The 72,089-nt window shown below is 36.0% G+C and overlaps 1 protein-coding gene across 1 annotated transcript; it reads right to left on the bottom strand.

Annotated features, from left to right (window-relative positions):
* Positions 1 to 37,267: 37,267 nt before the first annotated feature.
* On the bottom strand, positions 37,268 to 47,825 carry LOC126004446 (39S ribosomal protein L14, mitochondrial-like). Its single transcript, XM_049770875.1, is given in 3 exon segments — positions 37,268 to 37,410; positions 37,413 to 37,748; positions 47,762 to 47,825. Coding segments are annotated over 3 exon segments (543 nt in total).
* Positions 47,826 to 72,089: the final 24,264 nt, after the last annotated feature.

Below are 72,089 nucleotides of genomic sequence, written 5' to 3'. Positions count from 1 at the left end.
TTCTCCAGACTATTCAATGCAGTGTTACATCTCTACTCCAGCATGATGTCTCACAAAACTATACAAACATACAATAATATTAGTAAATCCATAGAAGGAAAACATTTAGTCTCTGACCAGTAAGTAATTAAGTCTCTGACCAGTCTCTGACCAGAGTTTCTGGAAGTCATGCCCCCTTGTGATAGACCTGGGTACTTTTAGGTCACATCCTTATCCTGGGAAGCAAGTTCCTTAGATCTGACTCAGGTCCCCTGTTGCTAAGCCCTTCCCCTCCACCCCACCCTCTTGTGAGTTGCCACCTGAAGTCCTCTAAGTCCTTGCTCAGAAATAGTTGGGGGTTCTTTCTGTTGGGTTTTTTGTTTGTTTGTTTGTTTTGAATTTTTGGGTCACACCCTGTAGCGCTCAGGGATGACTCCTGGCTCTACATTCAGAAATCGCTCTGACAGGCTCAGGGGACCATATGGGATGCCGGGATTCAAACCACCATCCTTCTGCATGCAAGGCAAATGCCCTACCTCCATGCCATCTCTCCAGCCCCTAGAAATAGTTGTGATTTCTTCTTGGAAGCAGAAAGGGCTTCCAAATTTCTTTTTATCTATGATTATCTTAGAAGAATCCCTCTGCAAAGTTTTACAGGGCCCAAATAGGGGAGTACTTCAGAGCTGTGCAGGACCAAGGGTTCAATACAAGACTCCATCCTGTGATTCATGCTAAAGTATCTTCATCTGCACCATCCACCTCTCCATGATGGCATCCAGGCCAGATATTGTGTCATTTTATACATGAACCAAGGTCTTATTGCAATAGAGAATACCATGATTCAGCTAGAAGGAGGTGATGTGAAGTGGGAACTGGGAATGAAGGATTATCTACCCCATTTCCAGTATAATCTTACTATCTGTGACCCAGCCAATATACAGACCTGCATAAAGAAACATTGACATAGTCCATTTTAAAATTAGACCACACCAGCAAAATAATGAAGTAGTCACAAAGACTGTGATGGTTATAATCCTTCACAGACTGAGAGTAGATGTTTGTAACAGCCAGAAGTTAAAATTTGTTTCAAATCTTAGCACAAGCTTGACCACGAAATGCATTTTTAATGAGTTTTCAAATAAAAAAATGATAGAAAATTCAAAGAAAGTAGAAGTTTGGGAACATATTAAAAATGACTACCTCAATATAATCCCTATTTTCTTTTTTAAATTTATGTTCCCAGTTTTAAGTCAGCACTGTTGATGTTACTACCAATGTTGGTATATAACGGTTTTGCATTATTTGTTTTGTTTCTAAATTACAATGGGGGGCACTCAGGACTTATTCTTCGCTCTGTATTCAGACTCAGGGACCGATGGGGTGCCAGTGATCAAAATGGTCTACCTGCAAGGCAAGTGTCATGCTGTGCCCTTTCTATTATGTCTCTGGTTCCTGGCATTAATGTTGCTATAATGCTGCTATAAAAAGATCTACACAGGGGCTGAAGCAATTGCAGAGAGAGTAGGGCATTTGCCTTGCACGTGGTCAACCTGGGTTTTATCCCCAGCATCCCATATAGTCCCCCAATACTGTCAGGAGTAATTTCTGAGCACATCAGGAGTGAACCCTGAGTGCCCCCAGGTGTGACCCCAAAACAAACAAAAGGAAAACAAACAAAAATAACATCTATTCTACACCATCTTCTAAATGTTTTATCACAAAGTAAAGTTATATATATATATATATCAATTGCCATTTCCTAAGATTTATTATCATTAATGTAATACCTGAGTCACTAAAATCAAGTTATAGCATAGTTTATCCAGTGTATCTCTATCAAAATGACTGATGAAATTTCTTTCCAATTCTAATGGTTTCAAGTTTTCAAAAATCATGTGCATAATTAACATATATTTGTACCAATCACTTTTTTTTAATTTTTATTTTGATCATAGTGGCTTACATATCTTTCACATTAGTATTTTAGGTACATATTAACATTGAATCAGGGGAATACCCACCACCAAATTTGTCCTCCCCCCTTCCCTGTTCCCTTTCTGCAACCCATATACTCCACCATCACCCCCCGGGATGCTAGAGTAGGTGATCCCCTCTTTGTCTAGCTTACTATTAGTGATCATACATCTGTTTGGTCCTGGTGCCCTCCCTTGTTTCTTCCTCTATTTTAGAGGCTAAGCTAGATAAATCAAGTTATGTGGTTTTGTTTGAGGGAAAGAAAAGCAATAGAATGTTGTAAAGATTAAGCAAAAAAAAATTAAAAAAATAATAAAAATATGCTGAAAATGGGCAGAGTCCTTTTAGTGGCTATCAGCCTGAGTTTGAAAGATGACTTGAAACAACATAACAATACAAAAATAAATGCCAAATTAAATATTCAGTGAGCCCTACAGCAATAAAGAGAAGCACCACACAATAGTCTCGGTTCTGAATTCAAATCATGCCAGAGTGCAAAAAGAAAGAGAAAGATAAGATAAAATAATATAAAATAAAAAGGGAGATATCAACTTCAAAATCTACACCAAAATAAGGATGTCAAAAAAAGCAATCAATCAATCAATATATATATATATGTGGAATAATAATTATTCTGTGCTTTTTTTTTTCTTTTTCCCCCTGCATAGGCAAAGTAACTATTGGGGATATTATAGAGGGAATTCCCTTGGCCTAGGAGATAGAGGGTTTCTCCATCTTTGAAGTATACTGTCATGGGATTAACTATAGACTCCTTGCATGATCATTTACTCTCCCCTCGGTGCTTTTGTGGTGTATGAAAGACTTCTGCTTCATCATGGATGGTAAAATCAGTCCTCTGTATCTAGAGATCTTGGTGACTTGCAGCTCAAGGAATGGAGCTAATGATGAAGGCTTTCTTTGTGGTTCTAGCAGTTCTGCTTCTTCAGTGTCGTTTTAATTCATCTTCTGTAGTTGGTGTTCTTGGTCATTATGTTGCTCCTAGGATGGAGCCTGGGACAGTCTTTTGTTATGTTTCTAGAAGACCCGTTTACTTGTGGTTGTCTCAGTCAGACCTGTGGAATTGGAGATCTTGTTTGTTGAACAGATTGTAGACCAAAAGCTAGGTTAGAGCTTTTTGTTGTTGTTGTTGTTGGTCCCTGGATGCATACTGTCTAGTCCTGGTTGTAATAACCAGTCATCTGTATATAGCAATCTTGGTTTTTGCACAGATCAAAGGGTGACATGTCTTCTGATTTTGTCTTATCGTTGGCTGGAGAGGAAGGATAACTTGCTCTTAGATCTAGTTGTTCCCATTTCCTCGTTGTCAGGTTATCAATTTAGAACTGGCTATGTTGGCGTCAGAGCAGCATTATGAATGCCCTGGAGGGGACTTGGTTCCTGGAGCTGTTGTGGAGAACTCTGTCGTTTCTATGTCTGGGATCCAGGAGTCAAGGCTAGATGGTTGGTGCCTATTTTCCTGGAGTCTAGGTTTGTTCCACATGACATACATTCAGGGTGGGAGATGTCCCTGTGTTGTAAAAAAGTATAAGTTCTTATCCCTAGTAGATAAGAGCTTGTTTTTACACGTAAAATCTCCCCTATTTTTAATATGCCTTTGCAGGAAGAAGTGGTGCTACATTATATTGCTGGTGGATTTGGAGGTGGAAAGAGAAGAAAACAGACCCATGACAAAAACTAAAAATATATATGCTCAGACATATTTAAAGAAAAAAAGAGTTTCTTAAAAGAAAATAAAAGGATTAAATAAAGGACATAATTAAAGGAATAAAGTGGAGCCGGGAGGGATAGCATGGAGGCAAGGCATCTGTCCTTCCCGCAGAAGGACGGTGGCTCACATCCCGGCATTCCACATGGTCTCCCATGTCCACCAGGGGCAACTTCCCAGCACAGAGCCAGGAGCACCCTCCAAGGGCCGCCAGCTGTGACTCAAAAGAAGCACAAAAATCAAATCAAAAAACAAAAAGTAGAACAAAACAAATAATTAATAATAATAATAATAATAATAAAACGAACAAGGGGGAAAAAGAAAAAGGGAGAAAGTGATACAGGAGATAACATTTGGGGAAAAGCAGGATAAGAGGTACTGTTATAAAGGTCTATACTTATGATAAAACTATAGGCTTCCCCATTGTCTTTTGAGATTTCCTTGTGAGGTGTGGGCTCCACGCAGGGAGGTTCTTGCAATGGGAGTCCTTTTGGAGCTAATCCGGTATTAAGCCACAGTCCACAATAGGGAGAGGTGAGCCACACTGCATGAGTCAGTGGTGGTGTTGGTTGTATTTTCTTGCCAGGAACGAGGTGTGAGTTTGAGTGGATGTCTCTTCACTTGGGAACTGGGTACTGGTTCGTTGGTGTAGGAGGTTTGTCTTGATGCCGTCAACAGACGCCAGAAGCCTCAGAGATGCGGTCGGGGGAGGGGGTACCAATCACTTTTACACTAGATTACAGACATTTAATTTGAGTGTACAACTATTTTCAGCAAGATGATACCTATCTAATGCTTTCCAAAAGATTACAAAGTTACATAATCAATTGTGGTATATGAAAGTAATATAAACATTTAAAATTACACTTTAAATATAAATGAGTTTATTCAAAAGCTGAAATATTAGTGTGAGATTTTTGGACTTGGAATAAAACTTAGCAATTAATTTAGAGTTAAATTCCAGTTATTAGAAGAGTCATTAATTACATGTGAAAAATATGGTTCCTAATATTTGTCAGAAACTAACATAGGGAATATCATTGCATGTTTTTTTACATAAGTTTATTTGGCAAATAAATTTATCTAAGAATCCTGATTTTATTTTATTTTTTTCTAATGTTACCTATCTAAATTTTAGTGAGATAAATGATAGAACATAACACATAAAATTTTACATATTAGTTCAAATATCATCTGACAATACTGCCTTACTTGGAACTTATTTCTTACTAGTAAAATGTATGAATTATTGACATTCACTAAAATTACAATTTTTAAATAGAATTTAATATGAGGTAGAAACTATCCTATAATATGTAGGTAGAAATTGGCTGATCTACTTCCTATTGCATAACATGCTTGGAAAATGAATGCCTTAAACTATTAGAATAGCCAGATGCCCATGAAGAAAGGACTGAGAAAAATAAATGTTATCTCTTTAACACTTACTAAACTGATAATCCCTAAAATTCATGGGAAGGAAGAAAGAAAAGATTTTAGGGACAGTATGTTCCACATAGACTAGAGCAGTTAATTAGAAACATCTTCCACAATTTATATATTGCTTTTCTTCAGAGTAAAGTGATAAGTCTAGATACTTAAATGCATTTCAGTATTTTAGGTCTTAAAGAATATGATTAGGAATATGCTGGAGGTTACCTTAAATACACCAGAGAATAATGCAAGCTTGATAATATTGAGGGACAATGCAGAGTGCATCACTAGAATTTTGACAGTCAGTGAGTCTTCAGAGGTGTTATTTTATTTTATTTTATTGAAACCATTTTGATTTACAAAGCTCTTCATAGTTTGGTTTTAGACATACAAATCTCACTACCAGTGTCCACCTCCCTCCAAATGTTCCCCAATTGCATCCCATTCCACCTCCCTGACCCCCCAGCCTACCAGTATAACAAGTCCATTATAAGTTTAGATTATTAATGTTTGGGTCTCTTGATTCTACTGCTGCTGGCTTTGGCTTGAATATTAGTTTTTTCCTTTATCAACACTACCAATGCACATGAGTCTACTAAGCCCCTGGCCCCCATACTTTCATATTTGCATTTATTCTCTTCAGGTCAGTTTCTTTCCTTCTTTTTACTCTGGGGTTAGGGGTGTTTGAGACAACTCCCATTTAGACAATTGTGTTTCTTCATGCAGTTAATTAATTAATCAATTTCTTTACTTTTTTTGTTTTGTTTTTGGGGGGTCACATCCAGCAGAGCTCAGGGGTCACTCCTGGCTCCACACTCAGAAATCGCTCCTGGCAGGCATGGGGGATATATGGGATGCCAGGATTCGAACCACCGTCCTTCATCATGAAAGGCAAATGCCTTGTTATCTCTCTGGCCCCAATTTCTTTATGCATTTAATTTAAATACCACATATAAGTAATGTCATTCTGTATTTATCCTTCTTCTGAGTTACTTCATTTACCTTAGTATCTTCCAGTTCCATCTATGTTGCTGAAAATTGCATGATTGCAAAGTTTCTTACAGCTATGTAGTGTTCCAAATATATACCATATATTTATGATCCACTCATCTGTTATTGGACATCTAGGCTGATTCCAAGTCTTGACTATTGGACTAAGTGCTTCAATGAATAGCAATGCATATACATTCTTTTGGATGAATATTTTTATGTCCTTGAAATAGATACCTAAAAGTGGGATTGCTGAGTCATATGGCAGCTCAATTTTGAGTTCAACGAGAACCCTCCATACTGTTTCCATAGAGGTTGGACCATGCAGCATTCCCACCAGCAGTGATGAGACTTCATTTTTCACCACATCTCCTCCAATAGAGATTGTTTCCATCATTTTTGATATGTGACATTTTCACTGGTATTAGATGATATCTCATTGTTGTTGTCTTGATTTGGATTTATCTAATGATAAGTGATTTTTTTCAGGTGTCTGTTGGCCATTTGCTGATCTTCAAAGAAGTGTGTTCATTTCCTTTTCCCATTCATTATGTGTTTTTCAAGTTTTGTGAATTGAACCTTTGTGAGTTTTGTATATTCTAGATATTGAACCTTTATCTGATGTGTTGAGTGAAAAAATTTCCTCTCATTCAGTTAGCTCTCTTCTAATTTTAGCCCATGTTTCTTTTGCCATACAGTAAATTTTTAGTTTGAGGTAGTCCCATTTATTCAAATTTGATGCTATAGCCCTTGCCATTAACTATTATCAAAAAAACTTCTTAAAGTCTAAGTCTTAGAGTATTCTACCTATGCTTTCATCAATAAATTTTATGGGTCAGGCCTAATCTTAAGATCTTAAATCTACTTTGAATTGACTTTTCTTTAAAGTGTGAGATATGGATCAATCTTTAACTTCTTATACAATTGTTCCAACACCATTTGTTGAAAAGACTCTCTTTATTACATTGCAAGTTCTTGTCTCCTTTGTCAAAAATTAGTTGCCCATATATTTGGAGGTTTGTCACCGGATATTCATATCTGACCAATTGGTCTGAAAGTTTGTCTTTGTTCCAATACCATGATGTTTTGATCACTATGGCTTTGTAGTAGAGCTCCAAATTAGGTAATGAGATGCCTCCCAGTTTCTTGTTTTTCAGTATTTATTTGGTTATCCTAGATCTCTTATGGTTCCACACAAACTTTATAAGTGATTGTCCTAAGTCCTTGAATAATTTTGTTTGAATCTGAGAGGGATTGCATTGAATCTAAATAGTTGTTTAGGTAAGATGGTCATTTTGATGATGGAAAATTCTTCCATTTTATTAGGTCTTTAATTTATTTCTGAAGTGCTTTGAAGATTTTATGATATAGATCTCCCACATTTTTTGTTAGGTTGATTACTAGGTACTTGACAGTTTTGGAAACTATTTTAAATGGATAGACTCTTTGATCATATTCTCCTCTGAGTAGCTATTTGTATAAAAGAATGTAACTGTCTTTTGCATATTGCCTTTGTAGCCAGCCACTTTGCTGAACTGGCTTGTTTCTAGGAGCTATTTTTGTGTAATTTTCAGTGTCTTCAATGTATATCATCATGTCACCTTCAAATATAGTTTTGACTTTTGAAAAATTTGGATTCCTTTGATTTCTCTCTCTTGTCTGATTGCTATTGCTAGGACTTCTAACACTATGTTGAATAAGAATGGAGACAGTGGACATCCTTGCCTAGTGCCTGATCTTAGTGGAAACACTTTTAGTTTTTGCCGTTAAGAATAATGTTGGCTGTGGAATTTATTTTTTAGATAGTTGTTACTCTCTTGAAGTAGGTCCTTCCACACCTATTTTGCTGAAGGTTTTAACCAGTTTTCTAATATTATACCTACTCTCATAATTTAAATAAGTAGTTTATTTTCATCAAAAACTAACTTGCTGACTTAAGAACAGTATTAGGATCACTTTTAAGTGTAAAATAAATGACAAAATAATGGATCAAGATCAATCCATATGACAAAAAAATGGGTCTAGTTGGGACCTGGAAATATGGTGGAAGGTGGATGAGGAATGAACAAGCTTGGCTGTGTCATTCATCTTTTAACACTGGAACTAAAAATTCGATATGAAATGTCTTAACTCACCTTTTATATTTGCAAGGCTAAATGTATAGAAAGAAAATACCTTAGTTATACTGGATGGATTTTTCTTGGGATAAAGCCAGGTTGGAACCAGTATTTTCTAAACAACACTGTTTTATAATTTTTTGTGGGAGAGCCACACCTGGTGATGCTTAGGGGTTACTTCTGGGTATGTACTCAGAAATCGCTCCTGGCTTGGGGAACCATATGCAACACAAGGGAATCAAACCACTGTTCAGCCTAGGTAATAGTGTGCAAGGCAAATGCCCTACTGCTTGTGCCACCACTCTGGCCCCCCAATGCCAATTTTTTTTCATGTCTCAGACAGTGCTCAGCTAATTAATAATACAGAATAAACACCAAAATTAAAGAGTTGAAAATGACTTACTACAATAGTTCTAAACCTTAATTTTAAAAATTTTTCTTGTTCTTTATCTTTCTTTTCATTTATATATTTTATGATCTGGATTCGCACCTCTCCATAGGTTAATATATTTCTGTACCATACCTACTGGGAAATTACCAAGTATTCTCCTTTCACAGTTCAGTGGCAACTGAAATCCTTGTTTCAGGGGTCCTCAAACGTTTAAACAAGGGGCCATTTCAATTTCCCTCAGACCATTGGAGGACCAGACTATAGTTTAAAAATTCTGAACAAATTCCTATGCACACTGCACATATGTTATTTTGAAGTAAAATTTTTAAAAAATGGAAACAAATACAATATTTAAAATGAAGAACAAGTAAAGTTAAATCAAAAAGCTTACTATAATTTTAGTCGGAACTATGGGCCTGCTTTTTGGAGGGCTGTAGTTTGAGGACCCCTGCCCAAGACTGAGAGAAGAAGGGGAGTCAGAGAGTGCAACACACATTGTCAGAGAGTGCAACACACATTCCACACATGTGCACTTCAGGCCCTGAAAGAGTTTGCAATTATGCATGACAGACAATGTCAACAAAACACTCAGTGGGGCAGATATATGTCCTAGGCAGGCCACATGTTTGGAGACCCCTGCTTGGTTCTTATTCCAATACACACTGCACACTCCTGTGACCTCCTTTCACTGGTAATCTTAATTTTATAATTGAATCCCAGATTTTTTTAAATTGTGTTTTATCTTACTTCTTTGCATCTCTCTTAATACTCTCAATCTGAATGATATTTTGCATACTTAGCTGTATCCTCTGATTCATTTTACTTAGCATGAATTCACTCAAGTAGAACTTGCTTCTTGCTCCCTGTCACTTGAACATTGTTTTCAATTCCTCATAAAAGGAGTTTCTTTATAGCTAACAAGGGAAGAAGGACTCCAACAAGACTAGGGCTGCAATCTTAAAAAGTAGAAACATGTCCATGCTATCACCTTTGACAAAATCTAGTGATCAGAGTCGAAGCATAGGACATGTTCACATTCAGGGGTAAAAGTTTATGCAAAGACAATTGTAACAGCAGGCAGAAACACAGATATGATGTAGAATCAGGAGGATGTACCTACTAGGCTCACAACTAACACAGAATGTGTGAATGTTTGCAAACCAAACCATCATTTTATTTATTTATTTTTATTTTGTTTTTGGGCCACACCGGTTTGACGCTCAGGGGTTACTCCAAGCTATGCGCTCAGAAATCACAGAAATTGCTCCTGGCTTGGGGGGTCCATATGGGACGCCAGGGAATCGAACCATGGTCCGTCCTATGCTAGTGCTTGCAAGACAGACACCTTACCTCTAGCGCCACCTCTCTGGCCCCCAAACAATCATTTTAAACACTACTAAAAATTCACATATATACAACTTGCATGCTTAGTGGTTATCCTTGAAAGGGTAGTAACAAATGATGGTACTCATTTTCAGTTTAGTGGATCAACTATGATTTTACCACTCTTGAAAAATAGAAAAAAATGCCTAGACAAATTTAAATTCTGAAAATCACAACATAGCAAATAAAATGTCTAGAATTATAGTAGAGCAGGAAGGGTGCTTGCCTTGCACTTGGCTGACCTGTGTTCAATCCTGGCACCCCATCTGGTCCCAGAGTGATCTTGTCAGGAGTGATCCCTGAAGAATATAGAGCCAGCAGTAAGCTCTGGGCACTTCCTGATTGCTTTTCCCCACCCCCCAAGAAAAAGAAAAGTAGCAAATGTCTGCACAGCAAACAGGATTAAGCTATATAGCTAAGAGCCACGTACCACTGAAAAATTAGTTGACTTTACAGATATCTTTGATGAACTTTATCTGAGATGCTTCTTTTAAATATGAGAATTCTTTGAGATATATTTTATTGAAGACAGAATTGCAGAAATTAGGGATGGGTTTATTTCTAATTGCTTCACTAGTACTACTACTAATAACAGTGGCTTAACACACGGTTGGTTGCTCATTTCTAATTCTGTATTTTGGAAAGAAAGTAAAAATGAGTCAAAAATTCTATTTACTTCTGGAGATGATGTGATTTCTGGAATTTTCTTGTTTCTTGTTTTTGTTTAAGGGGCCACACCTCGTGGTGCTCAAGGTTTATTCCTGGTTCAGAGATTACTCCTGGTAGAGCTCAGAAGGTCAAGGCTAATCCCCTTGTTGTTAAGGATTTGACCTGGGTCAGGTTGATAAAAGACAATCCATACCTTCTATTCTAGCTCTCTAGTCTGATTTGTCTTTTTTGATTTTATAAAACTAGCTTGTTTTTCATTGCAATGATTCTTAGTTTTTAAATATTTTTTTCAGGCAACTTATTTTTTTGCTTTGTTTTATTTTGTTTGTTTGTTTGTTTTTGAACTACACTAACAGTGCTCAAGGGCTACTCCTGGATCTGAACACAAGTGTCATTCTGACAAGCTCAGGGTACCATATGAGATGCTGGGGATCAAACCCAGGTCAGCCACTTGCAAGGCAAGTACTCTACCCACTGTGCTATCACTTTGGCCCATAATTACATTGACTCTGAAATTTTTCTTCCATACTATATTGACATCTCTGTATCTCTGTATCTCTCTCTCTTTCTCTTCTCTGTCTGTCTCTCGCTCGCTCTCTCTCTCTCTCACTCACTCTCTCTCTCTGAACCCCTCACATCTAGTTTCATCTTTCACTTAAAAGTTATTGGACTTAAATATCTAAGCTACTTTCTCATGATCATTAGCTTAATCTCAGTCTGTTTGCTGTAGAATTAATCAAATGCTATTCCCACGCAGTATATGACTTGTTACTCATTGGTTGAAAACATTTTTTAACGTAGCACCTAGAATTGGTGTATAGACCACTCAATCTCCACCTCAGATTGTGGTCTGTTTCTTCCTAATAAATATCCTGGGTCTCAGAAAAATGCTTTCTTGCATTTCTGGACTTCCCACTGAGCTTACTGCTTCTTAGGAATAGAACTCCTGAATCCATTTCACCCTTTTTAGTATGTCTAGATTATTTCCTGCTTCGGTGCTTGCTTCCAGACCTACATCTCTCCAGTGTCCTAGCTTTGGAGCTTGAGGCCTAATTAACAATTTGCCGTGTAAGATATGAGTATTGGTTTTGGGAATGAGTATGACAGCAACTTTGAGAAAATTGTTACTCAACTATTCACTGTAACGTATTCACTATAGCTATTCACTATACCTTACCTAAGAGCTTCTTTTTATTTTGCTTCTTTACTAAGAATTAAGGGGATAGGAAAAAAGTTCAAATCCCCTCTTTCACTTTTCTCTCTTTAATTGCTGTTTTTACTGTTGTTGTTTTGGGGGCACATGCTGCAGTGCTAAAGGGTTACTCCTAGCTCTGTGCTCAGGAGTCACATCTGACCCTATCTGGAAGACCATATATAGTGTCAAAGAGAGCAAAAATGGCTGATCAAAAGGCAAATGATGTATCCATTGAATCATTCCTCTGGTCCTGATCCTTCATCATTTAACTCATAAATGCCATGTTTAGCTTCTAATTTGAAGGTGTCTATAGCATATTACTTCCAATTCTAAGTTTATGGTAAAAAACCTTGGAAAAGAAAGAGGCAAGGAAAATCATGAATTAACTTGAGAGTATTTAGCTAGAATTGTCTCCACTGAATCAGCTGATATTCAGGAAAGAGAAAAAAAATATTAACAATCTAGCTGGCATATCCAAAATCTTAAATCACAAAAGGGAGAGAAAAATCAGGAATTAGTCTTGAACAATTTAGGAAACTACTTTATGCTAAACTTCAGTGTCCTGCTGAATACTTTTCTATTTTACTAATTGCTTAATTAAAAGGAAATTGTGTCCCATCTAGTCTACTTGAATAAGACATAGTTCATGGTAAATAAAATGATTTCATCACTCATCTTTGTGAGAAGTACTTGAATAAATGTGATTTCTTTTCTCCCCAGAAGAGCAGCAAATTCATGACCGTCATTTCCATATTTACACCCTTCTCCTATGCAGACTTCCATTAGTCCTATGTAATCTCCCGTTATTTGTTTTCCTCTTGGGACAATGAGAAGAGATTTAAGAATGAACCTAAGAAATTAGGTTCTGTAGCTTTCAGCTGTCAGTGAATTAGAGCCATTGCCTGGCTGGTTTCAACCTTCATGGTATGATAACTAGAGAGCTGTCAATCAACGAGGTCTGCATATATTTTCAGACGGAGTGGAGCAGAGCAAACGCACATTGGAAATGAATTTTGAACAGTGCAGCCGGCAGCCGAAGCAAGGTTTGCTCTCCCAGGAGCAAGGCGTCTGTGGGAGTTAAGGTCAGACCGGATGCACTGCTGTCAAAAAGCTTCCAGATTTACACGTTGGAGCCGACAGTCATCTCTGGAATCTTCTGCCAGTCCTTGATAGAACAGGAGACCCAGCTGTGTTGACCCTCCAGGCACTAAACAAGCATCCCTTTCAAGCTGGTTTAGTTTAAGACCTGCAGAACATCGCACAACTTTTTCAACGTTCTCTTCTTCAGTGCAAAGATTTAGAAACTGCTGCTGCTGTTTAAGACTCTATTGTCGGATGTTTTAATTGTATTCTTTATTGTGTCTCAGACCAAGATAAACTTCTAAAAGTCAATGATAGTAATACTCACCGGTTTTCTTCTGTTTCAAAAGCAATTTTTCTATTGGAGACCTAAGTCATCTTACAACATGAGTACATATTGGATTAAATTTATACCAGGGCACTATTCAAATCATTTCAATGCAATTTTGAGTAGTAGAAAAGCCCTTTTTCTCGGTCCCCCACCTGAGGAAGACAATCTTAGTTTCTGCCTTTACAATATGGGAAAGAGGAACTAGGTTGCATACTTCACATCTGGAAGTGTTTTATTTTGTAATGTTGTTTATGCTTCCTCTGAATCTAAATCCAAATGGTATGTCGAGTCTTGGAGAGTGAAGTTTTAATTGTATGCTTCTCTGGAGTGGAGTGGGAATCTAGTGTACTATCACAATTCTGAAATAAAAACATTACCATATTTTCTAAAAATAGATCAAGGTCCCAAGTTTTTAGAACTCAATCATAATTTATCTGTCAAAATCAAACATCTGTTGAAAAACCTTTCACTATTCTTTAAACATTAGTAAAGTCCAAAGCTTTTATTAAATGTATAAGAGCTTTCATCATTTAGTGTATATTCCAACTTTGCTTTTAAAAAGAAAATGCAAGACCTTTCCCCTCCTCATTTTTCTATAATAGCAGAACATATAATGCTCCTCTTTTTTGTTGAAATTGGACATAATAGATTTGTGATAACTTTTATAACCAGAAATTCATTTATAAAAAAAATCTACACTTTGAACTATCTTTTCCTTGACTGTGTTTACTAACCCTGATTTTGTATTTTGGAGAAAATACATTTATATATCTGTTTGAAGAACAGGCACATGTCTGGATTATATTTATATGCACATAGTTTCTTAAATGTGAATGAATGGAAGGTACAATATACAATTTTTTTCTTGAAAAGTTGGCACTGAAAAAAAAGCAAAAGAATAACTGCTATAGTGACTGTTTCTCTTTGTCTGTACTTTATTCCCTTGCTCTTTGTATTATATGCTATCAATGACATTATATGTTATACAATATTAACCACTATGTTCCTCTATTACTTACAGCAATCCATGCTGCAGATTTCCAAGAGTGTCATTATATATTTTTGAATTAGGTAACTACTACCAACATATGCTTTGGTTTTGTCTGGTTTTGTCAGTTGTAAAAAAAAAATAATTAAAATAACTACAAGATTTAACAGAGGATGAAAAATAAATTTTAAAAAATTAGTTCCCATTATAGTTGCTTCCTTCTGTTATGTAAAGCTTTTATATTATTAAGGTTTTCTTCTACCACAGATGAGACTTAGGAAAGTTTTCATTATCTTCTAAGAAAATCATATGTAAGCAGCTTATGATCCAGATTTTAACTTCTACTTTTGTGATAAAATGTTGAGTGAACTTTTAAAAAATTATGCACATTAATGTCAAAATGTAATGTTTAAAGTAACCATTAAAAGTAACCTAATCCAGTTAATACTAATAAAAATACTACTGCAGAGTTCTATTCTTCATTTGAAAACAGAAAATGACCCACATCAATTCCTACCAGTTAACCAAAATGTTATTCATTTCTCCTTCATGTCAAAATGAAATAAGGTATAATTCAGATTCAACATTTCTTTTGTTAAAAAAATGTTATCGGACAAATGACCACTTAAATACTTGATTTCTGGGAACATTAAGGTCACTTCTTCACTAGCGATGTGAAGACATAAATGAGAAGAATTTTCAAGATAAAGTAAAGCTGAAAGCACTTTTGCCAGGGCACGGCGTCTGCCCAGCTAAATTATAAAACCATAATGTGCATGACTTTATCCACCAGGAAAATGGGAATTATACTACAGCTATTCTGTCAGAGGGTGTTAAGAGATAATGAGATAATGTCTTTTAAGTGCTTTCGGTGTCTCGGATGAAAGAAGATAACTTTTCCTTCCTCAGTGAAGAGAAGAACCAGGATCACTAACATTTTATATTGCAAAATGTACGTTTAGAAAAGTGATGCTATTAAAATAATGATACATCAAGCCCTTCTCCTAACCTACTGTAAAACTCTATTCATTAATAATTAAAGCATGAATCTTTGGCTGAAATTGGTGAGTTTTTTCTAAAAGTCTCAACCATTTTCTCAACAACCCCTTTCAAGGGCATTTACTTCCAGGCAAGCCTGGTTATGAAGCACTCAAGAACATACTGTAATTTCTAGAAGGGAATTTCTTTGGTTAGCAGACATTGATAAAAAAAATAAAACGAGGGTCATCTTTTTCAATGTTCACTAAATGGAACTATGGAACCTAGCATGCTCTTTGAAACTAGTGTGTACCTTGCATTAACTAGCCAAATGTAGCGCACATAATACTCAACTAAACTATACTCTGACTTATTCCATTTGACTGAATTCAGTACTTTGGCCAAAGGAATTTCCAGAACTTTCAGGGAGATAAATGGGAAGCGATTCTCTCTTCAACTTCTCTGCTTCTCTTTAATTCTGTAAAAACAGTTATGCAGACTTATGTCAATGACGTTGGGAATTAGGTGTTTAGGTGATAAAGTGCTATTATTATGATACTACTTGGCCCAAAGACCTAAAGCTAGATTCTTATTAGTAAAAACTTGACATTTTGATATATATTTAAATAACTCTAGAGGACGTAGCTCCTGGAGTTCTAAAATCGGACTGAGAAAAGTGGCATATTTTAAAGATTTAGGGATGTCTTTAGTTTTCAGAAAGAACATATATATTTTATCTCAAGATCTGTGATGCTGAATGTCATTAGGAGGGAGAGAGGATCTAAGTCACAGTGGAAGATTTATTAGAACCCTCCAATTCCATAGATACAGAGAAGACCCACAGGGTTTAAATATTAGAATATATGGATAAAAGTTATGGCTTAGAGAAAAATACCATGAAAACAACTTCAGGAATTATCAGACAGCAAATTGCTTCCCAGTGGGTCAAGAATATAATTGCCCATGAAGTCTATTTAAGGAAATGTGTTTGGAAACACAGTTAAAGAAGGTCATAATGCAAATTTTGTATTTTAAGGTCAGGCGAGCATCCTGTGTTTGAGAGAGTTCTTCTTTACTAAAAGGAAATATGGGGATCTCTTAGTCATGCATATCAGTTGCATTTGGGAGGGTATCTAGGGGAACTGAGAGCTTGAGATAAACCAATACTCATTTGTTCTGAGCCCTAAACAATATAAATACCTGTCTGTATCTGTACAACCTGTGATAAGTGCCCGGACTTCAAAGGATCCTATTGAAGTGAAGAATTATTGGTTTTGGAATCAACCAGGTTAAGGATTTAAAAAGTGATCCACAGTAAATAGATGACCCAGAATCTTGTAATTCATAGAATTGTCTAGTTTCATTTTTCAGATTTTATTTCTATCCTATTTTCTTTTAAAAAGTATATAATTTATCATCATGAAGCCAATTTAGAACTGAGAATCTGGCTTTAACTTTTACTCTATCAAAGACTTCATTGCTTAGCTCACATTCTATGTTTATTTCTCAGAATTTAGGAGTCCTGGAATTTTATTAGTAATAATAAAAAAGAGAGAGAAAATGCATCAATAAAGTTGAACACTCATTGCTTTTCTTAAGTCTTATCAATTCCTGTCTGACTCCCTTCAATTTTTCTTGCAACTTATTTTCTTTGCACATTTCAAAGCTCCTTCCAAATGCCTTAACTTTTTCAGTTTGATGTTATGAAACAGCAACACTGTTTTAAGCAATCTGAAATGTTAATTACATTGGGGAATACAATTCCACCATTCATAAACATCATTAATGGTTCATTTGTTGCCTATGTTAATATTAAAATTTCACTTTGCTTTGAAGTTTTATGCCCCATAAAAAAGAAGTCAGTTTTGTCTAAATAAAATAATCTTAACATTGGTACTTCCTTTAGTACATCCTTTCTACTCATAAAACATTCTTTTTGATTTATGAAGCATTGCTTTTGTGTTTGTATTTTTCTGAAATATTTTTGCATCTGAGAATTTTGTTCAATTCAATTTATTATAATATTTCTACAAGTTTTAGAACATGAACTATGTAACATTCACAAAATTATTTGAGTTTTTTTCTCATCAATTTCCTCAAAGATGATATATAATATGACACTATTTCTTTTTAAATTTTGTGTGTGCTATTTGTCAAGGGAATCAGAGATTCTTTGAAAAATTAATATTTTGTAATCATATAAACTTTTCATATCAATTTTGGGAGCTTATATTTTAGATATTGAAATCAAAGTTTATAAGAATTAAGCTGTTTATAATTACTTTCTATTTTGGTCTTTGTGTAATAATTTTACAACTTCTATTTTGTAAAATCTTAATTCAACTCCTTTATTGATTCAAGTTGTCAAGTGTTTTTCAAATTCATTAATATTGTTGAAGATTCAACCTCTAGTTCTGTCATTATTTTCTGCATAGTTCAGAAGAAATGGACTCTTGCCCATTTCATTCTCATTTATTTTCTTTTTGTTTACTTTACTCTTATTTTATCTAAAAAGAGCTTAGGAGCAGAAGAGCTAGATCAAAGGGCTGTGTGCAAGTTTGGCAGGCAGGAGTTCCAGGTTTGCTTGATCTATTTTTCTTCACTTCTTAGACCCCCCAATGACTGAAGAAGCTAAGGAAAAACTCAGGGGAGTCTTTTCTATGATTTACTTAACCTTAAGCTCTGTCTTCTGACATATCCACTAAAACTGTTTGCTGAATTGGACCAAAGTATATGTGCTAAACCCATCACCAAACTCTTGAACAGTGGAATCTAATGTATGTCCATTTTGACAAGGGTCTAATTGACTCATGAATGACCACATTTAGTAATCCCAACTGATATTAGAACATTACTCTTTTTGATATTTAAAAATGTATCTGTTCTTAATTGCTATTTGCAAAGGTCTGTATGTCCTAGGTATGTTTTTTACCATAATGATTTTATTTATCTTTTTTTGGGTCATACCTGGGAATAGTCAGCACATATCTCTGGGTTTGCACTCAGGGATCATTTTGGCAAGAATCATGGGAATATACGAGATTGACCCTCGGTTACCCTTGTAAATAAGTGTCTTACCTATATACTATCTCTTCAGCCCCTAATGTTTTTAAGGCAAATATATATCTGATCTATTGAAATACAATAGGCAGTAACAGTCAATAATTATATGTTATCTTTACAATTATGTATATTCTTTAAGGTGATATCTGCAAGGATCCTCTTTTGGAAAGATATAAATATGCAGAAATTGTATACTAAATTTTAAACTAAAAAAAATAAAACTAAAAAGTGCAAGAGAGAGGGTACAATAACTAGGGAACTCACATTGCACTCAATGGATTCAGGTTCATTCCCCTTCCTGCCCCCACCCACATGGCACCTGGAGTACTCCAGGAGTGATACCTGTGCACTGAGCCAAATAAGCCCAAACATTAATAGAGTAAACAACAGGTGTGTCCAACAACCAAATAAAATAAAAGTGATGTCAAAATGGTAAATTTTGTGAGAAATTATTTTTAATTTTAGGACAAGAAAAACACATCTTAAAATAATATAATTAAAAGTTCACTAAGAGAATTGAATAATGTTTTATTTGACTAAATTAAAAGAATCAACACTGTAGTAGTCATTTTCCCTTTATGGTGAATTGCAAATTTTTCACATTACTCAGAAATAGAACTCGCCAACTGACCACTGACTATGTTCAGAACTTTCATTCGGAATAGACCTTAACCATTGTTCTTACATTGAACAGGCACAATGTCCCGAGCATTGATAGGTGAATGACTCACCTCAGTTTTCAGTGGGTTCCTTCACATTGTGAATTCAGAGAACTCAAGCGAGAGTAAGAAGCACTGTGTGTCAGTTCCTAGGTTTTCAGATGAGAGTTTAGGAAAAAGAATGGAAATAATGGACCTGTTTCAAGAGTTCATTGAGTCCCGCCAGAGAATGCTTCATCTTCTGTATAGTATCTAGTGGGTCCTGAGGAGCTGTCAGAGTGGACTTGAAGAGCACTTAGACATAACTACATCCATTCTGGAACAATAGCACCAAGAATAAAACATCTACCAGCATCTCTATTGAGGAAGGTGATTTATTTTTCTTTTATCATTAGAAAATTCAAGATAGACTCTGATGAGAAGCAAGAATTTGGCACCTAAAATGACACATCGCAGAGCTGAGAATGCTGTCTTGCTCTCTAGATTCTTCCAAATAAGCTGGGTGGGAAGCTTGTCCATGGAGACCTAGAAAAATAGTGCCATATATCTAGCTAAAATCATTTGACTGGAAAGGATGTCTGAAAATCACCTTTTACTCCATCACAGTCAAAAATGACTGACTTTACATTATTATGAATAACTGAAAACAGGATCTAGCTACGTAATTTTTTAAAAAATTCTTTGACTAAAAACATATATTAAATAAATGGCTCATCGATCATACTTAGTCACCAAGCCATCTTACAATATTGTAGTCCTGTGAATGTTGGTTTTTGTCAGCATTTTTGATGCAATCTAAATTCTATAAAATTGCTGCCCACAAACATAATCAACTGCATCCCAAATGATGCCAGATATTTATAATTTTCCTAGACAAAGTCTGCAAATGTTTACAATTTGGTAGTCACATTACGCACAGCTACTTTTCTGAAAGAATGCAATTTTTGACTAGGCAATCATATTTATTGAGCAGATTCATTGTATATTACTTTATACCTCAAAGAATTATCTTCTGTTTCCCCAAACTCAGCATTCTGATAGCAATGTCTGTTAAGCCTGACTAGAAAAAACTGAGTGGGAAGAGATATAGCAACATATTTTCTTTCCAGTCAGTGGAATAAATTATATCAAACAAATTTATATGTTATTGATATTAGATTGTTATAAACATTATTCACATAGAATTTTATACTCTAGAATATAAATATGCATATGTCAAGAGAATATCTTTACCCTTTTTCATAGAAAAATTACTTTTCAATCTCATCTCTATATTTTAAGTCTTTACTTAAATAAAAGATAAAGGAATGATCATGATAGTAGATTTCTGTGGTCATTTTTTATAAGAATGATTTCATATTAAATTATTCAATAAAAATCTTGATGTAAGACACATAAATCTCAACACAGAAGGGCATAAATAAAGAATAATCTGACTAGAACGTGTATAATCACCTTTTACTATTATTGACGCTATGTATAGATGTATCATTATGAGTATTTATAAATATATAATAATTACCATACACTTTCTTCTTATAAAATGTATAGATTTAATACTTATATAAGTTTACAAAAATCAAGGTAAAAGATTAAAAAATCAAGAAAGTAAATTTTCATCAAACTTCCAAACTTGAGAAGGATCAGAAAGAAAAGATAAAGTGTTGTAGTTGTAAAACTCATGAAGGGTCCTTCTATGAGAAGAAATATAGAGTATATAAAAAATCTTTGATATTTTTTTTAGTTGCTTCAGAGTAATTGTGGATCCAGGAAGAAGAGAAAAATAGGTATAGCAAAATCTTGCAGAAAAGGACAGAATACCTATTCATAGTTCAAGAAGACAAGACAGGTTCTGATGGGAAGATAAAGGGGTTTTATGAAGAGTGACAACTGGTTTTTAAAGCTCAGTTTTTTTTATTGTGTGGTATTAAGCAATTTTTCCGTAGTATCACCCATCGTTTTAAAGTCTAATTCAGGGGCAAAAGAGATAGTACAGCTGGTAGAAAACATGCTTTGCATGCAGCCAACCTGGCTTCTATCTCAGGCACCAAATATGAACCCCTGAGTCTCAGCATTATTCAATCCTGAGAAAAGAGAAAAAAGAGAGTGCTTATCACAGCTAAATGTGGCCAATAATATAAAAGTTTATTCCAATTAATGGTGTTGTGCTACTGGTCCTGTGTAAAATAAATGTAAAAATCTCTGTCTCTACATTTGATGGGAATTGGTAAATCAATATGAAGAAAAACATATGGTGCTGAAAAACAGAGATTAGCAACAAACTTGACTCAAGAAAAGAATAAACACAGGTTTTCCCTTAGAAGGATCAAGGTATATGCTAAGATAATTTACATATTTGAAGGGAGACTCTTGGGTTCCAGGGATTCAGGAGTGGACAATTTTGTCATCTATGCTGGCATTAATAATTCAATCAATGATATGGTACAGCTTCACTTGACTTACTAGGGTCCAGTCAGTCTTTCTTGGACCCTATTTTAGAGATATATGGAATATATACAGAATATATATTTAATATATTTGGCATTTATTAAATACTGGAAAATAACAGTACACAGCAGCCAAGTTCAGCAAAGCCAAATGAGATGCCCATTGTAGATCACTGACTGTGTTATTTGCAGCACATGTACAATTTGTAATGTGAAACTATACCTAAGAATTGTGCCAAGTAGCTCAGATTTACATGACCAATTTAACATGCTCAGAATCCTGAAGTTAGTACAATGACAGGACACTTACTTTGCATATGGCTGATCCTGATTCAATTCTTAAACTTCATATGGTTTCCTGAGCCTTCACACTAGATCCTGAGCACAGAGCCAGGAGTAAACCCTAATAATATTGCTGAGTGGGCCCGGAGAGATAGTACAACGGTGTTTGCCTTGCAAGCAGCTGATCCAGGACCAAAGGTGGTTGTTTCGAATCCCGGTGTCCCATATGGTCCCCCGTGTCTGCCAAGAGCTATTTCTGAGCAGACAGCCAGAAATAACCCCTGAGCACCACCAGGTGTGGCCCAAAAAACAACAACAACAACAATATATATATACATATATATATATTGCTGGATGTTACACAAAACCAAAACAAAGAAGCAAAAATATGTCCCAAATACTTATTAGAATAATTACATTTTATTTTGTAGTAGTACATAAGGGAAGATTTGGTGGTAACTTAGAATAATTGAATTGTGTTCTTTTCTTTCTTGACTTTATGACACTTTCTAGTTGAAAAATATTCTTAGGGATAACAAGAGATGCTGAATCAGTCTACTCTTATGCCTTTATGAACCACATAATAATGAGGGCAGTCCTTGATTTTTATTAGGACAGATTTTATGAATTTAGCACATTCCCCAATTGTGGAAAAATAAGATTCACAGAAAAAAATAAAGTTCAATTCTTAATTAATTCATTGAGTAACAAATGGATAATAGATCACTAGATGTTAATCCAACAGAAATAGAAGTTTGGTAGGTCTGGTATTAAAGCCTAACATTTTTTAATATGATGATACTTTAGAAAAACAATTTTCATGTATTTGTTTTGCTTCCTTGTAAAATGAGGAGGACAATATTTGCTCCTTTCCCCAATTGGCGGCTGTAGGCTGTGATAAATAAGTAGATTTCTCAGGGCTGTGTCCTCAAAACATGTGTGACACCAGGGAAGATGAGGTGTGAGCAGGTGTACCTCTTTCTATTGTAATTATTGCTGCCAAATGCCAATCATCCATGAAGCAACTTGGTGGTAGACCATAGCTGCCTTTACAAATAGGCTCTTCTTTGCCACAATGTAGTTATTTCAGATTCTGTGACATCCCGACAAAATGTGTCTGACCAAACCAATTGTTTGCTGCAACCACCTGTCAAGACTAATTTTTAAATCAAAACGAAATATTAAAACTTCACCAACACATAGTGATTACCTTGGCAGTACTAATCTACAACTGATTTCGGTGAACTGGAAGCCTATAAGCTGTGCAAGTAGTAATTTCCCATTTGATTATTGCTGAAATTCTTATTAACTAGGGTCACAACTGGCTTTTTTTTTTTCAGGTTAAATAAAGGAATTCTTTACAGAAACGAAGCAAACACATATCCATCACATTTCATAAGAGATGGCTTTTAATAAAGTAGTTTTGGAAAGAGTAATTGTTCTATGAGGATGGTCAAAAAATTACACCATTAGAATCATAAGTGACCCCGACAATACAATTAGATCCTCTACATACATTTTCAGGATTGGAGAAGTGAACTGGATTTTTAAAAAATAATTTATTATTTAAACACCATGATTCAAACATAATTGTATTTGGGTTTCAGTCATAACAAGAACACCCCCCTTCACCCGTGCAACCTTCCCATCACCAATGCCCGAGAGGAGAAAGTGGATTTTAGAGAGAAAGGAGCACTTTGTTTTTATTTTGTTTGCACTAACTAATATTTAAATATAGTATAAGAAGCAGATGAAGTAGACAGCATTCCTAAGGTCTATTTATGTGGCAAACTTAACTTGAATGACCAACCTGCTTAAACAACTGCAAACATCACCTTAGAGTGGTTTTAAGAACATCTGGAAGGATACAACATACAGAGAGAAGAATGCAGAAAGCATTTGTCTTGCATGTGGCCAACTGAATTCCATCCTCACATCTTGATCCCTACCAAGAGTGATCACTGAGTACAAAGCCAGGAGTAAGGCCTGTACACTGCTGGGTGTGGCCTGAAAAGCAAATAATAAGTAAAAATAATAAAGTGAAAAATGTAAGATGGACTACATGATTTTTTATTAATAATGTCTTACAGAAATATCAGACTACTTAATGAGCATTTATACAATGCAAAATTTCAAGTTCACTTTGGTTATTCAGAAAGGAATATTGCATAGAAAAACCATGCTATCATATTTTCCCCATCTTTCTTTCATCGATTCATTCTTTTCTTCCTTCAATTAAGTTTGTTGGCATTAAATTAAACACACACACATAACAACAGCAACAACAACATTCAACTGAGTACAGAATCAGAAGAGGAGAGGAAATGCTGATCAGAGACACATATAATGGGGAAAACAATGTCAAGTCAGAAATTCAAATTTAGGTTGAGCAGACAAAGGAATAGGCCAGAAAGAAAAGAAATTGAATGACAAGAAATTTCCCACATAGAGAAGAGCTACTGTCCAGAATGTAGGCGACTTTCATTAAGTCCTCTGGGAAATGTAACAGAGGAAGCTGAACTGAGAATGAGGATGAGACAGGAAGACATTTGAGCAATAGGACTGGGAGAAAGTAGGTGAGGAACTTTAAATCAGGGAGGTGGCAAAAGAAAGCTCTGAAGGCAATCCGGTACAGATTCTGTGCAGAGAGAGGAGGGGGGAGAGAGAAGGAGCGATGGAGATTTGGAGTTGGACTACGAGATTCATTTATTCTATCTCTTTTCAGATAGCTTGGAAGAAAGCTTAAAAGATTTGAAGCAAAAGGCTGACATGAAAGTACTGAAGCTCTAGTAAGAAAGTGTCCGAGGAAGGGTAGATTGAAGAAAAGAGCTTTGAAGTTCACACAAGAGGAAAATTGAGAAGCAATGAGCTCCAAATGAAAGGGGAGGGAAAGTTCAAAAGAGACACATGGCATATTCAAAAAAAAAAAAAAAAAAAAGCCAACGAGACATTTGAAGAAGCAGCTCACACTCACAGTTCTGGTGGCTGAATGAAGGGGCACAGAATTGAGACATGAAGAAGTTGCAGGAATATTTCTCTTCAGAATTGCCTTTGATTTAGTTCATGATGTAAACAGAATTTACACAAAAAATAACTCTAAATATTATGTGATACCAAGCCCATCGCCATCATGAGAAAAAAAGAAAAATAACATTTGAAAAATTAAATCTCCCAGAGCTTTTAAATCAGATGATTACATTGCAATTATTTTCACAGTTCGTTGAGTTGATTTTTACCATCGAAAGCTAACAAACTCATAAGGCACTACTATTATGAAAATAGCCTGAAAAACTGAAGATGTTACACATTTCTGTAGCATTAACAGTATACTCTGGGCACAAACAAAACTTCTATTTAAGCTGATAAAGGACTTAAAAATGTGGAATTTAAAAAATATACACTAATTAGTAAGTTTCAATGAGAAAAGTATTAATACATCATGAACTAAATTATCGTTATAGTATATATGAGAAATCTATCTTAAAACCATGTTATGTTCATTTACTGTCTCTGAAATTTGTGTGCAAGTGGCATAAAATTCTAAGAAATATCAATGAAAACAATAAAAATCATCAATAAGATCATTAAACATTAACACAAATATTAATAAAAATTATATAAAACATATAAAATAAATAAAAACATATATAAGAGCAAATTTAAATCTCATACTGCCTCTTAATTATTGGTTTAATATTGTTAGACCTTATAGAAAAACAGAAACATGCAAAAAAAATAGTAAAATATCTATTCTCTTGCCTTCATAGTGCATGCTAAAAACAATAGGATTTTTATAAAGTGAATTTTCTATTCATCTTTTAGATCACTATTTATAACTGTATATACCTGAGAGAATTGTGGAATAATTTAATTTTTATACTATATTTTGACAATAGGACACACTCAAAGATCAATAGACTCCAAAACATCTTATTATACTTTATTGCTGCAAACGATCAGATTAAGTTATGCCACATATTATACAATTATGAATGTAATATAGAAGATATATATATTTGATCAAATAATAAAACAGTAACTCTTCAGGGAGAAAGTTGATAGAACTTGATCTATGATTTGACCTAGAAAGAAAATAAAAAGAGGTATTGTGAAACATTTAGAATTTCTGGCTTAGGACATCCAAGGTGAGTAAAGTATTGGACATTGTTATAGGCTGCAAGCCTGGAGGAGAAATATGAAGGGAGGAAGATGTGAGATAAAGGCAGAGAAGAAAGGGGGGCAGATTGGGGGAGAGAGTGAGAAAAATAGGGGAAAGAGATTAAAGGAGAGAATGAGGGAGTTAGAGGGAGAGGAAAATGAGTAGCTGAATGTCACCCTACATCCTAATTTACTTCTGTTTTCTCAGATCAGGGCTGTTCCAGGTACCCCTAGACCTTGATCTCCCCACTGATTTTCATGGCAGCCCTTCAAATCTGGACCTCCAGGAATTCACAGAGCAAAGAAAATCTATTATATATAAGTTGTGCTCTCCTGCCAGTAGAGATTTCTGAGCCCAGAGCCAGGAGTAATCCCTGAAAACCACCAGGTGTGCCCCCAAAACAAACAAAATAAGTGTGATCTCCACAAAGCCTATATACCAACTTTATTCATATTGACATTTACTCTAACCCAAATTCAAGTGAAAAGTGATAGAGTCAAGAGTTGTCAGTGAGGAAATGAGGCCTCCCAATTGCAAAGTGTCAGAAGCAAACCCAGAACTAGAAATCACGTTTTCTCTGGCTAGGCACGCTGACTTTTCTCCAGCCTCCATTGCTCCAAAATGTCACTGCTTCCACATTCAAGAGAACACAATCCAGGTGTAGTCCCAAAACAAACAAACACACAAAAGGTATATTGTGGTGTATAGCATGTAATTCTTTTAAACATATTTAAAGTTGTATTTTCAGAAAATATAAGCATTGGGTATTCTATAAAGGTCCCATTTTAGAAATTCTTTATTATTTTAATAAAAATAAAATAAAATATTTCTACAAAACAATTATCACTTGAAAACAATTTTCAAGAAAAAAATAAAATGAAAGCTTTCCGAATTTGCTTTTGAAATTTCAGGTTGATTCCCTTGTGGAACTCATTTTATCAACAAATATCTCACAGATAAAATAAAAATTTATTTAACAAATGGTATTACTAAGTCAAGTGTATAGATAGTCATGTTCAGATGTAGGAGAGATGTGAAAGAAATGGATGATACTTTGAATGCTTTTTTGAGGAAAAAATGTTAGAACTAGTAGTTCAATGAGCCACTTCAAGTGAAGAGACACATTTACATTAAAAAATCAATAATAAATATGTTTATTAAATAAAAGTTGATATATAAAACTGAATAATGATATACAGTGGGTTTGAAATTTTTAAGTCCAAATGAAGAAAACTATATTCATTTGGAAGTTTATAATAATTTTATTAAATATTATATAGCCATTTGATAATCAAAAATTAAAAAATATTAACCATGCAGTTACAATATATTATGTTTTAGTTTGAGTACTGATTTAATTTATTGTTTTGATGTTATCGGTGATAATAGCTAGAGATGCTCAGTGTTTACTCCTATCTCTATGATCACTCACAATGAGGCTCATTGGAATAAATGGGGTTATGAGGATTTAACCCTTGTTTGGCTGTGCACCTAACAAGATTCCTATAAATAATTTAAATAAGTTCACGTTTATTTATTTATTTATTTTGTTTATTTTATTTATTTTAATTATTTTATTTTAAATATTTAATTATTTTAATAAATTATTTATTTTATTTAAATAAGTTTATATGTTTATTTTGTGAACTTGTCTGGGTCATAGAAGATTATTGAATGATATCACAATTTTTTTTAGGTTTCCTGGTTTTTTTTTTTTTTAAATAAATGTATTGTGACCAACATGAATTTCAAGTCTTTCACAGTAATATTTAAGGTGCATAATGACATTGAATAGAGGTATTCCCACCACCAGTGGGGTCCTCCCTCCAACCCTGTTCCCAGTTTCCCCTTCCTTTGCCCCCCCCCGGACTGCTAGTATAACTAGTCCCCATTGTATATAGTTTGTTGAAGATTGGGTATAATTCTGTTGTCGTTGACTTTGGGTTTGGTGTTTAAGTCTGATCATTTTTTATTTCTACTCAATGTTCATATGACTGTTTGATTCTGGTACCATCCATTTTCCCCCTCAATTTATGAGGTAGAATAAGATGATTCAATTTATGTGGTTCTGTTTAAAAAAAAAGAAGAAAATAAAAAAAGAAAAAAACAAGAAACAAAAAATAAAAACAAAACAAACAAATAAAAAACTGAAAGAAGTCCATCTAGAGGATATAAATATCAATTTCAAAAGAAGGAAGGGAAAATAAGAAGAAAATCATAAGAAAAAAAGCAAAAAAAAGTGGCTGGAGAGATAGCATGGAGGTAAGGCATTTGCCTTGCATGCGGAACATTGGTGGTTCGAATCCCAGCATCCCATATGGCCCCCTGAGCCTTCCAGGAGCAATTTCCGAGCATAAGCCAGGAGTAACACCTGAGTGCTGCCGGGTGTGACACAAAAACAAAAAACAAAAACAAAAAAAAAACAAAAACAAACAAACAAAAAAAGCAAAAATACCCCACAAAAAACAAAAGCCAACAACAACAACCAAATAGGCAAAGTAATTAATCCATTGTGATTTTGTTTTGAAACATCTTATTAAGTCTGAATTTGTTTGTTTGTTTTTTGGGTCACACCCAGTAGTGCTCAGAGGTTACTACTGACTCTATGCTCAGAAATCGCTCCTGGAAAACTCAGGGGACCATATGGGATGCTGGTATCTGAACCACCATCCTTCTGCATGCATGGCAAACACCCTACCTCCATGCTATCTCTCCGGCCCCTAAGTCTGAAATTTTTATGTACCTTACATCAATGTTTTTGCATTTATAAAATTAAATTTCCTATGGGAAGGGGTTTCTGGGAACTTTTCATATGCTATTATTCAATTTGAGTAAATAAAATTTGTTTTAATCCTGTATAAAGATTTAAATTGAAACCTAAGAATAAAAATAAATGAAGATATAAGATTTGCTTTTTATAGTTGATTATTCTTTTAAATAAACATAGTGTAGGTAGAAATTATGTGTAAGTTAAAGCTAGTCTTTATAAAGACAGAATCTTAGAAATGAACTACACTATCTTCTTTAACATGAAATTTAGTAATATTCAATTAGACCCATACAATCTATGATTTATTTAATTATGCAATTTTGATTTATGGGGTTGATTTACTAGATATTATTTCACACATTTAATAAGTTTTCTTATTTATATTCAGTTGAGATCTCACTTTTCATTAAATTTTTCCAATTTTTTGTTTTAAATGTCTTATTTTGGATATGATTGCAAACGTATGGTGTGAAAAACTTGCTTAGCCGAAGTTCAAAAGATGTTAGCAACTAAAATATCAAAATTATTTTGTTCCATTTAAAATAGTAAAAGTTCAAACTAAGTGCAATCTCCATTAGTAACTTGTCTTTCTTAGGTTTCCCTTAGCTTTATTAAATATTCACTTGTTTTCTTGTATTGCTGGTTTTGTTTTTTTGGGAACCAATCTTAGAGGTATTTAAAGCTTATGTCTGCTGTTTTGTTGCTTGTGGAAGAGACATACAACACCCCTATGTGCTTCTCAGAGTTTTCTCCTGGCTCTGTGCTACGGGGTTATTATTGATGGGCTTGGGAGAGCATATGAGGTATGGGGCACCTAACTCTGGCTGCTAAGTAAAAGACAACCACCCTTCTCTATGTACTATTGCTTTGGATTCACTTACTAACCACACAATCTATAAATACTATGGAGTTCCTAATATGCACAGATATTGTTGCTTCGGTCTTGAAATGTTATAGTAAAAGAAAATTGTCGGCTGCCCTCCCTGAAATCTCTGACACCAATTTAGCCAGTCAGGGGGAATCAGGAACTCAGGAGGGTCGAAGGCCTCTCCAGCAACACTGCTCCGTAATGGAGGTTGAAAGAATGAAAAGGTCCTTGGCCACAGTGAGAGAGAACACACACACATACACTAAAGGAGTTCTTTTGGCACAGTTCCATCTTTATTGAGATTACAGGTGACTGAAACTGGAAAAAGGGAGTAATTTCATAAAAGGACAATGTTAGCAGGGTTTGATAAGCCTTAAGGAAAGCAGCATACTTTATCTTAGATATGTCCTGCTTTTCTAAAGGCTGTTGCCATTGGCTAATCCCATTTTTGTAAAAATATCAGAAGCAGACACAACTTGTGTCTTTCCCTTATCGTGATAATGTTTTATCAGAGCATATTATTTTACTGAGCAAGGTTGAGAGCAGGAGATGCAAGACTGGCATTACATCTCTTTGTTTAGCAGGTGAGTGCTAGGAATGTAAAGTTGGGGATACAACAGATAGTAACAATAACAGCAATCATTGTCTTAATACAATTCACACTTTAATGAGGAAATTGAAAATAATGTAACTAAAATACTTCCATAATGACAAAAGTTAAAGCAGCATTTCTCAACTAGAGGCCATTTAGGTCCTGTATGTCTCAGAATACATCAGCAGTGCAGAGGTAAAAATTGCACAAGTGAATAACTACAGCATGAGGTTAGATGGTCAACTGGTAGAAAGGGTTGGATTGGGGTGGGGTATGAACATAGGAAGGACACATTCACACAAAATTTACATGTTGAAAAGAATTAAGAAACAGTCAAGAAACAATGGTACACATACAGTGGGTCCTCCTTAGCCACGAGAAAAGAACAAATCATGCACGTGGCTGCTCAGTGGATGTGTTTGGAAAGTATCATACCAAGCAGAGTTAGTCCACAGGGGAAGCATAGACACAAAATGATCCTTCACATATATGGGATAAAGAAACACAGATATAGATTAGGGAATTGTTCAAGAGGCTGACTTTCTCTATCGTACTTCCTATTTCTAAGGAAAGGGGTTTTATTGTTTAAGAGGCAAAATGAAGGAAATAAACTATGTCTGAAAAGGATGCAATTCTTTACCTGGTAAAAGTTCAACAGACCAAAGCTACATCCTGGACAAACCTTTTTGATGTTAATTCTGAGGTAAAAATTAGTTAACAAGTACTCGATATTTTTAGAGATGTCCCAAAAACCAGAAATTGCAAGGACATTTTAGGGTTTTTTTTTGGGGGGGGGGTGTCACACCAACAGCGCTCAGGGGTTACTCCTGGCTCTGCACTCACAAATCGCCCCTGGCAGACACGGGAGACCATATGGGATGCCGGGATTCGAACCACCGACCTTCTGCATGAAAGGCAAATGCCTTACCTCCATGCTATCTCTCCAGCCCCACAAGGGCATTTTAAAGACAAAGAGGAAAGAAGATGTTTTTAATTTTTTTTTTTTGGTGCTTAGTTTTCCAGGTAAAGAGAAATCTAATCAAGGCTATATTTGCCTCTAAAAATCCTTATGTTAGGAAGTAAAAGTTTCAACTAAATACAACAGAAGGAAGTATGATCTATAGGCCAATTGAATGCTTGTTATAAAACATGCAGAATGTCAGTTTCATTTACAAAAAACTCATCAGCCAAACACACTGAGAGAAAAACTTCTCAGTGGCCTTTCTGATGAGGTAGATATTCCTTAGAAAATCTTGAGATTCCTCTTATGTTATGATGTGACAGGTCTCTGGTTCCCTTCAGTGCTTCTGTAAAAGCCACTGTTGTTTGGCATGTAGGGTGCTTTACTACAATGCTCAACAGGAAAAGTTCTAGAACTTATTGGAAAAGGTCCTATCTGTGAAACTGTAGTGTTGTGGACTGTTGCTGTACATGAAAAAGCTTTTATTTTTCTTCATTTCTCTCTCTCTCTCAATTCTAACGTAAACACACCAGAATGGCAAACTTCTAAAGTACGCTGAGGACCCTTAAAGAAAGGCTGATAAATATAGTTCCAGCTTCTGCCCCATTCATGAAGAAGAAAAAGGATTGAAAGGTTTGCCGAGTGAGTGGAATATGGGAAGAGAGAGGCAACACAATCTTCCTGGTTTTTCTACTCCTTGGTCTCTATGTCCATTCCTTAAGCTATTTTTTTTATTTTTCTGCTGATTATGATCAATTGTCTTCTGTAATTAATGTAATATCTGAATTATTTTTTAAAAAATGCAATAGATTACGTTTCCTAAGAATCATGAGGTACACATGAGTCATCACAATTCTGCATATATTGAGTCCCGGTTGATGAGTCGGTAGGTACTGCATAAAGAATCACATAGTTAAGTCTCTTCCAATAAGATCCCATACTGATTCCACGCATGTCAAATCCCATACTGAACTTGAGATATCGATCTTTTTTCAAATACTATAACAAATTTGGTTAGCAATATTCACATGCTTTAGAGAAACATGTTTGCAACAGACCGTGAGAAAAAAGGATTCAGACAATAGAATTCTTTAACTGTATAGTGATTAATGGGAATAAATGTAGTCAAAAACTGGTTGTGAAGATGTTCTATGAAGGCAGATTAGAGACAGTACAACCGTGTAAATGCAAGATTCTCTTGCAGAGCAAAATGCAATTTCTCAAATAAGGAAGTTGAGATAGAAAATATTTTCATCTATCAAAGTATTTTAAAATGTTATTCTTTTTTTTATAATTTTTTTATTTTGAATTATGAGAACAAAAGATGCAAAGAAAGAGGATAAGGTAAAGTTACAGTGGAAGGACAATCACCCATAACATAATTATCAGAAGAAGTCCCCTTGCTGATATCTTAACTTTGAACTTTCACCAAAGAAAGTTAAGATAAATAAAACAGAATCCATGTGCAATTACTTTGTCCCTCAAGTCCCCAGATTGTAGCACATTATAATATTTCTTAACAGCACACAAGGCAATCTAAAGCCATCAAACTTACGTAACTCCTTAAACATTAGAGGCATAGTATTTTTTACATTTCCATGTACATGCATATTAGCTTAAGTTAACCTCAAATTTTAAGTGGGTGCGTTTTAAGGATTAGAGTCAAAGGAGCACAGTAAAAACGGTGTTAGAGTGGCAATTGTTGTTTGCATAGGCCCACCAAAATATGAGAGGCATGGAAAGGAATAACCTTGGCCTAAATACAAAGAGATCCTATCCCTGAAGTTTCCTGGCATAAGACCAGCTCTAGGCCTCAGGAAAGTTATCGTTCGATCCAAGACATTGTCTGTAGTGCCAACACACTTTTCACACAGTCTCTGTTTTGGTCTCATGTTTCTGTATTAAAGATTCTGGAATCTGCATGTCCTACATTGAAGTCATGATGTGGAGTGCCTTCTCGTTTCACCTCACCATGAAAGGGCAATGCAGGAAGCCCTTTCCTGTAAGCAGGTTGTTGTTGTTAAGTCTTCTCAGTGTTAAGGGAAGTCTCTTTTGAGCAGGACGATGTCTGAGCAGTGGTAGGGTCTTCCGTGGTAGAGGATTGCTTCCAGGTGATGTTATAGACAAACCTCACAATTAAGGGGCAATACAGCAAGCCCTGTCCAGTAAGCAGGTCTTTGTTCTTGTTGTCTTCTCAGTGTTAAGGGGTGTTTCTTTTGAGTAGATGTCAGAGCAGCTGTAGGGTCTTTCCTGGTACAGGAATGCCACCAGGTGATATTATATACAACCTTGGATGTTTTGTAAATGTCTTCTGTAGATCAAGGGGTGAATGGAGAATGCCCATTCTTCTGAGGCCTGTGCCAGGTCTTTATGTCAATGTTCAGGGTGTAAGGTCTCATTGCACTACAAGATTTGTGTGTTCCCATTTTTATTAGATAAGAACTTATTGGTATGTATAGTATTTTTCCATGTTAGTGTGCCTACGCAAACAAGATATGAAGCCACGTGGTGCTATCAGATATATGGGGGCATAAGAACATTTCCAACAAGACCCATGACTTGGTTCAAACATAAGTATTAAACTGAGGGATTCTTTCACACCAAATTCCATATTGAGCAGTTCACAAAGAGAAGATAAAAAACATGGGGGGGGATCATCACTGTATAAGAAAGTATTTAGCAAAAGTTATAGCCGTCAAAGAAAACACCCATAAAATGTTGAAAAGATATGTGTCCTTTTTATGCCTTTTAAAATAGTTGGGTGGGTGTTAACTCTAGGGCACCACTTTGGTCTGTGACTTAGGACTCAACAGTACTTAAGTTAGAAAGGGTATAAAAGGAGTAATGATGATAGAAGTTAAAGAAGTTAAAGAGAAATGAACTTATGAAGGGGTATGCAAAAGGGCAGAGTACAAAATGGACATTCTGCATACATAAAAACATAATTCAATGATAGTGAGTACTATTAAAGTTTCTTGTGAGAGTACTATTAATGTTTCTTGTGCTATCGCCCCCGCGCGATTTTGAAAATGTAGACTGGACAGAGATTACCAGTGCCAGCCAAACCTCCTCCTGCTAGACTCCCGGCTCCCAGGAAGGAGAGATCCTTCAAGAAGCTGGGAGACCAGAAGCTCAGAGCCCCACCCAGACCCTCCCTAAGGAGCCGCATGGATAGTGGGGGAAGGCTTAGGGTACCTTCAAGCTCCACCAAGGGACCCAACTCACCGGCTTGCCCAGGCGTGTGGCCCGGGGAAGCCCTGGAGATCTGTCAAATCCCATACTGAACTTGAGATATCGATCTTTTTTCAAATACTATAACAAATTTGGTTAGCAATATTCACATGCTTTAGAGAAACATGTTTGCAACAGACCGTGAGAAAAGAGGATTCAGACAATAGAATTCTTTAACTGTATAGTGATTAATGGGAATAAATGTAGTCAAAAACTGGTTGTGAAGATGTTCTATGAAGGCAGATTAGAGACAGTACAACCGTGTAAATGCAAGATTCTCTTGCAGAGCAAAATGCAATTTCTCAAATAAGGAAGTTGAGATAGAAAATATTTTCATCTATCAAAGTATTTTAAAATGTTATTCTTGAAGGGGAAAGTGTAATTTTACATGTAAAAGAAGTATATTTATTAACAAAAATTTACTCAGGACTATAGGCAGGTAGAGGGAAGAAAAGTGACTGATTAGAGAAATAAAGGAGTTATCTAGAGAGCTAAAGGACCTTATGTCCTTTTGACTCTATTGTCCTTTGATGTCTTGTTCCATCTCAACCAACTGCTATGTCAGTGTGGTCCTGAGGAACTATGGAGATATATAACTTGGTATGATCAAAGATCACAAGTTAGAAAAAAGACAGAAGGGCCTGGTGGTGGCGCTAGAGGTAAGGTGCCTGCCTTGCCTGCGCTAGCCATGGATGGACCGTGGTTCGATCCCCCGGTGTCCCATATGGTCCCCCAAGCCAGGAGCGACTTCTGAGCGCATAGCCAGGAGTAACCCCTGAGCGTCACCGGGTGTGGCCCAAAACCAAAACAAAACAAACAAAAAAAAAAAAAAAGAAAAAAGACAGAACAAACCAGAAAATCTTCTCAGCCCTAGAGAGTTGTTCTATGGAAGATATATCTTAAATTATGATGATCCAGCAAAATTCAACGAAGTTGGGATTTAGGAAAATAGTGTTAGTTCTGTCCAGCAATATATGAAAGTGAGCATTTGATACATGAAGTAATCATCAGACTACAAAAATAATCATAGTAGGTGACTATGCAAATATTGCAACAATTAGATATTTATAATCCAAAAACATCAGTGCTTCTAAAAGTCAAAGCTCAATGAATCTAACTAGCTAATAAGGAAAATAATGCTAGAAAAACAGAATTCAATTTACCCAAATGATTTTATCCAAAGAAAAATATGTGGACATTAAATGCTATGTTTACATTCATAGTTTTGGTCATTTTTTTGTACCATGCCTGACAGTGTTCAAAGATTACTCTTGGCTCTGTGCTCAGAAATCACTCCTGATGGCTACGGGGTGACCATATATGGTGCTGGAGATTGAGTCTAAGTCTGTTGCGTACAAGGTAAGTACCCTACCTTCTGAACTATTATTTTTAGTTATTGATAACTTTTTATTATTAATTATTTTTATTTTGACCAAAGTGGATTACAAATCATATACAGTAGTAATTTAGGTACATAGTGACATTGAATCAGGGGCATTCCCACCACCAATGTTGTCCTCTCTCCACATAACTTTTATAATAAATTAAAGCCAATACCTTTTGAAAATTCTATAATGTATGCCCATAATTAGTTAAGTTTTACATAATAATTTATACTAATATGGATTATTCAATTGCCAGAATCACCTTTCTGCTATTTACACCACAAGAATTCGTCCCAGATCGTCGAATTTAAACATATGTTACTGTTGTTGGATCATCTATAGATGTTATGAATATTTCACCCTGTGAACTGCTAAAAGGTTCATAACTCTATCTAATTTTGAGTTTTATCATCAACAGACACTTTGTAGATGTTTTCTTGTTAAGAGGAGGCTTTATATTACATGCTATAAAATCACAGTTCAAAATTACCTGAGTAAATTTATTTTCTTTAACAAGTGCTTTATAAATATTCATTTAAAAGTCATGTTTATAAATTGAAATGGTACTTTGTAAATGTCCAATTACAATCATTTGACAAGTATAAATACACTTTGTGGCAAACAATACCCTGATTTATGCAGATCCCATTAGAAATGACTGTGAACTATAATTATCCTAGTGGACTATAATTTTGCCTGCCCAGTCATTCATAGAGTTTAATACACTCAACTGAATCTAAATTTCTGAAGCTGTTTCTTACAGTGGCAATGATGTATGTATCACCACCCTTTCTAATAATGTTTATGCTTGAATAAATAATCAGACAGAACCTCATTCATGTCATTTTCTTCAACTCAATGGATCCAAAAAAAGTAATTTATTTTGTCTTAGTTAGTACAAAGATATTTTTGATCTATTTAGTGTGTTACTATTCAGATATATAGGTCATTCATTAGGTAAACACTTTGGCATTTAAAATATTTTCTAAATAAAGTAAATTATCTCTATTATAGAATATATATTAATGCATATACATGTAACATGCAATACATGTTAATACATAACATTTTTCTCTAATACATAATATAGATATTAACTTCACCAAAGGGTATAGATACATGAAAATTTGTAGTTAACATGTTCGTGAATTTTGAATAAAAATTATGTTTACTTAAATTCATTATGCAGCACCTTGGCAGATAAAATCAAGTTTAGGATTTGACATGCCTTAGTAACAATAAACAGTTATGCTTGATTCAATTTGATCTAGCTAATTAAGTATTTTCATGACACCAAAACAACCAGGAGGACTGGTGAATCTCCTGTTTTAGCACCTTTCAAAAATACAATTCAAATAGTGCATATGATCCCCAACAGTCTCAGTGTTTTGGAGATTTTATTAATCTACAAGCATCCATGCAATACAGTCATATTTAATGCCATAATATTCTATGCATATATTGTAGTATGTCAATTCCCATCTTTTCAACCCTGTTGTAAGAGTGAACCTATAGTTGTTATTTTGAAACATTGCTATTATCATATTTTATTTATTGATTTTTTTTTTTTTACCAGCCCTGCAAAGGCGAAAGCAGGCAACTCTCAGGACTCTGCTCACACAAACTTCTGCGCAATTGCCAACACCTTAGAAAATTCGCCTTTCTGCTGGCAAAGGCTGGTGGGGATGGGTGTCTTAATGCGGGTTCCCATGGGGTCCTCGTTGTCTTCGATGAGGACCACATTGTTAGAATCAAACAAGGGCCAGGCATGCGGATCCCCATGATGAGCGCCTTTTTCTTCTGTCCCTTGATGACCAGTAGGATACGATCACCCACTTTGCCTAATCTGCTCTTGTTAGATACGTGGATGCAGCGTGGAGGGCGGTGGTATGGGATGTTCCCCAGGGCACTGTTGTCCACCACTCGAACCCGTGTCATCTTCTGAATGCCACTAGGGCTCCCATTGGTGCTTAAAGAGCATAGGTTGAGGGCTCTGCTGACATGGGTGCAAAGGCTCTGGAGTCCAGTAAAGCAAGCTATGGGGTCCTGAGGTGGCAGATCTTGTCGCAGGCCGAGCCAGGTCCGCTTCCCCCTCCCTTGTTGATTTATTTTATAAGTGAAAAATTATCCCAATTGAGAAAGTTATGGCATAAACAAGATATGGAGAACAATATTAGAGAAAGAAACATAATATTGAAGCCAAAAGACAAAGTTGAAGGATCAGGTTTAACCAATGTCAAGATTTAATATACATAAATATATAATGCAATATATATTAATGTATAATTAATAATCTTGGTATATCTTAATAATTCATTATATAATATTCAAACATATTATTGTATATAGTTATAGATTGCATGTAGAATTAATAATCATATAATATTTGTACATTAGTATTATAAATTTATTATTAATAATAATATATATGAGTATATATTTACATATAGTTTGTAAATATAGTTTGTATAGTTATGTATAAATATATTAAATGAATTAATTATATATAATTAATATATATTAGTAAATATATAAATATCTTAATAAATATCCAAGGTGAAAGAATAGACAAACATTTCGGTGGAACAAAATAAACAATCCAGAAATAGATTTTACAAATAAGTAAAATGATCTTTGATAAAAGTACAAAAGCAAAAAAATTATTACAGTGTCTTTATGTGGTTACTCTTATAAAAATTAAAATGATAAATACAGACAGAGTTACACACCTCACAGAAATAAATGTATTAAATGTCATGAAAGAGAAAGGTATGAAATGCCTACAAGTCAGTTCTCCTGCAGAAAACTTTTGTACTTCTCCAAGGAGAAAATCTAGATGACTTTGAGTAAAATGATGGCTTATTAGATAAAACACACTCAACTTATGATCCAGGAAAGAAATAATTGATAAGCCTGGCTTCATTAAAATTAAAAAATGCTGCCCTGTGAAAGGCAACATCAAACAAATGAGAAGATAAGCCACAGGCTGGGAGAAAATATTTGCAAAGGATACAACTGATAATCGGCTGCTGTTCAAAATATACAAAGGTCTGGTAAGACTAAACAAGAAGAAAACAAACACCCAATTAAACAATGAACCAAACACCTTATTAGATTACAGTCAGCACACAAAGGAAAAGCATTCTGTACCTCCTGACACTCTCTCTGAAGTAAATAATTAAACAAGAACCAGATAACTTGACAAGAAGAAATAAAAAAACAAACGAATACCAAAAAAGATGTTTAATAACATCTATAACATGTATAAATGGGGCAGACTTAGATTGTGTATCTCAGTTTCAAAGTCTACCTTAAAACACCTTAGAGTATGAGATTTGACTGGGTAAGGAGGTAACTGCATAAGGAATTTAGTGGGTAGGTAGCAAAAGATGGGTCATTATAGGAAGATTCAGAGAATAAAACTTGATTTTAAGTAGATGTTCTTCTGTTCTGCCTTCTCCACATACAAAGAGATTGATATCTTCCTCACATCAAGAGGGAGGTGTACAAAGATGTACTCATAGAGAATGTTTTTAATTTGAACATTTAAATACCATATTTTTTACTCTCCAAGATGCACGTGACCATAATATGCACATAGTTTTAATGTACACTCAGGTTTCAGCTCCAGGCGGCATTCACTCTATAAGAAATAACTATCTTTTAGGGAAAAAGTGTGTCTTATGGTACAAAAATAAGTACATATTTTATTTATACAAATGACAGCCTTCACCCAGCAATCAGACATGATCTTTCAGAAAATGATACATTTGGGGGGTGGGATATTTTTGTTACACTATATCAACAAACCAGATAAAACTGGTTTTATCTGAGCAGAAACTGAGCAAATCTATTCTTCACAGCATATCAGGGTATCCCAAATGCATATCTTTGTTAGATGCTACTCTAAACCCTTTAGAGTAATCAAGAATGGGATCACTTGGATGGCACTAAATGCTGCAGAAAATATGGAGGCACAGAAATTCTCTTTTTTGATGGGAAAACAAAATTATAAAGTCACTTTTAAACAGTGTAAAAGCATAGGCCCCCTGGGCTGACCACTTAGTCCAGGGGACTGAAATCCCCCCACACCACAGTGGTCTTCAGGGCCACGCCTGGTAAATCAGGCCCGGGGGGAGGGTGGGGGAAACAAATTCCTCCCCTATGCATACTGGACCCCATTCAGTTCTTTTCTTCCTAGTATTCATTTTCAAAAGCACATTTGCGCCCACACAATATATATACTTCTTAACAACTCCCAAAAGTGTTCTTAATTCTCGACTTTTCTAGGAAAAAAAATGGAATTCCCTAGATTTGGAGGATAATATTCAAATAGGTCCCTAAAATCAGTGTATATGTAGACTTGACTTCCTATACAGTGGTCCTCTCTGACTGCCAAGCCTAATCCATAAACAATTGATCTATACAATGTATATAGCCCCATATATATATATATATATATATATATATATATATATATATCTCCACACCAGAGCCCCTTCTACTCCCTCATCTACTCCCTCATCTCCCAATCCGGATTCGTTATCTTCCCTTTAATTAACCCTCTTTACCCTTAGTTCTTTAATTTGTTAGGCACCAAGACTGACCTCTTGCCCCAACAGATTCTGCCCTTTCGCACACCCCTACAAAGCTCATTATTACTCCTTAACTCTCTCACCCCCAACCATCAGTACCCCACATTTACCCTTTTTACTACACTGTTCTAGTCACAGACCAAAGTTGTGCATTGGATTTAATAACCCAAAACTATTTCAAAAGACATAAAATGGACACATATGTCTTTTGAATATTTATGTGTATTTTCTTCAACAGCTATAACTCTAAATATTCTTTTACCATTACGATTCTACCCACTTTTTATCTTGTCTTCGCTTTGTGAGCTGTTCAATAAGGAATTTTGGTGGAAGAGTCCCTCAGTTTAATGCTTATGATTGAACCATGTCATGGGGATTGTTGGATTTGTTCTTATGGCCCCCATATGTGCCGATAACGCCACGTGGCATTGTTCCTTGTTTGCATAGGCACATTAAAATGGGAAAATACTATACATACAAATAAGTTCTTATCTAATAGAGATTGGAACACACAAATCTTGTAGTGCAATGGGACCTTACACCCTGAACATTGATATAATGACCTGGCACAGGCCTCAGAAGAATGGGCATCCTCCATTCACCCCTGAACCAGGGAAGCTATCTGCGAAACATCCAAGGTCTTTTATAACAACACCTGGAAGCAATCCTCTACCAGGGAAGACCCTATCATGGCTCTGACATCGACCTGCTCAAAAGAGACTTCCTTTAGCACTAAGAAGACTTGAAAACAAAAACGACCTGCTTACAGGACAGGGTTCTCTGCATTGCCCTTTAATTGTGAGGTGAAATGAGAGGATGCTCTGTACCATCCTGACTGCAATATAGGGTATGCAGATTCCAGGATCTTTAATACAGAAACATGATACCAACAATAGAGACTGTGTGAAAAATAAAAAGTGTATTGGTACTAGAGACAATGACCTGGATTGGACAAACTAGTTTGTCTGGAGCCTAGAGTTGGACCTATGCCAGAAAACTTCAGGGGTAGGGTCTCCTTGTATTTAGGCCAAGGCTTTTCCTTTCCATGTCCCTCATATTTTGGTGGGCCTATGCAAACAATAATTGCCACTCTAACACCGTTTTTACTGTACTCCTTAGACTCTAATCCTTAAGAAAAACAACCCACTTACACTTTTGAGGTTAACTTAAACTAATATGCATGTGTATGGAAATGTAAAAAAGTACTTTGCCTTCAATGTTTAAGGAGTTACATAAGTTTTATGGCTTTAGATTGCTTTGTGTGCTGCTAAGAAATACTATGTACTACAATCTGGGGGCTTGAGGGACAAAGTAATTGTACATGAGTTCTGTTTTATTTTTCTTAATGTTCTTCGGCTGAAAGTTCAAAGTTAAGATATTAGCAATGGGACTACTGAGAATTCTACTTATGGGTGATTGTCCTTCCACTGTAACTTTACCTGTCCTCTTTCTTTGTATCTTTGTTCTCATATTTTAAAATAAAAAATTAATAAAAAAAATCAAAGCAAAAAAAAAACAGTGTGAAAGGCCAAAGAGATAGGGCAGTCAGTTAGACAGAGGCTGGTATGCAGAAAACCAGGGTCCAATCACTGGCATTGCATATGTTCCATTGAGCCCTACCAGGAATGATCATGGATATAGAGCCAGTAGTAAAATCTGATTAAGCACAGCCTGGTATATATCCTGTATCCTCAAAAAAAAAAAAAAAACAGAGGATGTTTTTTGTTTTGTTTTGTTTTTCTTTGCTTTGCTTTATTAAAAGCAAGCTATTTTTACCTTTCTTATCATTTTCTTACCATTTACCCAAGAATTGAATGCTACTGTCCACTCCCAAGGGGGACACAGATGTTTACTGCAGCATTAATAATACCTGTTAAAATTTGGAAGCAGACAAACATCCTTAAGTGGATGACCAGACATGAGCCCAGAAATGAGCTATGGGGCTATGCAAGACAAGGAGGAACTTTCTCATATATATATATATATATATATATATATATATATATATATATATATATATATATACTAGCCAGTGAAGAAAGCAGATCTGAAAAAGAGACTACATATTGTATGGTTGCAATCCACTGGAATTCTGGGGGAAAGTTCAACTATAGAGACAATAAAGAGATGACATGGTAGGGGACTGGAAGATGGCACAATTGGTGAGGTGCTTACCTTGCATGCATGCATCCAACCTGGGTTCCAGCATCTCATATGGTTTCTGAGGCCCCAAGGATCAAACCCTGAGACTGACAGGCACTTCTCAAAACTGAGAGAGAGAGAGAGAGAGAGAGAGAGAGAGAGAGAGAGACAGAGAGAGACAGAGAGAGAGACAGAGAGAGAGACAAGAGAGAGAGAGAGAGAGAGAGAGAGAGAGAGAGAGAGAGAGAGAGGTGCAATAGATTGGGGGAGGAATCAAGATTTAAAAGCAGAAGTCATTTGTTGTATTGATTATTGATTATTGCAGCTTCACCCAAAGATGATCCAAGGTTACTCCTGTTCTGCATTCGGCGATACTGGAGGTGCTGAGAGACTTATGCTACAAGGGACTAAACCAAAGTCATCTGTGTGCAAGGCAATTGCCCTATCCACTGAAAATGAGGCTCCAACCAAGGGTTTGCATACCAGTGAAGACAGGCTATCCCATCTCTGCAATTACTCTGATGAATATATTGGCTTCACACATGCAGATAATAGAGTCTAGAAGTACTAGTGCTGGGAAGTGGCACTGGTAGTGGATTGGAGTTGAAATAGATATTTTAAAGACAATTATAATAAACTTGTAAATCAGCATTTTTGGCTGGAGTAATAGTACTCTAGATAGGACACTTGCCTCACACTTGGACATGGGTTCAATTCCAGGCATCCCAGACAGTCCCCTGCCACCCAGACAACCAGGAATGATATATGAGAACAGAGCCAGGAAGTAACCCCTGAGCACCACTGGGTGTAGCCAATAAATAAATAAATAAATAAATAAATAAAATGTAATTCAGTTTTTTTTAATATAGTTTAAAAGAAATCTTATGGATTAAAATCATATCAAGCTCTAACCAATTAATTACTATGCATTTAATTCAAAATCCTGTTGAATCCCCCACTCATCAGTGAACATTGAGCAAATCTGACCAAATAATCCTCCCCCCCAACAAACAGCAAACTCATATTTTAGAAAGAGGGAGTCCAGAGTCACTCTGGTCACTGGGGCTCTGTCATCTCAATGTCTCCCCCCACCCCCATGCACTTGGTCCTTTTGGTTTTTTCCTCTGTTCTCTGACCTTGTGCCACTTTTTCTGTCTGTCACCATCAATGTAGGGTGAATAGCTATCTCTTATTACATAGCTATCTCTTATTAAAATGTGGTTTAAAATAACCAGTTGATTGAAATAAATTCCCTCAATTCCCTTCAACCATCCCTTCCCACACTGGAGTTCCCCAAACTCACACCTTCATTGCCTAGGTCTCCCTCAATCTCATTTATTTGCAGTTCTCCCCTGTCTTATCAGTTTATCTCTAGAAGGTGCTGGGATGTTTGCTGTCTGCAAAGAGTTTAGGATTATGGCAGATTTGTGCTAAGCAAGAAAATGATAAGACAAGACATGACATTTTATAACGCTACTTGTGTATTGACTATATTGATATCCTTTCTTGTGCTTCCCTCACCCCTAATTTCTGTACTGCTCTGCTTTGTTTGAAATGTTTTGTTATTATTGCCATGGTTATAGTTGCCTTGTTTAGTAAAATATGTTATTTGTAGCTGTCTTTAAATGGATCCATGACATTATTATAGAGAAATTGCTTGAGCTGAATGTTTAACTAGTCTACCTGTCTTTTTTGAAAAAAAAAATAAACAAACAAAAACAAAACCTAGAGATCTTTGAAATGGATGAAAGCAAATGTTTTGAGAAAGCAATAACTAAATAATTGTTGAGAGTTGGGATTATAAAGTATTAAGTAGTGAATAAAAATGATTTTCTTTTCACTTTCTAGAGAATGACTAGCCAATTAGGGATTGCCGTTAATTTAAGTTGGCTATCATTAATATTTATTTAACTATTTGCCTGATTTGTCTATTTTTCTCTCAAAATAATGCCTTTAGCTTCTTTGGGTACATATTGATGTTGATCTAAATTTATTTCTAAATTGTTGACCTAAATTTATTGATTAAAAAGCACAAATTGATATGCTTTGCATTTTTAATTCTCTCTTAAATTAGTTTTTTAAAATCTGTTTGGTTTATTTTTTTTTTCTTCACTGCCTTTTCTTCAAGGGTGTTATGATTACTTTGCATCACAAACAAGTTGGTTGTGGTACTCACACACCTGGCTTTGGTAGATCAGATGTCAGATTCTGTTATGATCATGGATATTGTACGAAGAACTGTGAGTACCACATTCAGCATTTGAAGTGGCACCTGGAAGGAATTCCTGGCCTCATAGATGCAAGGTGGCATTTTAGTTGTTAAGACATTCCTGTTCCTGGTGTCATTGAATGTTTAGATTTATATATCAATAATATTTTACTACTATATTTTTCGATAGGCCAATAAAAGTTACAAAGGAATAGAGGATGATTACTAAGTGTATATCAATACATATAAGACTAAAGACAAATATCAACTCATTTGATCCACCCCTAATAAAACAAAAAGTATTAAGTTCTTTTTCTTTTTTATAATTATTTATTTTATGGAACTGGAAACCATTTTCACTTCTCTTGTATGTGGGGATTGGCCTAATAGAATTGAATCCCAAATCACGGTGTGAGCACAAGGTTGGGTTTTTGTTTGTTTGTTTGTTTTCCCTTTTTTTTTTTTTTTTTGGCTTTTGGTTTTTGGGTAACACCCTGCAGTGCTCAGGAGTTCCTCAAGCTCTATGCTCAGAAAAGGCTCCTGGACCATATGGGATGCCAGGATTTAAATCACCTTCCTCTGCATGCAAGACAAATGCCCTACCTCCGTGCTATCTCTCTGGCCCCGTATTAAGCTCTTAATTTCCTGCTGTCTTACATTCTGAGACAATTTTGAACTTACATTATATTTCTTTAAAAGACAGTTGAGATTACATATTTTCCATATAAAGATCATAATTTATATCTGCTTTATTGCATATGTTATTCCTTGTACTCACCTTTGAGTGTCATGCAATTCACAAGACACACTCATGTAATATTACAGTTAAGGGTTTTGTTTTTGTTTTGGTTTTTTTGGTTTTTGGGTCACACCTGGCAGCGCTCAGGGGTTACTCCTGGCTCTACACTCAGAAATCGCTCCTGGCAGGCACAGGGAATGTTATTAAGCTCTTTAATCAATTTGGATTTGAACATGGTGTTAGATGGAGGTCTGAGTTTGCTTTTTTGCAATGGGCTGACCAATTGCTTCAACACCACCTGTTGAAGAGGCTTTCCTTGCTTCATTTTGCATTTCTTGCATCTTTATCAAAGATTAATTGATTATATATCTAGGGCACATTCTCTGAATACTCAAGTCTATTCCACTTATCTGCAGGTCTTTATTTAAGTACTGTTTTAATGACTATAGCTTTGTAAAACAATTTAAAATTTGGGAAAGTGATGTTTCCCACACTCCTTTTCCACAGGGTTGCTCTACCTATTCATGGATGTCTATTGTTTCAAATGAATTTCAGAAGTGTTTGATACACTTCTTTGAAGAATGTCATGGGTATCCTTAGAGGGATTACAATAAATCTGTACAATGCTTTGGAGAGTATTGGCATTTTAATGATGTTAATCCTGCCAATCTATGAACAGGCTATGTGTCTCCATTTTCTTGTATTCTATTTTATTTCTTGAAGCAGGATTTTGTAGTTTTCTTTGTATAGGTCCTTCACATCTTTAGTTAAGTTGACTCCAAGATATTTGAGTTTGTGTGACACTAATATGAAATTTTTAATGTCCATTTCTTTAAACAGTACATTCTTAAAAGAAGGAAAAGTTTATTCTTCTGGATAAAATTTTATGTGTATGCTCATCAAGGCTTTTCCTCTTCTGTTATTGGCAAAATGTATTATTCCTTTTTTTTTAGCTTTGTGTATGAATCAGATCCTCACAAGTCAGTTTATATGAGCAAATTTTGAGGGTCTACATGTGCAAATCAAAGATTTCTTGTGGACCAGAAAAAGTTTAATAAATCAGAATAGTTTCACTATTCTATGGGATTTAAAAAAATAAAAGTCATTATTGAATAATACCCAGAAACAGATTCAAAAATAATCCAGAGATAATAAAGATGAGGGCTGGAAGGACCGGGCTGTGATATCAAACTTACCACAAAGGGTGGTGAATTCATTTAGAGAAATAACTACACTAACAACTATATCATGACAAAGGTAGTGAGTGAAATAGTTTGTCTTGAAGACAGGCAGGGGGTAAGGGAGAAGGGATATAGAGGGGCATTGTTGGTAGGAAGGTTGCACTATTGAAAGGAGGTGTTCTTTTTTTTGGGGGGCACAGTCAGTGATGCTCAGGGGATATTCCTTGCTATGTGCTCAGAAATTGCTCCTGGCTTGGGGGATAATATGGGATGCTGGGAGACCGAATCTTGCTCCATCCTAAATTAGCATCATGCAAAGCATTTGCCCTACCACTTGCATCACTGCTCTGGCTTTATGGTGTTCTTTTTTAATAACTAAAATCCAACTGCAAACATGTTTGTAACATGGTACTTAAATAAAGATATTAATTTAATTTTTTTTTTTTTTTGGGTTTTTGGGCCACACCCGGTGACGCTCAGGGGTTACTCCTGGCTATATGCGCTCAGAAGTCGCTCCTGGCTTGGGGGACCATATGGGACGCCGGGGGATCGAACCGCGGTCCGTCTCCTAGGCTAGCGCAGGTAAGGCAGGCACCTTACCTCCAGCGCCACCGCCCGGCCCCATTAATTTAATTTTTTAATGAAGTACATCTGTTAAAGAGAATTAACATAGTGGATGTCAGGTCTGAACATAGAGTAGCATATTTCAAATTTCACAATTCATGTAGCATCTCAATTGTTATAAGGTCACACAAGGATATTTGTATTACAAGAGTTGTTTTTCACTTTCTAGCTAGTAAATGCCAAGATGAATATGATAGTGTGATCAGTGACCATACTAGGCATGTTTTGAAAGCACAATTAAGTTCACAGACCATTCATGGATCTTAGGATAAAAAATAATCCCATTACAAAACCACTGTTAACATACATAAAATATTAGAGCTATCTTTTGCTTTCTTAGATATTTTGCTTCACATTTTTTTATTCTAAAGATTTAAACATCTATTACCATCTTCACTTTTTTATTTTAACCTGGATTTAAAATAACGAGAGATTGTCTTTATCCATTCATGAATGGATGGATGATCACTTGGTCCTGACATATTCTACATTCAAATAATTCTATTGGCATGTAAATATTGATTTAGAAACATATTTTGCTACTGTTTTTCTTCTGTATATTTAAAATTTTCTAGCATATTCTATATTTTCTAGAATACCCTATATCATCACTGGATACCCTCTGTGATATTGTTCCCAACTGACTGATCCAAGGTATAGGACAGAACGCCAAAGAGGGGCATTCCTCACAATTAATTATTCCTAGTTGGAATTGACCTTTGGCTCTACCTCCTCCCTCACAGAGACCTCTAGTTATAAAACCAAACAATATTGCCTTGCTCGAGGGCACTCCTGCTCCCTTGTTCACGCAGAGTTTATCTCCAATGCCTCACCAAACCCATGTCCTTTTAACTTTCAGAACCCACCCCCCAAGGCTTGGAATTTGTCTATTATTTGCCCTTCTTCTCGTGCTGATTATTCCTGAACATTTAATGTCCTAAGTGGATGACAGTCAGAGATCTCAGTCCATGAGGCAGTGAGCTCCCTGACCCCTTGCTTTTATCTTTTATGCCTGTCTTGTTCTTTTAATTTCATGGCACCTCTGATTCAGACCCATTTACCCGGGGTGGGGGGGGCAGACTGGACTCTGACACATCACTTGTGCCATTTTCTGGCATTTTTAATCAGATGAGTGATTTCAAAAAATTTTCTGATGAAAATTAAACCAGATTTACCAGCCTATAATAACTAAGTTGACAATACAGCTTTACATGAGCAAACAACACACTTCATAACAAGAAAAGTTTATGTCGATGAAAAACTTTTCAAAACATAAACATGTGCTTAAAGAATGAATTCTTAGAACCATAATTGCCACTCTTTATTATTGTTAAAGTTACAGGAAATCTTCAGGACTAAACTTCCTGTTATACCTACCATAATGTGTGCCATACAGTGTATGCTCAATACATATTGACTCAGTAGAACTCAGAAAAAAAAAACATGATTGTGGCAGGATTTATACCACAACAGGTATGGAGGTTGCCTTTATACATGGCTGACCAGGCTCAATCCCTGACATTGTATAAGATCCCCTGAATCACCAGGAATGATTCTGGAGTGCAGATTCAGGAATAACCTTGAGCACCATAAGATGCAGCCACCAAAAATCAAGGAAAAAAAAGATAAAAAGAAAATCCGTTATTATCATAAGCTCTAGCAAAGCACTATATTCTTTTCAAATCATTCAACATTGATTTATTCAAACAGGCTGGGAAATATTTAAAAGCCTTCCATATGCCTGATTTTGAACAATAAGGGAAATAAGTCAATGATGAGATCTATTTACAGAGGGTGTGAATAGACATGGGAATCCTCTAAAGATGGCACAGTCCCATCAGCAGTTGACTGGACCAGTTCATGTAGATAATGGCAGCCACAAAGAAGAATGGAAAACAGTAATGGCTTAGATAGGAAGAGATGGTCAACTACCTGCATCAGAAATGAGTGATGGTAAGGCAAAGGGACCTTAGTAAGTGACAATATGAATCTCTAATGAAAAAAACTCAAGCAGAAAGGCTTTAGCATCATTAAAATAGAAATATTCCCAAAGCATTGTACAGAATTGATACAATTTCTCTAAGGATAAACATGAAATTCTTCAAATAACTGGATTGAATACTCCTAAAATTCACTTGGAATAACACCCACAAATAGCTAAAGCAATGCTTAGAAAAAAGAAGATGGAAGCATCTCTTTCCCCCAATTTTAAATTGCATTGCAAAGCAATAGTCATTAAAACAAAATGGTATTGTAATAAAGACATACTCTCAGATCAATGTAATAGGCTTGAGTATTCAGAGAATGTTCCCAGGACATACAATCAATTAATCTTTGTTAAAGGGGCAAGAAATGCAAAAGAGGAGCAAGGAAAGACTTCTCAACAAGTAGTGTTGGATCAACTGGTCGGCCACATGCAAAAGTGAACTTGGACCTCCATCTAATACCATGCACAAAGGTCAAACCCAAATGAATTAAAAGCCTTGATATCAAACCTGGAAACATAAGGTATATAGACTATATAGATAAAGCACTCCATGACATTGCGACTAAAGGCAGCCATCTTCAAGTAGGAGTCACCACTGTCCAAACAAGTGGAAACAGAGATAAACAAATGGGTCTACATTAAACTGAGAAGCTTAGGAACCTCAAAGAAAATAGTATCAAGGATACAAAGGCAACACACTGAATAGGAGAAACTATTCACCCAATACCTACCTGATAAGGGGCTAATATCTAAAATATACAAGTTACTGAGAGAACTTAACAATAAAAAACTATATAACCCCATCAACAAATGGGGAGAAGAAATGAACAGAAACTCTCTCAACAAAGAAATACAGCTGTCCAAATGGCATGTGAAAAAAATGCCCTACATCACTAACCATCAGGGAGATGTAAATCAAAACATCAATGAAGTACCATCTCAAGCCACAGAGACTGGCACATATCACAAAGAACAAGAACAAGACGTGCTAATGGGGATGTGAAGAAAAAGACAAGAACAAGAACAAGACGTGATAATGGGGATGTGAAGAAAAACTCTCATTCACTGCTGGTAGGAATGCAATCTAGTCCAAACTTCCTGGAAAACAATAGAACGATTCCTCAAAAAACTGGAAATTGAGCTCCTGTATGATCCAGCTATGATCAACTTTTAGGGATATGCTCTAGGAACATAAAAACACAATATAAATACGCTCTCTGCATATCTATGTTCATTGAAGCTCTGTTTACAATAGCCAGAATCTGAAAACAACCTAGATGTCTGCAAACAGATGAATGACGCAAGAAACTGTGGTACATATGCACAATGGAATACTATGCAACTGTCAAGATAAATGACATCATAGAATTTTCCTATACATGGAAACTGTTATGTTGAGTGTGAATTAGAGGGAGATAGATAGGCACAGAATAATGTCAGTCATCTGTGGGTCTTAAGAAAAATAAAAGGTAGTTTGATAATAATACCCAGAGATAATAGAGATAAGGACCAGCTCATGATATGAAGCTTACCACAAAGATTGGTACACTTAGAGAAATAACAACACAAACAACTAACAGGACAATGATAGTGAGTGATAGAATAGATAGTGAGTGATAATAGAAGTAGAATTCCTGCCTCAAGGACAGGCAGGGGGTGGTGTGGGGTTAAGGTGGTGAATAAAATCTGATGCAAAAATTACATTTCATTTGGTATTCACATCTACTCTATGTATCTGATTTTGCCTATTTTTTCTCCTTTTGGGGGGTGGTGACACCCTGTGGTCTTAGGATTTTCTACTAGCTCTGAACTCAGGTATCACTCCTGTTAGGGTGAGAGAACTGAATGGGATGCTTGAGATCAAACCCAGCTCTGTCACATGAAAGGTGAGTGCCTCACCTGCTATACATTCTCTCTATGGCCCCTTACATCTCCTCTACCTTTGGGGGTCTCTCATATTGGTGAAATTGAAGTAGTCAGAATATGGTGTCTCTGGTGCAAGTTTTGTACCATATTAACCATTTCTACAATAATGAAGCTGGTTTCTCTATAGAAATTGCACATAACCTTTGTTCTTACTCTTACAGTCGTGAGAAAAGTGGAAACTTGTTCTGCAGCATATTTGCTTCCACCTTCTTCCTCATTTTTGAGATCCTGAGTGATTAATTCAAGTTGAGTCATGATCAATAAAGAATCATTGACAAGATTTTAATCTGCATCTTCATGTAAATTAGTTTATCGTGTGGGGACCAGGAGTTGGTTTCCAGTGTTATATTTAATTGAGTCTGTTGAAAGATTTTTTGATTGCAAATCATAGTAGAAAATGAGAAGTGTATCTCTCTATAGCATATTGGCCACCAATATATTTATATATGTAACACTAGATTGATTCTACCATATTCCTGCAACATAGCAAATGGACCCGTGGTTGTTTCTGAAAAGAATAGTTAGCAAACATCACTAATCAACCATGAAAAGACAGTTTGCTTGAACTAATTTATCCATCATGGCATACTGTCTGGTAATTAGGATGCAAGAAATTAGACCCTTCTGATAACTTTTGTAAAAACCCATCTTGAAATAAAAACAAAAAAAGCTTCCTATGAACTCAAATGAATTTTTAAATAGGCATCTTGATGTTTCTCTGGAACAAAGAGAACTATTGCTGACAGATTCCACATCTGTGAGGGGTGAATCTTGAAGTTCAGGGAACAGTTTTTCTCACTGTTAAGAAGAATGGAATATTACAAACCTGCTGACTTTTCTCTCCTGGTGCCATACTCTGGAGCCTCAGGCACTGGAACTGCCCACTAACTAACCACCATTGTTTCTGTCAAGGGCTAACTCTCCATGTTTCTGGCAAAATATTCACATTTCCTGAAACCTTTCCCCTGATTAAAGTTATGTAGGTTTTACTAGTGCTAGTCTTTCTAGTTCTGAAGAAAATGCAAGCCAAGTTAAGATATAAGATATTATCACAAATGAGAATCAGAAAGGTCATCTGAATTAAAGATGGCTTCAGAGATGCTGTCACACTGAGGAAAAAAATATTAAATAAAAATATTAGGGAACCAAGAATTTGGTAGAAGTTTGAGAAAAGATCTACTGTCATCTGAACCAAAAAGGAAAAGATTGCAGAAATGGTTGAAGGAGACCCTTGACTGAGTCAAAGGTGGTCAAGGTCCTTTCTAATTGGTCTTATCTAGCACATCAGAGATTGACATGAAAAATTCCTTGTGAGCACTGCAGGAAAGAGAATAGAATATAGAACAAATATTATGTTTCTAGAGATGCATTCATTTGTAAAAGTCTAGATCAAGGTTCAACAGAAGGTGGTAAAAAAGATAGAAAAATCTGAACAGTGGACCATTGAGCCACAGAGGACTGTAGGAAAAGAAGAGAATTGTACAAGGGAAGAGAGAGGTGGATTGTTTCAGCATTCCTGTAATTTAGCTTAATGAGCTTATTTTCAGACTGTCCTTGTGGTCAAAGTCAGAAGTATTCAAAAAGAGAATTGCCAGGTGTGAACTCCAGAAGGAGGAAAAGAAAGAGGTGAATCAAGGCAGGGGCTCTTTTGAGGGATCCCTAAGATGTGTGTAATGAGAGAAAAACATTTGGTTGCTGTGTGGAAAAGCAAGAGATGAGAGGAAGATACATAAATTTACATGGATAATTATAAAAGTATAAAACTAAGTTTCTATTTGAGGTAAAATAAAGTTAATCCAGTCTTAAAAATTAAATGCATGTTTTCATGAACCAATGAAGACGAAGAGTAACTGAAATTATTAGTTAATCAAGCTTGTTTGGACATTAACTTATTATGCTATCATAAATAAAAGTAATGAATAAGAGTAATTTCTCCCCCTAGAAACACAAGTAATTCCCCCAAACATTTTTCCTCATGATACTTAGATGAAAAAAATTTAAAATGCAAAGAATGAAATACATCTCTCTTATCCTTTTAATGCTTGGAGATTATTTTTATATTTTGGTTCAAGAAACATTTATTTGAATCTTATAGAGATATAAACAAAAGTAAATCAAAAAATAAATTCATGTAATCATTTCCTCTGTATTGCTTTATAAAGGGATAAAAGTCCCAATAATTTTATATTATTCCATCATATGCCAGATAATTTATATGAAGGTATCTTAGCATTAAAATTTAAGTAATAGAATTCAACTTTTCTGATCACTCAGTGCAGGTTAACATATATTAGGATTTTTACATGGCTTATATGATATTTTATATTGTTGAAAACATTGTGAGCTACAAAGTCCTTCATAGTTTAAATAACTTATGCTCTTAGAAGCAGAATTTCTAATTTAATTATATAAAAATATAAATGGATCTTGCTACTACCAAATGTCCCCCAACAACAGACCTTGTATAAATTTGCACTCAGCATACAAAACACTACTAGATGATTCGCTGTTTTCAATAAAAGCCGATTACCAACTTCTTTAAATATGCTTTCTATTTGTAATAAAACATTTCACTAGTTTAAATTTAATATTACATATTTAACAAGAAAAAGGTCTACAGTGTGACTGCCATTTGTGTTTTCTCCTTGAAAGGCATATATTTTAAATACTATGCACTACTAGCTATTATAATCTTATAATTCCCTCAATAAGCTCCTTCTCTGTGGATCAGACCAATTCATATAAATATATAAAACTTAGAGAGAGAGGCAAGGTTGGGGAGCTGGGAGGGGAAAATTAAGGTGAAGTGAGCATTGCAGGGCCTGTGCTGAGAGTGTCTGAAAATGAAATGAGTTTGAGTTTGAGGATCAGTAGACGGGAAAGAAAAAGTTCTGTTCAAAGGAATGAAGATTTTAATAAATAGAGAATAGACATGAAAGAGAGACACGGGAGAGAGAGAGAGAGAGAGAGAGAGAGAGAGAGAGAGAGAGAGAGAGAGAGAGAGAGAGAAAGAGAGAGAGAAAGAGAGAGAGAGAGCTTAATGGGCTGAGAACATACAGAGCATGCAGGAGACCAGGGCTAAATCCCAAGTACCATATGATCCCCTGAGAACTACCAGATATGGCCCAATAAATAATGCAAATAAAGAAATAAGAAAAAGACAGGATAATATCAAATTCTTTTATAGGCTATGACGTTCATGTTTGTATTCTGAAAGCATGCTTCTCATTGAGCTTTAACACTTTTCTCACAATGAGTAAATTGTTTTGACTCTACAACAGAGTCACAGTAATGATGGTGGTTTTTTACAATCAGGTACGGTGTAAACCATACAAAGGTTCCAGAGTGCCAGTTAAATATAAGATATAAAATTATATAAAATATTCTATATATTCTAATATTACATATTCTAATTCATTTATCATAAATTAGACTTGAGTTACGTGTCTGTATGCATAATATAATGGAGCACATGTGTCATGTGGTCTTTGGATAATTCTGGGTATTAATTCTTGCCAGTTGAGGTCATACAATAGAAAAAATATTTTTCAATTATCTATAAGCTTATTCTTAAAACCCACCTGGATTTTATATAGACATATACATTTATACTCATATATATTTGATTATGGGCTCAGAGATCACACTCCTGTCCATGCACAGGGCAAGTTGGGTTGGCCATGTACAAATTAAATGCCCTTAGTTATTGTACCATGTCCCTAGTTCACTGTATAAATAATATTTTAACTTTTATTGATAATCATTTATTAAAATTCTTGTGATAGCTGAACAAATGCTGTCTATTTTTTTCCTACAAGCTCTAGATAATAATCCCCAAGTAAAAAAAATAAAACTCTTCCTCCCCAGATGGTTCTTTCAGTCATGTAAGTGTAATCCAAATGTTAAAATTGGCTATTCACATTATTCTTTATGATATGTATTTGTCCTGAATCTGATCTCTGGGCATCTATTTCTAATAGAAACTCTGCTTAGATGTAATTTTTTCTTGCTTTTAGGTTCTCCTTTATTTGAAACTATTCTCTGTAGTAAAGAAATGTATATATCTATATTTTTTTATTTCTTCCCCACTGACTAACTTCATTGTCACTATCACATTTGAAGCAAATTAAATTCATTAATGAGGACCCTTCTGAATAGATGATATGAACTCTGATTCCTGATGATATAGTTATTCTATATTAAAGATTGTTTAGAACACTTTTAACATATTATAGTTGAAATAACTTGATTATAATAATGCTAATATTTTTTATTTTGATGTACAATATCATGGGATCTTCACCACGACCAAAGTGCTTAAGACTTCCCTTCCTTTCCTTTGGTCACTTCTAGTCTTCCTCTTCCACACCCTACACAACCCTTTCTCTCACCTTTCTGCTTGGCAGCATGAGCTGTGTTGCCAAAGTCCAAGGATCTATTTTTATCAAATGCTATCTATTCCCTTTTTTAAAAAGTATAAGCCCAGTATAAGTAAGATTATTCAGCATTTTAGCCCACCCCTGTGGCATGTACTTAAATTAACTTTTACCATTTTTCCATGAAATCAAATTTTTGGTATTTGAATTATAATTAATCAACTGAATCTCATAAATAATCACTATATTTTGATATGTAGAAGGAGCAAGTTTATGTAAGAAAGAGCTGGGGTTGGAGAGCTAGTGCAGCAGGTAAGACAAATGCCATTCACATGACAGAAAACCCTGGTTTGATCCCTAGCACAGCATATGTTCCACTAATCCAAATACCTTCAGAAGTGATGCCTAAGCACAAAGCATGAATGCAGTTGAATATGGACCCAAATAAAATTAACAAACAAAATAAAAAATAGGAGTTTTGAAACACAGAAATATAAATATCATACAAAAATTATCTCTCTAGCTTTCATTCACAAATTTCACTCATGGTTTTATGTTTGTCTTTTATCACAAATCTTTTAGAAAATGTTGTTCTAGGCTGCTTCCAAAAGCTATGTTCTCTCTTGAACCTGCACCTGACTTCCTGGCTCTGTTTCCTTGCTTGCTTGATTGTTTAGGCTTCTGTTCTCTCCAGAACATGCATTTCTTTTTACTTTTCTTCTCCCCTCCCTGCGTCACATATTTCTAAGTTTTATTCAATTAGAATTATTTTAATTTACAAAACATATAATTCTCATCTACTTTACAATTGGCAACAGTCTTTATTTGTGATCACTGTTCATACTAGCATTTTAGGTGAAGGAGTTACATAAATATCTAATTTCTTTGCAGAAATGATAAAGAAATACAACAGACTGGCAATTATTTTTATTTTGTTTCAAAGAAATTGCTAACTTGAATAGGTATGAGGAAAACGAACGCATGCTGCTTTATTTGATTCTGATTCTCAGTTGTCCTCTATAAACAAAGATGTAACACAATACCCATAAGTAACACACTCTGTGGTTTCTCAGTGCTGCTGACTGATTTTCACTGAATTATTCACACTTTTTTAACCATGTCCCTAGTGGTCACATATTGTTCAAACATGAAAAGATTTTCCTGAGAGCAAGATATTGGACTTAATTCAATCTTTATCCCAAGTAGCTGTACTAACTATACATTGATTTACTGTCGGCTCTAAAAATAATGGATTGTGAAAACATTTTTTTAAATAATGAAGTTTTTAAAAGTTCAAAGGCACTGGAATGTTTACTGTGGTTAATTTTGGAAGTTCACTACAAAACCTAAATATAAAAATCTATAGAATAATTAAGCAGAAATAATAATGATTGTACCTAATCCTCTAGTATAAAATATTTACTTTTAGGACTCCAGTTTTATATATATATATGAGGTTTATATACTATCAATAAATATTATCCTTAGGAAGTTAAACTGAAATTTACATGACCAAAATAAATAGTTACTTTTAATTCTTTTATTTTATTTTTTTTGGTTTTGGGGCCACACTCAGTGATGCTTGGGGGTTAGTCTTGGCTATACGCTCAAAAATTGCTCTTGGCTTGGGGGACCATAGGGGATGCTGGGGATTGAACCCAGGTCCGTCCTGGGTCAGCCATGTGCAAGGCAAAAGCTCAACTTCTATGCTATCACTTCGGTCCCTTAATTCTTTTTAATTACTCAATCTTGTAAAACTATTAAGAAAAAATAGGCATTACCATTCCTTTATCAGTTTATACTTTATTGATTTTTGTAAGGGATATTCATTATAGTTTTATAATTCATGTCATCCAACATGTTAATTTAGAGTTAAAGATGTGTTATTAATTAGTACAATCCAAGGAATAGTCAACATTCTAAACATGACTATACTGAGAATTAGAGTGTTTTAACAGATTCCTCCAAATTCAAGTCTCTGAGACCACTTTGGAAACTTTCTGAAGAAACAAATGGTCAGGTTGCCTTCTAAACGATATCTTCCCATCTCAAATAGAAGGAAGAACAGGCGGCCTCCAGGGTCTCAGGTCTCATCACCCCATAGTTCCAGATCCTTCTGGGGTCTTCTCTTTTCTTTTGACTTTGTCCTGGCATGGTCCCAATAATCTCCTCAGAACACAATGAAAATGCTTTGGGATGATAGAAATGAACACTCGACAGGTACCACAGAGATGTTTGATCTTAAAGACAGAACAAGTACTGTGCCTATTTCTAATCTTCTGAGGAAATGGCTCAGAATGTTCAAAGGACTTTAAGTGATGAGAAGAAATCCAAGTCAGTCATTTTATCAATTTCAGCCTCTGACATTCAAAGAAGTGGAGGGTATCATGGGAGAATTAATCACAGTTGAAAGTGATTGGGAGACTAAAAACTTGTAGCTGGTCCAACTGGATAGCTAATTCCAGAACAATAAGAGCACTGTTTAAAGGACTCTATGCTAACGTTTTTATTTCTATAACAGTATATTTTCATATACAATTGAAAATCTGCAGTGGCAGAATATAGCTGTCCACGTATAGCATTCCACCAAAAATTTTTATAATTATAATATCAATGTCCAGCTTCCTTTCTTTCCTTCTCCCATATTCCTACTTTAGCAAACCTGGAAGAAACAGCAATGCAAGCATTATATTTGAAAATTAATTACAGATAGTGTTTATTATAAAAGATAAGATAAGCTTAGATAAAATGTATTTTCTGATGGAAAATAAAAGGAAAAGGTAAAAGAAAATTCAGCTCATATAGGATTTAAATCAGGTTTTTACTACATAAGTTGCAAAAATTAAAGTCGTCTGGTCCATTTGGGGAAGAATATAACTAAAATACTGATTGTATATAATGTGAAGATTTGGAATCCTAAACTAATTACTGGAGATGTCAGCAAGTTTTAGTTTAGTACATTTTTCCCCTAAGGGGAAAGTACTCAGTAGATGATGAGATGATTATAATAACAAATTAAATAGAACCTTAACTGGATAAAATGCTTTAAACATTGTCAGATCATTTTTGTTTCTTAAATAAGCACAGGCATTTGCAGAATGTTACTTTCTCTAGCTTTCCAGGTTATCTCTTAGTTTATAGCCTGAGCAAAAAGATTGGACGATCTTATTTTTATAAAATATTTTAATCTTCTGACTTTTAAAGGGAATAAATTTAAGAAGTTTTCACCACATAATCAGAAAATTATTTTAAAAATTTCTTTATCAAAACTGCCTTTTAATTTTGGGGGTCAAGGGAACCTCCAGAAGCTCATAATGCATCTGTGATCTATGCTCAGGAGAGACCTCCCTGGGCTCAAAAAACCATATGTATAATGAAGGATTTGAACTGAGTTTTGTCAGATAGAAAGTGAAAAACTGGGCCAGAGTGATAGCATAGCAGATAGGGCATTTACCTTGCAAGCGGCTGACCAATGTCAAAGCTCCAGCATTCTATTTGATCCCCTGAGCTTGCCAGGAGAAATTTCTGAGCACAGGGAGCACTGCTAGGTGTGGGAAAAAAAGAAATGGAAGGAAGGAAGGAAGGAAGGAAGGAAGGAAGGAAGGAAGGAAGGAAGGAAGGAAGGAAGGAAGGAAGGAAGGAAGGAAGGAAGGAAGGAAGGGAGGAGGGAGGGAGGGAGGAGGGAGGAAGGGAGGGAGGGAGGGAGGGAGGGAGGGAGGAAGGGAGGGAGGGAGGGAGGGAGGGAGGGAGGAAGGAAGGAAGGAAGGAAGGAAGGAAGGAAGAGAGGGAAGGAAGGAAGAAGGAAAGGAGGAAGGAAGGGAGGGAGGGAAGGAGGAAGGGAGGGAGGAAGGGAGGGAGGAAGGAAGGAAGGAAGGAAGAGAGGGAAGGAAGGAAGAAGGAAGGAAGGAAGGAAGGGAGGGAGGAAGGAAGGAAGGGAGGGAGGGAGGAAGGGAGGGAGGAAGGAAGGAAGGAAGGAAGGAAGGGAGGGAGGAAGGAAGGAAGGAAGGAAGGGAGGGAAGGAGGGAGGGAAGGAGGGAGGAAGGAAGGGAGGGAGGAAGGAAGGGAGGAAGGAAGGGAGGAAGGGAGGGAGGGAGGGCGGAAGGAAGGAAGGAAGGAAGGAAGGAAGGAAGGAAGGAAGGAAGGAAGGAAGGAAGGAAGAAAGGAAGGAAGGAAGGAAGGGAGGGAGGGAGGGAGGGAGGAAGGAAGGGAGGAAGGAAGGAAGAAAAGAAGGAAGGAAGGAAGGAAGTAAGGAAGAAGAAAGAAGAAAGAAAGAAGAAAGAAAAAAAAGAAGAGAAAGAAGAAAGAAAGAAAGAAAGAAAGAAAGAAAGAAAGAAAGAAAGAAAGAAAGAAAGAAAGAAAAGAAAGAAAGAAAGAAAGAAGAAAGAGAAAAAGAAAGAAAAGAAAGAAAGAAAGAAAAGAAAGGAAGAAGAGGAGGAAGAAGGAAGGAAGGAAGGAAGGAAGGAAAGGAAGAAGGAAGGAGGAAGGAAGGAAGAAAGAACGGAAGGAAGGAAAGAAAGAACGAAAGAAAAAGAAAGAAAGAAGAGAAAGAAAGAAAGAAAGAAGAAAGAAAGAAAGAAAGAAAGAAAGAAAGAAAGAAAGAAAGAAAGAAAGAAAGAAAAGAAAAAGAAAGAAAGAAAGAAAGAAAGAAAGAAAGAAAGAAAGAAGAAAGAGAGAAAGAAAAAACCTTGACCACAGTATATCTCAAGCCATTTTTTTCTTCTTTCATTTCTATTTGTTCTTGTTATTGGGCCACACCCAGAGATGCTCAGGAATTACTCTTTGCTCTGTACTCAGGAATTATTTCTGGTATACAGGGGACCATATTAGATGCCAGGCATTGAACCTGGGTCAGTCATGTGCAAGGCAAATGCCCTATATGTTGTACTATCATTTTGCCCCTCTAGCCTTGTATTATTGTTGTTTGTTTATTTGTTTGTTTTTTAAACACCTTGGTTACAAACATGATTGTGGTTGTGTTTCAGTCATATAGGAGGACACCCCCCCCATCACCAGTGCAACATTCCCACCACCAATGTTCCAAATATCCCTCCTCCCCACCCTGCCCCCGCCTGTACTCTAGACAGGCATTAATTTCCCTGATACATTCTCATTGCTAGGATAGTTCGCAATATAGTTATTTCTCTAACCAAACTCATCACTCTTTGTGGTGAGGTTCATGAAGTGGGCTGTAACTTCCAGCCCTCCTCTCTTTTGTCTCTGCAAATTATTACAAGAATGTCTCATTTTGCTTAAAACCCATAGATGAGTGAGACCATTCTGTATCTCTCTGTCTCTCTGTCTCTTTGTCTCTCTGTCTCTGTCTCTGTCTCTGTCTCTTTCTCTCTCTCTGACTTATTTCACTCAGCATAATAGATTCCGTGTACATCCATGTATAGGAAAATTTCATGACTTCATCTCTCCTGGTGGCTGCATAATACTCCATTGTGTATATGCACCACAGTTTCTTTAGCCATTCATCTGTTGAAGGGCATCTTGGTTGTTTCCAGAGTCTTGTTATGGTAAATAGTGCTGCAATGAATATAGGTGTAAGGAAGGGATTTTTGTATTGTATTTTTATGTTCCTAGGGTATATTCTTAGGAGCGGTATAGCTGGATCGTCTGGAAGCTCAATTTCCAGTTTTGGGAGGAATCTCCACATCGCTTTCCATAAAGGTTGAACTAAACACCAGTTTTTATTTTTAATTTTTATTTTGATAATATTGGCTTACATAGATGCTAGTTTTTTTATCCTCAAAATGGACATCATCTAGTTATGGGAAATAATTAATTAGCTCAATTGGAAAGAATTGATAACTCCTAGATCCCTCAGTCTTTCTAAGATATTTCTGGTATTAATCACAATTTCCTATAATGAATCCAAATATTGGTATCTTTGCAATAAGTTACAAGATTCCAGGATACTGACAAATTCCAGGGAGGTAAAGATGAAATCTATAGATGTTCAGCAGGTGTTATAATAAAAATTAAATTATATACTTAAATCTAAATTGCTCTTGAAATTTATTGTCATTTAATCTCTTAAATCCAGGTTTACTAGAAACAGAAAAAATCGTAAGTATACTCTTGGTTGCAAAATAATAACCATATTATGCTAAACAGAAATCACACAGCTATATAAAATCTATCATCACTGCATGGTTGTTCTTTTAAATGTTTGGGGTTTGGGAGGAAAAAGAGCAAAAAATGCATTTAAATTATTTTTAAACTAACAAAATTTGGTCTTGCTGCAAATTTTGTATTTGAGTAGTATTTCTACCTATATTTTTATGGGTAACATGAGTTTCAAAAATATATCAGTAGTATTAATTAAGGGCTTCAAGTAATATCTATTGCATAATAAGGTTAAGGTAGGCATTTATTAGTAATTGTGGTTCCCACATTTCTATTTCTTTACAGTTTTTAAAATCGCCACATTTTGCACTTGCATTAGTCTTCTTCATCACCTGTTTCCAGGAGCATTATTTACCCTGGCATTTGATTTAATTTCATATTGTTTTATTCATCATGATCCCTAAAAGTATAAAAGTCACTATGGATGGTATCAGTAAGAGGCCACATCAAGAGACAGACCAGGAAACTAATTAAGGTAAGAGCTACAGAAGTGGCTGTGATTCATCACTATTACTCACTAGAGAAACAAACCCCTTTTCTCCAAAGCCGTCATCTTAAGGAGGAAAGTAATAGAAGCTGGGATTCTGTCTCATTGAAAGTGACATAATATGAGAAAGCTAAGAAGGGCCCTTATCTTATCTGGAGAATGATCGAATAACCTGTTTGGCTGAGCAGACACAGAATCATGTCCCTTTTAGTACTGGGAAAATCAAGGCCAAAATCCGTTTGAGCGTGGGCCATGGATGGAAAAAGACCGAGCCCCACTTTGGTGTTGAGTATACTGCAAGTCAGCCCATAATCATTTCCATCTGTAACGTCCAAGAAGACATTAGTGCTGATAAAAAGACAAAATGGTATAAAGGGAAATTACTTAAATAGAGATATAGGGTGGTTATGGAGGATAATGATTTGTCCAGCAAGTTATGTCTTTGGATTGATCAAAACCTTCTTGTTCTAGCAAGAGATTCTTACCCCCAAGGACTTCCTACCCAGGAGCCCATTGTCAATGTCTGGAAACACCAAGTCAATGGACACATCAAGACCCTGGAGAGAGTTTAACAGTTCTGCTTGCATGAAACTACCTCAGCACAATCTGGGAATAAAAAGCTTCCTGTGATTTCTCAGAGAGGAGGAGGCACTAGAGTCATCACCTGAATAAGTGCTCATAGCTAGTCTGTACATTCTGGGATGTTCACTCAATGAAGAAACTACCCAAGGACAATGTCTTCCATTAGTCACCAGTAGATGACTAAAGCTGTTTTACCAGATTGTCTCCTATGGTCCAACCTCTGTATCAGTGTTATACAATTATACCCAGTGTTGACCCTCAGCTCAGTATGAGAATTATCTACTCCGTATCAGACCTTAACCACTTTCAGGAAGAAAAGAGAACATGCAGGGAGAGTTGTATGGGAAGTTACTGATCTTTGCTCTGAGAAGTTGTTCTCAATTGTGGCTTCCATTAGAGAAGGCTGGTGAGGCATCCTTGGAGGAAGTGGTTTGTATAAGCATTTGCAACAGCAAAGGAAATGGTCCTTGTAAAGGAAACAGAAAATGTCTTAAGGTACTTGCCATAGTGACACTGTGTTAGTTTATAGACCTAAGACATCAAAGAGAAAGCTCATTCAGTTCATATGACTCTTCCAGCCCATGTAAGAATTTCTCATGCATTTGCAACTCTTTACACACTGCCCTATATTTTTTAAATCCTTTCAAAGTCTTACCTTTTCAACCCCCTTACATTTCTTTTTGGAATTTTTACAGCTTTCCCAGGTCTAGTGTATGACCCAGTTTGTATTAATAAATATTCTGTAAAAGGAACTGAATGAGAAAATCTATATTTTTAATAAACATTCCATTTTTTTTTTGGTTTTTGGGCCACACCCGGCGGGGCTCAGGGGTTACTCCTGATTATCTGATCAGAAATAGCTCCTGGCAGGCACGGGGGACCATATGGGATGCTGGAATTTGAACCAACCACCTTAGGTCTTGGATCGCCTGCTTGCAAGACAAACGCCACTGTGCTATCTCTCCGGCCCCAACATTCCATATTTTTATAAGCATTGGAAAAACAATTCTTTTTTTTTTTTTTTTTTTTTTTTTTAAATTTTTTTTTATTTAAACACCTTGATTACATACATGATTGTGTTTGGGTTTCAGTCATAAAAGGAACACCACCCATCACCAGTGCAACATTCCCATCACCCAAGTCCCAAATCACCCTCCTCCCCACCCAACCCCCGCCTGTACCCTAAACAGGCTCTACATTTCCCTCATACATTCTCAATATTAGGACAGTTCAAAATGTAGTTATTTCTCTAACTAAACTCATCACTCTTTGTGGTGAGCTTCCTGAGGTGAGCTGGAACTTCCAGCTCTTTTCTCTTTTGTGTCTGAAAATTATTATTACAAGGGTGTCTTTCATTTTTCTTAAAACCCATAGATGAGTGAGACCATTCTGCGTTTTTCTCTCTCTCTCTGACTTATTTCACTCAGCATAATAGATTCCATGTACATCCATGTATAGGAAAATTTCATGACTTCATCTCTCCTGACAGCTGCATAATATTCCATTGTGTATATGTACCACAGTTTCTTTAGCCATTCATCTGTTGAAGGGCATCTTGGTTGTTTCCAGAGTCTTGCTATGGTAAATAGAGCTGCAATGAATATAGGTGTAAGGAAGGGGTTTTTGTATTGTATTTTTGTGTTCCTAGGGTATATTCCTAGGAGTGGTATAGCTGGATCGTATGGGAGCTCGATTTCCAGTTTTTGGAGGAATCTCCATATCGCTTTCCATAAAGGTTGAACTAGACAGCATTCCCACCAGCAGTGGATAAGAGTTCCTTTCTCTCCACATCCCCGCCAACACTGTTTATTCTCATTCTTTGTGATGTGTGCCATTCTCTGGGGTGTGAGGTGGTATCTCATCGTTGTTTTGATTTGCATCTCCCTGATGATTAGTGATGTGGAACATTTTTTCATGTGTCTTTTGGCCATGCGTATTTCTTCTTTGTCAAAGTGTCTGTTCATTTCTTCTCCCCATTTTTTGATGGGGTTAGATGTTTTTTTCTTGTAAAGTTCTGTCAGTGCCTTGTATATTTTGGAGATTAGCCCCTTATCTGATGGGTATTGGGTGAATAGTTTCTCCCACTCAGTGGGTGGCTCTTGTATCCTGGGCACTATTTCCTTTGAGGTGCAGAAGCTTCTCAGCTTAATATATTCCCATCTGTTAATCTCTGCTTTCACTTGCTTGGAGAGTGCAGTTTCCTCCTTGAAGATGCCTGTAATGTCCTGTAGTGTTTTGCCTATGTGCTGTTCTATATATCTTATGGTTTTGGGGCTGATATCGAGGTCTTTAATCCATTTGGATTTTACCTTTGTACATGATGTTAGCTGGGGGTCTAAGTTTAATTTTTTGCAAGTGGCTATCCAATTGTGCCAACACCACTTGTTGAAGAGGCTTTCCCTGCTCCATTTAGGATTTCCTGCTCCTTTATCAAAAATTAGATGGTTGTATCTCTGGGGAACATTTTCTGAGTATTCAAGCCTATTCCACTGATCTGAGGACCTATCCTTATTCCAATACCATGCTGTTTTGATAACTGTTGCTTTGTAGTACAGTTTAAAGTTGGGAAAAGTAATTCCTCCCATATTCTTTTTCCCAATGATTGCTTTAGCTATTCGAGGGTGTTTATTGTTCCAAATGAATTTCAAAAGTGTCTGATCCACTTCTTTGAAGAATGTCATGGGTATCTTTAGAGGGATGGCATTAAATCTGTATAATGCCTTGGGGAGTATTGCCATTTTGATGATGTTAATCCTGCCAATCCATGAGCAGGGTATGTGTTTCCATTTCCGTGTGTCCTCTCTTATTTCTTGGAGCAGAGTTTTATAGTTTTCTTTGTATAGGTCCTTCACATATTTAGTCAAGTTGATTCCAAGATATTTGAGTTTGTGTGGTACTATTGTGAATGGGGTTGTTTTCTTAATGTCCATTTCTTCTTTATTACTGTTGGTGTATAGAAAGGCCATTGATTTTTGTGTGTTAATTTTGTAGCCTGCCACCTTGCTATATGAGTCTATTGTTTCTAGAAGCTTTTTGATAGAGTCTTTAGGGTTTTCTAAGTAGAGTATCATGTCATCTGCAAACAGTGAGAGCTTGACTTCTTCCTTTCCTATCTGGATTCCCTTGATATCCTTTTCTTGCCTAATCGCTATAGCAAGTACTTCCAGTGCTATGTTGAATAGGAGTGGTGAGAGAGGACAGCCTTGTCTTGTGCCAGAATTTAGAGGGAAGGCTTTCAGTTTTTCTCCATTGAGGATAATATTTGCCACTGGCTTGTGGTAGATGGCCTTCACTATATTGAGAAAGGTTCCCTCCATTCCCATCTTGCTGAGAGTTTTGATCAAGAATGGGTGTTGGACCTTATCAAATGCTTTCTCTGCATCTATTGATATGATCATGTGGTTTTTATTTTTCTTGTTATTGATGTTGTGTATTATGTTGATAGATTTACGGATGTTAAACCAGCCTTGCATTCCTGGGATGAAACCTACTTGATCGTAGTGGATGATCTTCTTAATGAGGCATTGAATCCTATTTGCCAGGATTTTGTTGAGGATCTTTGCATCTGCATTCATCAGTGATATTGGTCTGTAATTTTCTTTTTTGGTAGCGTCTCTGTCTGGTTTAGGTATCAAGGTGATGTTGGCTTCATAAAAGCTATTTGGAAGTGTTTCTGTTTGTTCAATTTCATGAAAGAGTCTTGCCAAGATTGGCAGTAGTTCCTCTTGGAAAGTTTGATAGAATTCATTAGTGAATCCATCTGGACCTGGGCTTTTGTTTTTCGGCAGACATTTGATTACTGTTTTAATTTCATCAATGGTGATGGGGGTGTTTAGATATGCTACATCCTCTTCCTTCAACCGTGGAAGATTATAAGAGTCCAAGAATTTATCCATTTCTTCCAGGTTCTCATTTTTAGTGGCATAGAGTTTTTCAAAGTAGTTTCTGATTACCCTTTGAATCTCTGTCATATCAGTAGTGATCTCTCCTTTTTCATTCCTGATACGAGTTATCAAGTTTCTCTCTCTCTCTTTCTTTGTTAGGTTTGCCAGTGGTCTATCAATCTTGTTTATTTTTTCAAAGAACCAACTTCTGCTTTCGTTGATCTTTCGGATTGTTTTTTGAGTTTCCACTTCGTTGATTTCTGCTCTCAGCTTTGTTATTTCCTTCTGTCTTCCTGTTCTTGGGTCCTTTTGTTGAGCATTTTCTAGTTCTATTAGCTGTGTCATTAAGCTACTCAGGTAAGCTCCTTCTTCCTTCCTGATGTGTGCTTGCAAAGCTATAAATTTTCCTCTCAGTACTGCTTTTGCTGTGTCCCATAAGTTCTGAGAGTTTGTGTCTTTATTGTCATTTGTTTCCAGGAACCTTTTGATTTCCTCCTTGATTTCATCTCGGACCCACTGGTTATTGAGCATGAGGCTGTTTAACTTCCAGGTGTTAAAGTGTTTCTTCTGAGTCCCTTTGGAGTTCACAAATAATTTCAGAGCCTTGTGGTCAGCGAAGGTAGTCTGCAAAATTTCTATCCTCTTGATCTTATGGAGGTATGTTTTATGTGCCAGCATGTAGTCTATCCTGGAGAATGTCCCATGTACATTGGAGAAGAATGTGTATCCAGGTTTCTGGGGATGGAGTGTCCTATATATATCCACTAGGCCTCTTTCTTCCATTTCTCTCCTCAGGTCTAGTATATTCTTGTTGGGTTTCAGTCTGGTTGACCTGTCCAGTGTTGACAAAGCCGTGTTTAGGTCCCCCACAATTATTGTGTTGTTGTTGATATTATTTTTCAGATTTGTCAGCAGTTGTATTAAATATTTTGCTGGCCCCTCATTCGGTGCATATATGTTTAGGAGAGTGAATTCTTCCTGCTCTACGTACCCCTTGATTAATATAAAATGTCCGTCTTTGTCCCTTACAACCTTCCTGAGTATAAAGTTTGCATTATCTGATATTAGTATGGCCACTCCAGCTTTTTTATGGGTGTTGTTTGCTTGGATAACTTTTCTCCAGCCTTTTATTTTGAGTCTATGTTTGTTCTGACTATTCAGGTGCGTTTCTTGTAGGCAGCAGAAGGTTGGATTGAGTTTTTTGATCCATTTAGCCACTCTGTGTCTCTTAACTGGTGCATTTAGTCCATTGACGTTGAGAGAAAGAATTGTCCTGGGATTTAACGCCATCTTTATTTCAAAATTTGGTGTGTCTTTTGGGTAGTCTTGTCTTAGATTAGGTCTTTCAGTTTTTCTCTTAAGACTGGTTTTGTGTCTGTGAAGTTTCTGAGCTGTTTTTTGTCTGTGAAACCATGTATTCTTCCATCAAACCGGAAAGTGAGTTTTGCTGGGTATAGTATTCTGGGTGAAGCATTCATTTCATTCAGTCTTGTCACAATATCCCACCACTGCTTTCTGGCATTGAGCGTTTCTGGTGACAGGTCTGCTGTAAATCTCAGGGAAGCTTGCTTGAACATGATTTCCCCTTTTGATCTTGCTGTTTTCAGAATTCTGTCTCTATCTGTGGGATTTGTCATTGTGACTAGGATGTGTCTTGGGGTGGTTTTTCTGGGGTCTCTTTTGGTTGGTACTCTTCGGGCATGCAGGATTTGATCACATATATTCTTTAGCTCTGGGAGTTTCTCTTTAATGATGTTCTTGACCATTGATTCTTCCTGGAAATTTTCTTCCTGGGTCTCTGGGACTCCAATGATTCTTAAGTTGTTTCTGTTGATCTTATCATAGACTTCTATTTTCGTCTGTTCCCATTCTTTGACTAATTTTTCCATTGTCTGCTCATTTGCTTTAAGTTTTTTGTCCAATCTCTCCTGCTGTATGGAATTGTTATGTATCTCATCTTCCACAGCACCAAGTCTATTCTCAGCTTCTGATACCCTGTCCCAGAGCTTATCCATTTTGTCATTCACTTCGTTTACTGAGTTTTTCAGGCCTGTTAGTTGACATGTTATTTCAGTTTGGAGTTTTGTCATTTCTGCCTTCATATTTTCTTGGTTCTTATTAGTGTTCTGTTCAACTCGATCCATGGTTTCTTGGAGTCTGTTGAGCACCTTCCATATTGCTAGTCTAAAGTCCTTATCTGAGAGGTTGATTAGTTGTTCAGTCATTATCTGGTCCTCAGAATTGTCATCTTCATTCTCTATGTCTGATGCTGGCCTGCGCTGTTTCCCCATTGTCACATTTGTATTGTGGGTTTTTCTACGTGTTTTAGTGGTATTCATTGTCTATATGATGTAGGCAGCACACTCCTCTGGCTCCTCCCTTTCTGGATGGGCTGACTTGCCTCTAAGGGAGGGGAGTCCTCCGTGGATGAAGCCTCACACTGGGTCAAATCTTAGGCCCGAGCATGTAACAGAGAAGACAGTCCAGAGAGAAATGTTTGCTTCTGTGATATAGCGCCGTTCTTAGTGTGATTTTTCCTTCTTGTTGCAATGGAGTTCTTTCCTTAGAAAGAGTGCACGGCCGCGTAGCGAAGCGGAGCGGCCGTGCTCCTCTGAGCCTCTTTTTGCCCCACTCGCAAGAGTTTCACGCAAGAGGACAGTAGACAGACATAGACAGGTCACACTCACAGTCTTTCACAGCTGAGCCCCACTGGGCCGGTGTACTTTCGCGGATTTTCCCCGCCTGGTGTCACACACAGGGAGCCAGCTTTTGCAAAGGATAGCCGGTTTTTATGCTCTGAAGTCCCTCCCTCGGAAAAACAATTCTTGCCATGAAAAAATTTACTCTTCCTTCTATCTTAAAATGCATTATTACAAATTTTCTGTCATAGGGAAGTCCTGACTCCAACAGGCAGACTCAGAGGGTTTGTGCCAAGAAGCCTGGTATTGCTCAAGAGACAGATGTATGTTTTGTAGGAACATGACAGGTTTGCCACACCACTTCCCCTATCAATACAGAGAGAGAGCTTTTCTAGATCCCAACACTATCATACTAGGCCTACAAAATCCAAAAAATCTTTCAACAATCCAGGCTTCCCTTCACAGAAGATGGATTTTCTAAAATAATTTTCTGAACAGAGATATGTATGTCATATTCATAGTCATCAAACACACTTTAGCTTTTGGAGCTGTGAAGATAAAAGCCACTCGACTCATGTTGAAATTGAAAATTACAATCCAAAGAACCAGGACACATTAATATGATTACCTTGTTGGGGAGCAGAGAGGAAAGATTTGACTATTACATTTTTCTACTAAATTTTCTAAGGAACCTAAAATTTCTCTACAAAAATACCCAAATGATTAAAATTCACATTTTAATATGTGAATATAGTCAAGCCAGTATTTTTGCAGAATTAAAAGATACAACAGGAGAAAGATTATTGGTATAGCAGGTAAAGGCAAGTCAAGAAGAAACCAGAAAAACCACATCTGATGAGGTAATCAAGAAATTGAAAATCTTCAAGCTGGCATGAATGTTAAAAATGGGGACTATTCCAGAACTTGAAATTTTGCTCCAAGACAGCCGATTGCTAGAGATGTCAGGATCTGCAGTCTCAGAGTTTTGGGAGAAATTGTTCCCAGGACTGATAATTTGTAAAGCTTTCCCTCCATTTCTAAGAACTGAGAACAAAAATACTTGTCTTGAAGATAATTTTGCTTATATGCAAGCCTGCTTGGAACTTCCGACTTGCAGCCATTGCTTACTATCGAAAACTGGAAGGGGAGTCATAGCATCATCAGATGATGGCTCAAGGCAATGTCTGGTCACTGTACCCAATGAAACATCATCTGTCTGTCCTGGGAACATATTGACTAAATGCACAGTAGATGCTAAACTTTAATGTTTCTTTCTAAAATCCAACTGAACAAAACAGTATTGAAAACATTTATTTTTCCTTATAAAGTTAGTACTTTATAGAAACCTTTATTTTCACTGAATAAGCAGTTTGTTGAGATTCATTATTTCTTTAAAAAAGAAAATACAATATTTCAGAATCTCTTTCCATCTGTTGCTATCCATTGATTGTTCCACTTGTAACTTATTTACATGTCATCTTTTTTGTACACATGATTATCCTTTTATAATAGATGATCTATATGATCAGCAGATTTCATTGCTTTGGGTATATTTGCAATATATTTAAAAATCAAATATAGAAATAGGTTGATGGATTTATTGGGTGAATAACAACCTCTTGGCCACAAAATGCAAAGTGAAAAGGCTGGTTTTCAAGTTAAGAAGCTCAGAATGCCAGTTCAGAATTTATAGGTAACAGTTTTAGAAGCTGAAGCTACTACTCAGGCATCCTTATCCTGCAGTGTGAATAGGATTTACCCTTCCAAGCATTATCCTAATGTGGAATTAAACTGTCAACTTGGCTTGCTTGCTGCATGGACTTGTATGTAAGATGAATGTTAACTCTGAGCAAAGTTCAATATTGCTCCATCTGTTAAAGACCTTTTTCTTCTATAAATATAAAACTGAAATGCACACCAGCCAAACATTTCTGTTTTAGGACTGAGTCACAGTGAGTTGACTCATTAAAATCATAGGCTCTTATATTATAAAAGACTAATAGAAATTCTGTAAAACTTGGTGTGTCCAGGAAGTCCAGAGAGCAGATACAAGGGGTCAGACTATTGTCTTGCATGCAGTTGACTCAGAGTCAATCCCCAGCATTGGATATTGCCCCCTGAGCACTACAAAGAGTGATCTCTGAATGAAGAATGGGAGTGAGAAATGAGAATTGCCAAGTGTGGTCCACAAACAAACAAAATATTGGCCATAAAATTTTGTGTATGAAGCAATTTCTAGTAGCAATAAACTTATCTTGACAGGTAAAAATTTTTAAGAATGAGAAATCTAGAAAAAATTTTAATTATACTCTATCAGCGCAGAGGGTTTTAGACTTGTTTTGTCCTATCAAGTCATATACCCTTTCTGTTTTCCATACCAAACAGCAGTAAGATGACCACAAACATTTCACTGTGGAGTGGCCCAATGTGTGTCTTAAAGAGTAAAGGTCTCAAATGCCCATACCAAGACTGTGTCAGGAGACTCACAATGAATTCTTTCTTCCAGACCACAAACCAGGTTTCCAATCCCTTTAATTTTCTCTGCTGAGGTGCCCAGAACTTTAACAATTCTTCAGAAGAAGCCTGGGTTTATTCTATCCGAGTCTCTCGTAAGCCATCTTAAGTGACCCACAGTTGGGTAGTTGACTTTCAGAGTACCAGTGGTTTTTTCATTGTGCATTTTATGGAGCTGTTGTTCATATTGAGCTCTAGATCAAAGCATTCATTAAATAATCTATTTTCTTCTTATTTCAAATATCATCCGCCTATTTGTTTCATATGTGACTAAATTGTATAATTTCCCAAAATTAGCATTACTGATAAATGTTTCATCATGTGAAGCATCTAATCACATTTAACTGAAGGACTGTGAATTTTTATAGCGTATCAAAAGTTTTAAAACAGATAGTTTTGTCTCACACTTTACATCACTTT

Source organism: Suncus etruscus, chromosome 3 (assembly GCF_024139225.1).
Source record: "Suncus etruscus isolate mSunEtr1 chromosome 3, mSunEtr1.pri.cur, whole genome shotgun sequence".
Classification (NCBI taxonomy): domain Eukaryota; kingdom Metazoa; phylum Chordata; class Mammalia; order Eulipotyphla; family Soricidae; genus Suncus; species Suncus etruscus.
Note: the sequence above shows the minus strand (reverse complement) of the source record. Positions and strands in the feature narration are given on the sequence as shown.